The sequence below is a fragment of the Zingiber officinale genome, chromosome 10B (assembly GCF_018446385.1).
Source record: "Zingiber officinale cultivar Zhangliang chromosome 10B, Zo_v1.1, whole genome shotgun sequence".
Lineage (NCBI taxonomy): Eukaryota > Viridiplantae > Streptophyta > Magnoliopsida > Zingiberales > Zingiberaceae > Zingiber > Zingiber officinale.
This window is the reverse complement of record NC_056005.1, coordinates 44,304,046-44,376,134: the sequence shown is the minus strand read 5'-3', so window position 1 is coordinate 44,376,134 and position 72,089 is coordinate 44,304,046. Positions and strand designations below refer to the sequence as shown.

Sequence of the window (72,089 nt, the reverse complement as noted above, 5' to 3'; positions counted from 1 at the left end):
TTCCTGTTCTTACACTGACAATTAGCAAATAAAATCAATAGACTCAGGAACAAATAAAATCAACACATGGATATATAATCATGAAAGCAATCAAACAACAATATTTTTAAAGTTTTCAAAATAATGAACAATCCTAAAATTATCAAACATTGCATATTTTCCCCGGCAACGATGCCAAAATTTGATAAGCGAGTCTGTCACACTCATAAATCAAATTAACAAATGTATGTCCACTGAACCCCTTAATTTTGCAATAACGTTGTAGTAACGAGCCCATGATCGAACCTCGAGGAACTAATGGTAAGATGTAATTTTAGGATTGTTTCTTATTCTCATTTTTGGGGGTTTTAATATGAAATTGGGGAGTTTAACTTGAATTTAAATCTAACAAAAGTAAAGCACAGCAATAAAGAAATTAATCTAAAGCAATAGTGAAACTAACTATGTGCCAATGATCAAACCATAATGCATTGTCACCCTACATTATAATTAAACCATCAACACACTTAAACTAAATATGAAAGAATGAAATGCAATTAAATCTGATCTACAACACCAATTAAAACCCTAACTTAAAACTACCCAACTAAACAATTAATGAAGCACAAATTAAACACAATTAAACTTCAACTATGAAATGAAATGCTAGATTACTTTCTAAACCATAACAAACATAAAGGAATATGTTCAAAGCTGTAAAAAATAATAACAAAATGAAATAAACCCTAACCAATCCAACTCACAACCAATCTCACCAAACTTCACACTCTTGCCGTCACACAAGAGTGCCAAAGTCGAGACCACCCAACTCTGGATCTCAGTGAAGACTCTCAATGGCGACTCAGTTCAAGGAGTGCTCAACAAAGCCGACGGACCACCCTCGACGAGCTAGAACAACCCGGAACCCCATGAATGGCCGAAAATCTGGATTTCTGCTACCTGGAGCTCTCTGGATCTGGGATGATACTGCGGATTGCGGATGGGCATCGGATGAAGCTCAATAACGCCGACGGACCACCTCCAAGCGTCACTGATGAGAATCGGAACCTCAGATTGAAAGACCACCTCCAAATCTGAGGTGAAACAGAGAAACGCCGCAAGTAGAAAACGCGCCGGAAAGAACACTCTCCGATGGCTCCAGAAGATCGGGATGACGCCGCCGAGAAGTCCTCCACTAAGTTTGAAGCTCGGGAAATGGATTGGAGAAGGAAAAGGATCGAAATCCGGAAGAAGACGCGCGCCAGGATGAAGCTGCGCTGTGGAGGATCGACGAAGGCACTGTAGCACTGTAGCTTCTCTTTTGAATCAGATCTGGATCTGATCGGACGGCTGAGATTGATTTGGAGCTAAATCAACGGTGAAAGTTTGCCCAAAATCCGATTTGAAGGTACTGATCTTGCTCTAGGATCTGGATCTACTCTCCCTTAAGTCGGATCGACCAGATCATCACTAGATGGCCCAGATCTGCCCTGTCTTCAATGAACGGTCCAGATTAATTTGGGCTGGATCAATGGCTAGATGAACTCAGATCTGGATCAAAACTTCTGGATCTTCATCAATGGCTCAGATCTGCTCCCCATTAGGTTGGATCGGCCAGATCTTCAATGGATGTTACAGTTCTCTCCTATTCTTGATAAACGGCTCATAATGCTTCAAAGCTTGATCTTCTCGTTTGAACTCTGATTCGAGCCCAATTTTGGTCCAAATAGATCCAAATCCAAGATCCTTTGATGCCTACAAAATAAGAATCAAATATTAGCATCAAATAATACAAAAATATAATAATTTGTAATTAGGTCCAAAATAGATACAATGCACAAAATATGATGTAACCATGATTTAAACTTATGAAATCAATATCAAACCATGTATATATGAATCAAAATAGTACAGTAAAATCATGGTTATCACAACTACACCACTATTATCACTGTACAAAGTAATGGCCTTTGATGCAGAATGAACAACCTCAAGACTCTACAAAAGCTTTTTCAGCCAAATGACTTCTTTCATTGCTTCACAAGCTGCCACATACTCCACTTCAATTGTGGAATCAACAATGCAAGATTGCTTGATACTCCTCCATACAATGGCACCACCACCCAATGTGAACATAGATCCTAATGTAGACTTACGAGAGTCTCTATCAGCTTAAAAATTAGAATCAGTATAACCCACAAGTGCCAACTCTGAGGCTGAATAAACCAACATATATCCCCTAGTTCTGCGAAGATACTTGAGAATATACTTTACAGCAATCCAGTGCTCTAGTCCTGGGTTCGACTGATATCTACTAACGATCCCAATAGCATAACAAATATCTGCTTAACTGCATAGCATAACATACATGAGACTTCTTACAGCCGAATCATAGGGAACTCGTTTATGTTGGTTGCTACTCGGAATATCATACTAATTCCCCTATACAAAAATTTTGTACAAGTCCCGAATATTTCCTAACAACCTATTATGTTCTTTAGAAATTAAATTTGGAATCGCAAACAAAACTTAACATTATTGATTCCAAATTCAACTTATCTGTTCTTAGAGGTTTAGACTTGGATCGCAAACGATGTTTAACATTATTAATCCAAATCCACCCATGTTACAAAGTTGATTAAATATTTATTTCAGAGATCGACTTCCAGGTTAAACATGGCGAGACACTAGGCCTTCTTGGGTATGAGATCATGCACCACTTCCTAGACAAAACCTTTCAACAAAATTCAATATTTAATCTCCTTATAGTAACCCTAGGTTTAACTACTAAGAACAATCGAATCACAAGATCGAAAAACAAAATAAACACAAAATCGAAACATAAATTTGATTACCTAGAATCGTTAGCCTCTTTTGTTTGGTAATTCAAAATCCGTACAAAGAAAACTATTATGATGCGGAACAAGACAACTAGTTATACCTTTCTTTGTTAACAAAAACCTCTTGATCTTCTATTGTATTCCTCTTCTTTTCTTGGACGTCGTGTGGGTGACGATCTACCAAGAAGAAATCCACCAAAGTCTTCCTTGCTTCCAAGTTTCAGCCACCACCACAATGCTCCAAGGGATGCTAGAAAACAATGCCTCATTTCTCTACTTCTTCACCTCCAAGCAATCGGCCACCAAGAGCTCCACAAGAGATGATGCCGCCGGCCACAAAGAAGAAGAGAAAAAGAAGAAGAAGGGCCGACCACCAAGGATGGAAGAGAGGAACAATAGAATAGGTTGTGTGTCTCATGAAGGCACCCCTTCCCTCTCTTTTATAATCCTTGGTGAATCCAAAAAAGAAAAGTTTTATAACAAAAAATAAAATTTCCTTTTATTCCTCTCTATAGCCGGCCACACCATGTTTAAACAAACAACGAAAGATTTTAAACAAAAATTAAAATCTCTCTTTTAAAATTCCTTTTGTGGTTGACTATAAAAGGAATGTTTTATAAATTAAAATCTCTATCTTTTAAATCCTTTTATGGATATCTATAAAAGATAAGATCTTAAAAAAAAAAACTCCTTTTATATCATGGTTACAAAAAAGGAAAGTTTTGTCATAAAATTAAAATCTTTCTTTCACATTATAGATAACTACAAATAAGGAAAGATTTCTAATCTTTCTATTAATCTTTTGTAGAAAGTCTATAAAAGGAAAGATTTTAAAATTTAAAACTCTCTTTTAAAACCATATGGATAAAAACATAAAAGGAAAGATTTTATCAAAATTTTATTTTTAATAAAATCTCTCTTTCCTTTCACACTTGGCCGACCCCTTGCTTGGGCACCAAGCAAGGCTTGGTCGGCCTTAGCCTTAGCTCCAAGCTTGGCTTGGCTGGCCCCTTACTTGGGCTCCAAGCAGGGATAGGGGTTGGCCCCTAGCATGGGCTAAGAGGCTAGGCTTTGGATGGATATAAGACTTTATATAAGAGGCTACAATAGGGACCGAGAGGAGGAATTGGTTATGGTCTCCTGATGAACTTGAGCTTCCCGTGTTCGCCCCGAACACCCAACTCAAGTTCATCAATAATAACTCATACCACTAAAGAGCTATCATTGAACTACCGCACCAATCTCAAATTACATTTTGGGCTCCTTCTTATCATGAGTGTGCTAATTTCCCTATATTTAAGATATCGAATGTCCATTAATTAAATGAGTTACTGACACTCACTTAATTAATATCTAACTCTAAGAGTAGTACCACTCAATCTTATTGTCATGTCGGACTAAGTCCACCTGCAGGGTTTACATGACAATCCTTATGAGCTCCTCAAGGGGGCATCATCAACCTAAATTACTAGGACACAGTTTCATTCTATAATCAACAACACACCATATAAATAATATCATTTCCCAACTTATTGGGCCTATTGATTTATCGAACTAAATCACACCCTTTGATAAATTAAAGAAATAAATATTAAGTATATGTATTTGTTATTATATTATGATTAAGAGCACACACTTCCATAATAACAGAGGTCTTGTTCTTTTATATAGTCAATATAAAAAGATACTATCTCAATTGGTCCTGTTCAATACACTCACAATGTACTAGTGTAATTTATTAGTCAAGATAAACTAATACCTAATTACACTACAACCACTTCAATGGTTTGTCCTATTCCATCTTGGTTGTGAGTAACTGTTTATAATTTATAAGGAACTGATAACATGAACTTCTGTGTGTCTCCTCACACCATGTTGTCTACCATATAAATTAAATGGACAACTACACTTAGCATAAATGTATACATTTGACCAATGTGATTCTTATTTCAAAATAAATGTTTACAAAAACTAGACTTTTAGTATACACTCTAACAATTTCATGTATTCCACTTCACTTAGATTCTTGGGATTGTGCTCTCGTGACAAGTGAATTCCATGCCTAAAAGGTATTTGGCCTTTCTTTGAATTTTGCATTGCATACTGCACCCATATTTTATCAATATATAAAGATTGAGATAAAGCAATTCGCTTGTTCTTTCTATCCCGAAGAATTTGGATACCTATAACCTAATTTGCTACTCCCAAGTTTTTCATGTCAAATTGTTAAGCCAACCATTTCTTAGCAGATGTCATCACCCCTACATTATTCCCAATTAGTAGGATGTCATCCACATATAACACGAGAAAACTCACTTTGTCATCTAAAATTTTCTTATAGGCACAAGGCTCATCAAGATTTTGATCGAAACCATAATCTTTCATAGCTTGATCAAATCTGATGTTCCAAGATCTAGACGCCTGCTTAAGTCCATAAATAGACTTTTTCAGTTTGCATACTTTATGCTCTTGACCGTTTTGGATAAAACCATCTGGTTGCACCATATAAATGCTTTCGTCAAGATTTCCATTAAGAAATGTTGACTTGACATCCATTTACCACACTTCATAATCAAAATGAGATGAAATGGATAAGAGAATCCGAATAGACTTTATCATAGCCATTGGTGAGAAGGTCTCATCATAATTGATTCCTTCACGTTGGCTAAAACCTTTGGCTACTAATCTAGCCTTCAATGTTTCCACTTTTTCATAGATTCCTCTCCTTCTCTTGTAGACCTACTTACACCCAATAAGTTTTATACCTTCAGGCATATCTACAAGGTCCTAGATAGAGTTAGTATACATGGATCTCATTTTTGATTCAATAGCATCCCTCCAATGGTCAGTGTCGACATCCTTCATAGCTTCTTTGCACATGATGAGATCCTCCTCTTGTTCGATGGAGACTGCATCAAATGATTTTTCATAGAGCAAGTATCTAGAAGGTAGTTGAATGACCCTCTCACTATGTCTAATTGTGGAGGTTCTTGGTTGATTGGAGTTGATTGTCGTTGTCTCAAGTTCTCTCCTTGACCATTTTCCTCATTCTCCATTCTGATATGAGGAGGTGATTGGTCATTGGGAACAATATTTTCTACCACTTTATTTGTTTGAAAACTATTGGTTAGTGGTGGTAGAAATGTGAATTCAAACTAAGTAGGTTCAGTGTGAATCTCTGGGGTAGATGATTTGGCAATCTCTTCCAAAAGAACCTTACTCTTTGATTCACGCTCTTCTATGTATCTGTTCTCTAAGAAGGTTACATTTGTACTCATAAATACCTTCTTGTCTTGAGGATTATAGAAGTAATATCCTCTTGTTCCCTAAGGATATCCAACAAATATGCACAATTCTGACCTAGTTTCCATTTTATCCATCTTTCGCTTCAGCACATATGTAGGGCATCCCCATGCTCGAATATGTCTTAGATTAGGCACATGCTCATTCCACAATTCTAGGGGTGTCGTAGAGATAGACTTAGAAGGAACCATGTTCAATAAATATATTGCAGTTTGAATAGCATATCCCTAAAACGATGTACTAAGCTTGGAGAAACCTAGCATGGATCGAGCCATATTCAACAAAGTCCTATTTCTCCTTTCAGAGACACCATTCTACTGAGAAGTAGCTAGTGTGCTCAATTGGGACAATATCTCATTATCTGATTGAAGGTGCTTGAATTCCGTTTTATTTAAATTTCCCTTGTACAAAAATTGTACAAGTATAGAACTTTTCTTAGTAACCCACATGTTTGATCAGACATGTGTTTGATCAATCAAACAAGTTCTTAACGGATCAAAGCACACCTTGATCAAAGCACAAGATCGCTAGGCTCTTGTGTTGGTATTCAGGATCCATACAAAGGAAACTAAACTAATTACGGAGCGGAATTAAAGAACTAGTTGTACATTTCCTTTGTAGCCAAAGACCTCTTGATTTTCTGCTGTATTCCTCTCCTCTTCTTGGACGTCGTGTGTGCGACGATCTATCAAGACAAAAACCACCCTTCTTCTCTTCTTTGTTTCCAAAACCACCGGCCACCAAAAGGAGGCTCTAGGATGGGTGTCTTCTCCTCTTCTTCCTCTCCTCCAAGCCGCCGACCCTAAGGTGGAGTTGGAAGAGAATTGTGCCGCTGACCCTAAGGTGGGCACCTCCTTCTCTTCTCCCTCTTCTTCAAGCCGCCAGCCTTAAGGTGGTTCTAGGCAAGGGTGTCGCCGACCCTAGCAAAGGGAGTTATTGAAAACTTATGTTTAGGGGGCGCCACCTCCCTTTTTATAACCCTTGCCGTCGGTTACAAAGAAAGAAAAAATAATAGAATTCTGTTTAGAAAAAATCTCTCTTTTATTTTTATATCCAAAATCTGTTGGGGTGGATGCAAGACTTTATATAAAGGCTACAACAGGGACCTAGAGGAGGAATTGGTTTAGGCCTCCTGATGAGCTTGGGCTTCCTGTGTTCACCTCGAACATCCAACTCAAGTCCATCAATAATAACCCATACCACTAAAGCGTTATTATTGAACTACCGCACCAATCCCATATTATAATATGAGCTCCCTTTTATCATGAGTGCATTAATCTCTCTGTGTTTAAGATATCGTATGTCTGTTAATTAAATGAGTTATTGACAACCCAATTAATTAACATCTGATTCTAAGAGTAGTACCGCTCAACTTTATTATCTTGCGGGACTAAGTCCACCTGTAGGGTTTACATGATAATCCTTATGAGCTCCTCAAGGGGACATCATCAACCTAAATAATTAGGACACGGATTCCTCTATAATCAACACACCATATAAACAATACTATCTCTCAACTCATCGGGTCTATTGATTTAACAAATAAATCTCACTCATTGATAAGTTAAAGAAATAAATACGAAGTATACGTGCTTGTTATTATATAGGGATTAAGAGGACGCACATCCATAATAACAGAGGTTCTGTTCTTTTATATAGTCAGTACAAATCAAACAACCTCAAATGGTCCCGCTCAATACACACATAGTGTACTAGTGTAATTTTATAGTCAAGACAGACTAATACCAAATTACACTACAATCGTTCAAATGGTTTGTCTCAATCTATCTTGGTTGTGAGTTACTATTTATAATTTATAAGGAACCGATAACAAAATCTTCTGTATGACACCACACACCATGTTATCTGTAATATAAATTAAATGGACAACTGCATTGACATATATATAAATATAAAATGCAAACATTTGACCAAAGTGATTCTCATTTCAAAATATTTCAAAACAGATATTCATATAAAAGCTAGATTTATAATATATATCCCAACACTGATAAGTATGTTATAAAGTCCTTGGATAATTACTCACCACCTCTATTTGATCGAAATATCTTTATGCTTTTACCTAATTATTTTTCCACTTCATTTCTGAATTCTTTGAATTTCTTAAAAGTTTCAGATTTATGAGACATTAGGTAAACATAATCGTATATAGTGTCACGCCCTAGAGCAGTCCCTGCCAGAGGAAAATTTGATAACATCTCCCCTATATCGGTGACAATATGAAGCATGAATACATCACAAACAAAATACATCAGCCCACACGGCTGGAATATACACAACCATGCAGTTATATATATTAAACATCCCACACGACTGTACTAAAAACACAACCACACAATTATATATATTAAACAACCCACACGGTTGTGCTAAAACACAGCGAAAAAACAAACGGGAAGCCCATATAACCAAAACAACACAATGCGTGCCGACACGACTTAAACACAAATACAACACCAAAATAATAAAATAGTCACATGGCTAAACACCAATACAAAGCTAAATCAATAAAAAATATATAAAAGAAATCAAGAGCAAGGTAAACCGTCTTCTGATGTGACGTGGGATCGACAGTCAGGATACTCCAAGCGACACAACATATCTTTGTGTTAACCTGAAAACAACATGAAAAATAAGAGGTAGGGAGTTCAATAACTTAGCGGTATCAAGTGGACATGCATAGTAAAATATAACTACCAGTAATAATCATGCGGTACACAGACTCCGTTTAAATCCAAAAAAATTTCTAAACAGGCTTTAATTGGGATATCTAAATAGACTTTCTCCAGTCCAACCGATTCATCTCCTCAAAATGAGTCACATGGACTCCGTTTAAATCCCGAAAAATTTCTAAAAATTCTCGAAAAATCCAATAAGATTATTCCTCCAATAACACCTATTATTTAATTTTTGTCATATTTTACATTCTCCCCACTAATAAAAATTTGATTCTCAAATTTCATTATTTACCATTAGCAAGTACTAATAATAGACAAACGAATAAATATTAAACGGAAATATAACCCACATACCTCAAGTAAAAAGATGGGGGTATCAAGCTCGGATCGTATCCTCGAACTCTCAAGTAACCTCCTCATTCGAATGATACTGCCATTCAACTTTAACCAGACGGATCCGCAGCTAACTCTCTCTGTGGTCCAGAATCCGTACCGGAACCTCCTCATAGATAATGTCAGGCTGAATGAGAACTGATATATTTAACAGAACATGTGCTATGTCGGATACATACCTCCTCAACATAGACACATGGAATACATCGTGAATGTCTGACAGAGACAGTGGTAGCGGCAGACAATAAGCTATCGCTCCACTCCTCTCCAAGATCTGGAAAGGCTCAATGTATCGTGGAGCTGATTTACCTCGGAGACCAAATCTCTTCACTCCTTTCATGGGTGAGACTCTCAAAAATACATAGTCGCCTGTAGAGAACTTCAAGGGTCTCCGTTTCAGATTAGCATAACTCTTATGACGGTCTTATGCTTCAAACATCCTTCGTTTGATAGTGCGGACCAACTCTGCCTCCTATTGAGCTCTCTGACATCCTAGCAGCTGAGCCTCCCAACCTCCTCCTAGAGGGTGGGTGCCCGACAAGGTCTACCATACAATGCTTCAAACGGTGTCATTTAGATAGTCGAACGATAGCTGTTGTTGTAGGCAAACTCTACTAATAACAGGTGGTCCTCCCAGCTGCCCTCGAAATCCTAAATGCAAGACCTCAGCAAGTCCTCTAAAGTCTGGATGGTCCACTCTGACTGTCCATCTGCCTACGGATGGAATGCTGTACTGAAATGCACCTGTGTGCCCAAGGCCTGCTGCAGACTCTACCAGAACAGGAACGTGAACCATGAGTCTCTATCTAATATAATGCTCAAGGGAACACCATGCAACCTGATGTTCTCCCGACAATACAGCTCTGTCAATCGATCCATCGAATCAGTCTTTCGGATTGCTAAGAAGTGAGCGGATTTGGTTAATCGGTCAACGATACCCAAATCGCGTCATGGCCTCGTCGTGTCCTAGGCAATCCCACCACAAAATCCATGGTGTTGTGCTCCCATTTCCACTTCGGAATGGGAATCCTCTGAAGTAAATCGGCTCGTCTCTGGTGCTCAGCCTTCACCTGCTGATAGACTAGACATCTAGCTACAAACTCCGCAATGTCTTTTTTTATGCCGTACCACCAATATGAATACCTCAAATCTCGATACATGCGAGTTCCCCCTGGATGGATCGTAAACCGAGAGTGATGAACCTCCTGAAGTAGCTCCTTCAGGATCAGGTGAGATTGAGGTACGCATAATCTGCCTCAGAAATAAAGAATACCCTCGTCATCTTGGGTGAACTCTGTCTGCTGCCTGGAAGTTAACTGGCTGCCAATGGACTGTAAGCGCTGATCACCGGCTTGGGCCTCTCGGATCCTTATCCTGATCGGCAATTGACCAACCATGATAACCAGAATACCCTGCTATGTCAGTCCCTGCTCCTCAAGGCCCAACTCAGAGAAACCCTAAATCAAGTCCGTAACCAAAACTCGGTGCATGCTAAAGTCCCTTTGGACTTCCGGCTAAGTGCATTGGCAACCACATTAGCTTTCCATGTGTGGTAGCTAATGGTACAGTCATAATCCTTTAGGAATTCCATCTATCTCCTTTGTCGAAGATTGAGTTCCTTCTGGGTGAAAAGATATCTGAGACTCTTATGATCAGTGAGAATCTCAAATGTAATATCATACAGATGATGCCGCCAAATCTTCAAAGAATATATAATGGCAGCCAACTCCAGTCATATATTGGGTAGTTCTTCTCATGCTCCTTCACTGACAAGAAACATAGGAGACTACCCTGCAGTGCTGCATCAAAACAACGCTCAAACCCTATAGAGAAACGTTAGTGTAGAGTATGAATCTGTCCTCTCTAGAGGGCAAAGCTAGAACTGGTGCTGACACTAATCTCCGTTTCAGCTTCTAGAAGCTGGTCTCGCAGGCTTTTGACCACGTAACTTCACACCTTTTCTGGTGAGGCGTGTCAGCGGCATAGCAATGCGAGAGAAACCCTCAACGAACCGTCTATAATATCCGATCAATCCTAAGAAATTGCGGATCTCCTGAACTGATTTCGGCTGTTCCCTGTTGGTGACAGTCTCGATCTTCTAAGGATCTACCAAAATACCTCGGCTAGAAATCACGTGTCCCAGTTGAACTTCACATATAGACGATGTTATCAAAGAGGCTCCAAGACTATGCGAAGATGCTGTAAATGCTCCTCCTCGGAACGCGAGTAGATCAAAATGTCGTCGATGAAGACGGTTACGAACCGATCTAGATACTTCAGGAAGACGCGGTTCATCAAATTCATAAATACCGCTGGAGCATTGGTAAGCCCAAATGACATTACCAACAACTCATAATGTCCGTATATAAGGCATACTCAACCATAAGATTACTAGCAACGAATCTGTAATCTGATCACCAACTACATATCACCAAATCCATAATTATCACACATGACACTCACAATGTCACCATCAATGACATCTTAAATAATAGATCATTAAAACAAATATCTACTAATAGATCATCAGACCACCACATAACTCAACATCTAATTCAATAAATCATTAGAAAATAACATATCAAAATACCTGATCTAACAATATCCATTAATAATTCATCAAAAAATAACATATCATAATCCCACCTAAGATGTATGGCTACTAAAATCCAAGTGATATCCATTAACTTTCTGATCGATAATCAACAACTCTCCAAGTACTAGAGATACGATCAATCTAAAAGATGAGTATAAAAACTCAACTAATCCTATCCAAAATATCTAATGAGTATGTTAATCTCATTCTTTAGATACTCAGATATCCACAATAAAAGAATCACAATTCAAATTTTAAAAGGTCACTCAACTTCTGACTAAGAGTCTACCCATCAAAGAATATCACCACAAATCTCATAATCATACCTATAAAATGTCCTCCAACAACTATCATCAAAATGTCGAACCCTCAACAAACATCGATAAAAGATCGAATACTCTAATCTGAATTATAAACTTCAAGACTTGGTAAAATAATCATGTGATCAAGCTCTCGAGCTACTCGATGGAGACAAGGTTAGTAACCATTGTTTTGTAATACATCATACTACGATTGCTCCACCTGAGATTCAGTAATCTCTAGTGACGAGCAATGCCCACAAGGGTAGAGAAGTACTACCAACAAATAGCTAACCAACATAACTGTCGATTGACACTCTGTCCCTCGTAAATCATCATAAAATATTTCCACTCGGTGACGGTGGAATTTTCTAGGTGTTAACCAACTAACACCACTTTTGTATCTCTGCGGGTCATAAATCCTTTGATACCATCAAGGATATCCGTGATCGGTCCATGAGTCAGGATCCCTCATGGATCAGCGTTAGGTGAATTGATTGATCATCACCTTATAATCCATAATGCTACCAGAAGAGGTAGTAAAGTACTTGCTCTTAAAACACCTCAACTTAATCCCCAAATGATGCTTTTATCTTAAAAAATCATCATCTGCTTCTTCTTTCACGTGATGCCTTATCATGTAAAGATAAGCAGCTAACTTCAACTTTTCTTACGCCAGTACAAATTATATATCCGAATGTACTCACCAATTCATACGTCCATGAAATTGTTGTATCTCCTAAGTGTTAAACAAATAACTTTACACCTTTCCACATCAATAAGGGTATCCTATCCGAATATACCTTCTAAGTCATCCTATCAGGTACAGATGATCCAGGGTCAAAGTCCACATGGAATAGGATATGTTAATCTTCTACAGACTGACCAAGCCGACAATGGTATATGACTAATTCAGTCTTCTCTACATTGGTACAAGTCATGTACCCAAATGTGTCTCAAAATATCTAACTAAGCACGAGCAATCCAAAAATCAAAATTTCTATAAAAATAGAGTACGTCGGTACCTACTGATCGAACCAACAAAAATAGATCAGTCATCAATTAACTGATCCAATAAGAGTACCTCAATCCTCGACAAAAGTAACTAAGGTAAATCAATCCATAACTACCCAAGTCAATAAGGGTGAATCAGTCCTCTACAGATAGAACCAAAGAGAATATAAATTAATCCTCTACAGACTAAGTCAACATGATTATTACTGGTAGTATGATATGACAAATCCTCCAATAGGGTCGACCGTGATCAGTGGTTGACTCATCACATGCAATATATTCTACAACCAACTAGACAAGTACTAAAAGAGTACTAACACATATCATAATTATAACTAACCTAGATAACCATATGAGTACTAAAAGAAGTGCATGATAACAATAACAAACATATCTCCTATAGTTTGGAGATGCCCTGCTGCTGTCTGGTCCCAAAACTCGAAAAGTCACATCGAGAAAATCAAAACATGAAATCTAAAATACAAAAAAAATATGCATCATAAACATGTAGCTCTGATACCAATAAATTGTCACGCCCCAGAGAAGTTCTTGGTAGAGAAAAATCCAGTAACATCTCCCCTGTACCGGTGACAATCTGAAACATGAATACATCACAAACAAAATACATCAGCCCACATGGCTGGAATATACATAACCACGCAGTTATATATATTAAACAACCCACACGGCTGTGCTAAAACACAATGGACAAACAAACGGAAAGCCCATACAACCAAAACAACACAATGCGTGCCATCACGATTTAAACACAAATACAACACCAAAACAATAAAATAGCCACATGGCTAAGCACCAATACAAAGCTAAATCAATAAAGAATATATAAAAGAAATCAAGAGTGAGGTAAACCGTCTTCTGATGTGACGTGGGACCGACAGTCAGGATACTCCAAGCGACACGACATATCTATGTGCTAACCTGAAAACAACATGAAAAATAAGGGGTAGTGAGTTCAACAACTCAGTGGGTATCAAACGGATATGCATAGTAAAATATATCTACCAGTAATAATCATGCGGTACAGTTTCCCGAACAATAATAGGAAATGTGAACTAAAAAGGCTAAAGTAACTGTACTCGCCAGGACCTCCTATCCGGATATAAGGATCGTCAGACTAGACACAAAATGTCTCCTGTATGCATGTCAATCATATCCAACCACCAAAAATACAACATACAAAATGCAGCAACAACAAATAATAAATGCAATCCATGCATATGATGCAAATATGACATAGTCACCCCTGACGCCAGTCAGCCATCTCACACACGATGGTGAGACCGAGTGGGTAGTGCTATGACAACTGTGCACTCTGCCGTCACTATTCTTGAGTGACTAAGTGGACAGAATCCTGTCGGAGTACATCTATTCTCCTACCCCAAATATAGTGGGGGAGCCTAAGTTCTCATCTCTTAGAGCAAACTGCACACACCCTGCCTGATGTACCACTAACCCATGAGTGATTGTGTGTGCAAATCATATAACTGACGATGTGCTCAACAATAATGGAGTCGACAATCGCTCAACATGCAATCATGCAAGATGGTGCATGACATTACAATATGTAAAACCTTACACCTCCATAATATATACCAAAAAGGTAAAGAAATCTAACAAGGATCTAAGTATCATGAAACTAGGTACACATGTCAGGTATGTCTAGTAACTAGTCTTGTACATAGTAAGCCAATGTATGTCACTACTTATATGATCATAAGTACACATGACAAGAACAAAAGAATATAAGTCTAAATGCATAATAGATAATAACAAACAAAGACATGCTATAGGTATCAAGTGGTGACATACCAATGGTAGCTAAACACAACCATTACTACTAGTTATAAATTACTACGCATATCATAATGACAATATCAAAGAGATAAGTCAAGGTACCCGCCTTAATCAGTAGTTCGTATCGGAACAAATCCCACGTCGAGACGCTTGTCTCGAATTAGTGTCCTGCAAATCACATAATTACAATTTAGCTAATTACATATGAACTAACTAGCTAAATCCTAAACCAAACTAACTAGGAAAACCCTAATGGAATCATCCATGAATCCTTTAATCTTTCCATTCATAATCTATGTTCCATTAATCCATCAAATACAACTTAATCAATTTCTACAGTCCATCATACCATCTACTAAACATCCTGAATTATCCCCACATAATTGATCCACCTTACATAGGATTTATTTCAAGCACAATCAAATCCAACATCCACACTAGAACAAGTAATGAACCCAAATCCTAAACTGATTAGGAAACTCTAATTAGATCAACCTAATCAATGAATTTGTCAACCCATCACCATTAGATAAATCAAACTTTAATTAACCCCATGAATCAATGTCCTTGATCTATTATTACCTTCTTATTTCGATTCATAATCACAGTCAATATCATATAAATCAATCAAACCCAAATCAACCATTTGGATCCTCTAACCTTATGTTCATTCAATTAGCATGATAACTCAATCAATTGGCATTCTAAATCATCAACATGAATCAATCAATCCCTTTTCCTAATCACTATTAGATTCATCTCATGGATTACTATAGATTTCATAACATTTGAATAAATCAAGCTTAGCGGATAAGGGAATTTCCTTACCCACGGCTGGAGCAAAGACCTCCAAGGTTGATGGTAGGGTCAAGACGCCCAAAATAGCAGAGGACGGCACTGTGGTGGTTGCAGCTACGATGGCCGAAGCAGAGGTAAACCGCGATGATGGTCTGCTGAGTTCGACACAACCAGGGGGTGCTGACAATGTCGGCAAGGATGTAAAGCAGAGACCAGCAACGCAGCAGTTGCGATCTTCTTCCATGCGTAGAGAAAGAAAACAGCAAGGTGGCACCGATCGGTCGAGTTGTCGCGACGCTGACTGCGATTGCCTCTAGCACCAGTGACTACGGGACGACACCAGCGACGGCAACATCAAGATCAGCGGTTGACGGTGGCTATGAGGAAAATGGTCGATTGGCGATCTAGGGCACGGGGAAGAGTAAAGGTGGCGACGGTGCTAGGGCACGGCTGGAGAGGGACGCAGTGGAGATCGGAGCTGGGGTTCGGGCGGTGTCGGCTCGAGTAGTGGCTCTCGACGCCGACGGTAATGAATCTAGTGGAGAACGCTGGCAAAGGAGACGAGGAAAGGAAGAGGGGTGGCGATGAGGAGAGGTAGGCGATGGATCGAGAGAGGAGAAGGGGTTGACGGGAGAGGGAGAGGGAGAGGGAGAGGGAGAGGAAGGGGATCGGGAGGAGAGGAAGAGATCGGGGGAAGAAGAAAGGGTTGGGCGGTGAGGAATCGAGAGAAAAAAGAAAATTAGGGAGAGTGAACTTAGGTATTGCTTTAATACCTTAAAATTAATCAACTCCCACTTTAATTGGGATATCTAAACAGACTTTCTCCAGTCCAATCGATTCATCCCTCAAAATGAGTCACACGGACTCTGTTTAAATTCTGAAAAATTTTTAAAAATTTCTAAAAAAAAATCTAATAAGATTATTTTTCCAATAAAACCTATTATTTAATTTTTTTTTTCCATATCTTACATCTAGAGTAATCATTAGTGAAGGTAATGAAATACTCAAATCCACCTCTAGCTTAAACACTAATCGGTCCACATACATCAGTGTACACTAATTCTAGAACTTCATTTGCTCTATGTCCTTTAGATTTAAAGGATCTCTTAGTCATCTTACCTTCCAAACAAGATTCACATATTGTTGTACAAAAAGGGGAGCAACACCTCTCCACCTCTAATGCAGAAGAAGAGGAAGAGAGAAAGAGATCGTGCGGAGCAACGACACAAAGACACACTAAAGGAGCAAACATGAGGAAGGAGAAGAAGAAGAGAAAGAAGAAGAGTTACTGTGGTTTGGCAGTGTGCCTACTTCACAAAACGGTCGAAGCTTTATTATAATTCTCTCTACACAAGAGAATCATATTTAATGATTCTTATGTTTGTACAATAAGTTTACAATGATCCCTATAAATAGTGCATAAACCCCAGACCTGGTAAAATCATAATAGAATTTTGTTATGAAAAATCGCAACAGAATTCTGTTATGAAAAATCATAACAAAATTTTGTTATGAAAAATTGTAATAGAATTTTATTATATAAAATTGTAACAAAATTTTATTACAAAAAATCTTAACAGATTTTTCCTCTATGACATCCATCGTATTAGCTTTCATCCAAATATGAGCTACCCGTTAACAATCTCTATCTTGGCGAATATTCACCGCTTTAAAGAACACGAGTATCTGAGCAAAACTACACCTGGATCTTTGGGTTTGGGCTTCCTTCCTCTAGTATTTAGAGATATGGATCAAGTTCAAGCAATGCTTGAACTTCTTTGTGGTTACTGGCTTTGTCAGCATGTCCGCAACATTGTCTGTAGTGTGAACCTTCTCAAGTTGAATTTTTCTGGAAGCAATCAGCTCTTTGATCATGTGAAACCTCACATCAATATGCTTGGTTCTCACATGATACACCTAATTCTTCGCCAAATAGATAGCACTCTGACTATCACATAATAACTTGACTCCACCTTGCTGAATGTCCAGTTCTTTGACTAACCCTGTAAGTCGTAAATCTTTTTTCACTACTTCAGCTACTGGCATGTACTCTGACTTCATAGTAGACAATGCAAATATAAATTGTATCATAGATTTCTAATAGATAGGTCCTCCTCCTACAGTGAACATGTATCCTGTAATAGACCTTCTGTCATCTAAATCTCCTGTAAAGTCTGCATCTACGTACCCAATAACTGAAGGATCTTTCGGTTGTCTAATGAATATGATGTCATAATCAAGTATCTGAAAATCCACTTCACTGCATCCCAATGTGGTCGATCAGGATTTGAGAGAAACTTGCTCACCATACTAACTGCTTGTGCTAAATATGGTCTTATGCAAACCATGACATATATCAGAGAACCAACTGCACTGGCATAAGGAACCTTTGATATCTCTTGGATCTCGTCATCTATCTTTGGACATTGTGTACTGGATAACTTGAAGTGATGCGCTAGGGATGTGCTCACCAACTTGCATTCTTCATGTTGAACCTATCCAACACCTTCTTCACATAGCTATGTTGAGATAACCATAATCTCACTGGAGCTCTATCCTTGTGAATCTCCATCCCAAAAATCTTCTTGGTCTCTCTCAAATCTTTTAGATCAAATTCCTTACTCAGTAACCTCTTCAATTTATCGACCTTTTTCATCTTCTTTGCAATAATGAGCATGTCATCTATGTATAGTAGTAAGAAAACCAGTTATTCATCTTCAAGGCTCTTCACATATATGCAGCAATCATACTCACATCTCCTATATTCATTTTGAATCATGTATGAATCAAAATGTTTGTACAATTACCTAGGAGATTGTTTTAATCCATAGAGCACTTTCTTCAACTTGCAAACCAACCGCTCTTGTCCGTACTAACTAAATCCCTCAGGTTGTGATGTAAAAATCTACTCCTCCAAATTTCCATGAAGAAATATCATCTTCACATCCATTTGCTCCAGTTATAAATCGTGATGTGACACTAAAGCCAACACCGCTCTAATTGATATATGTCTTACTACTGTAGAAATTTCTTTTTCATAGTCAATCCCCTTTCTTTGTGAATACCCCTTTACTACCAACCAGCCTTGAACTTCACTTATTCTCCCTCTGACATTGCTTCTTTCTTCTTGAATATCCACTTGCACCCTATAGCTTTCTTTCCTTCAAGAAATTCCATTAGATCCCACGTTTGATTCTTATGCAATGACTCCTTCTCCTCTGCCATAACACCCATCCACTTGTCCTTCTCAAAGCTGTGTATCACCTCCTGAAAAAATGTAGGGTCTCCGCTGTTGGAACCCCAAGGTTGTTTTGGTGTGATCAACAAGTTAAGTTAGGTCCTGTGTATTTAACCTTGTGTCTAAGTGTGCAGGAGCTTAGGAACACAGGTACTCGAGTGGAAGACGCAGCTAGCGAGAAGGATCTACGTCCGAGGGACGAGGCGGAAGAGTACACCCACGAGAAGGAAGCGGTGGTTCCGAGGGACGGAGCGGAAGATTGCTCGGGGAGCAAGAGACGCAGCTAGCGAGAAGGTCGACGGAGGGACGAAGATCGCAATGAGTAGAAGGAAACAATTCCGAGGGACGAAGGAGGAAGCACGCCGAGAAGACGGAAGTTGGGTTGAGCCTTTCCGGAAGGCGAGATCACCCAAACGAGCGGATCCGGAGCGGAAGAACCGAACCAAAGCGGGACTGAACCAGAAGCGGTCCCGGATGAAAAGTCAACTGTTGACTTTCGGTCCGGCGCCGGAATCGTGCGGACCCATCCGGCGCCGGAACCTCTCGGCGCCCTAAGTGTTGACCAGATCGAGAATTATCTCGATCTGAACGCTGGGGATAAAATTTATCTTCATGCTAACCTTTCACCAAGGCTATAGCCTTGGTCCAGAGTTTATCATCGATTCAGAAATTGTAACAACACTTGTGTGCTTCCATTGCTTTGATTAGCTTCTTTCTTTGTGCCTACACTGCTGTAAACGAGGCTTCTCCGCTGAAGGAGTTTTTAGTGCAACCTGGATTAACAACCTCCCCGGTTGTAACCAAGTCAAAACCGGTGCCTCGTTTTTATGCTTTACTTTCGAATTAATCCATTTTTTTCAAGTGTTAGCTTAATTGTCCGAGAAAGGGTTGTATTTTACTCAGGGCTATTCAACCCCCCTTCTAGGTCCTACAAGTGGTATCAGAGCCGAGGCGCTTCAGGAGGACTAACCGCCGAACGAAGCAACAAGATGGCCGGATCCAACATCCACGCACCAAAATTCGAAGGGGACTTCGCTAGCTGGAAAAAGCGAATGGAGGTATTTCTTGAAACAGATTATGATTTATTACTAACAATGGAATTTGGCTATGAAGCACCAGAGGGCAAAGCAAGAAATCAATGGTCAAAGAAGGAGCAGGCTGACCACGTGGCAAACAAGAAAGCAGAATTTCATCTGCTAAGTGTACTTCCAACACAAGAAGTCAATCGAGTCGGTACCTACAACTCGGCAAAGGAGCTTTCGGAGAAATTCCTTGAGTTACACGAAGGAACATCTGAAGCCAAACTTGCAAGACGGGATTTACTTCGTAACCAGCTTACAAACCTCCGATTTGAAGAAGGTGAAACAATTGCACATCTACACTCGAGGATTCAGGAACTCATCACCAGACTTACGAATCTCGGAGAAGAGGTAAGTAACCGAGATTCGCTAAGGTATGCCCTAAATTCCTTTCCTAGAAACTCAAAATGGGCATCACTAGTAGATGCCTTTTACATTTCAAAAGATCTAGAAAAAATTTCATTAGACGAATTCTTTTCAACTTTTGAAGTGCATGAGTCAAGATGTGCAGGTCCGAAGGAGCCCAAGAATAATGTCGCCCTTAAAGCTTCGAGAGACGAACCTGAGTCAGAATCTTCTCTCGACGACGAGGAAATGGTAATGATGGTAAGACGATTTAAAAAATTATTTAAATCTAGGAAATCTAACCATCCGCAAGGAAGAAAGAAAAGAACCATCCGATGCTACCATTGCGATGAAGAAGGGCACGTCAAGGACAATTGCCCTAAGTTAAAGAACAAGAACAACGGGAAGGACAAGAAGCCTATCCAAAATCGCAAGGCCCTAAAAGCGACGTGGGACGATACGTCGTCGGAATCAGAAGTCAAGGAGTTCTCCGGGCTCGCGTTAATGGCGAGTCATCAAGACGACGACTGCGAATCAAGCTCTTCCGAAATGAGCATCGAAAGCATCAATGAAGGGGGAGCCACGTCCGAAGAAAGCAGCAGTTCAGGGGGAGAAACCGACAACGGGATCGACAAGGTAAGTGAGGTACGATCTCTTCCTCCTAATAAAATGTTTAAATTCATTAAAATTTTAACAAAAGATTACTGCAAATTAGAAAATGAAAATAAAGATTTAAAAGCAATATTAGCTACATCTTGTCCCTTAGAAATGCTAGATAAATCAAATTTAGAAAATGAAAAATTAAAATTAGAAATTCAAAATTTAATTTTTCAAGTAGAAAATTTGAAAAACTCTGCTTGCTCATCTAAAACCAATTTTAGAAGGTTCAATAATTTGAATTGGTATTATAGATATCACCAGGGACAAATTAAAAATATCTCTAGAAAATATGTCCCTAAAAACTTTTTAGTTAATCCAGTAGGTTGGAACCTATATTGGGTTCCTAAATCATGCTTAAATTAATTTTAAAAGTAAAATTAGCGCTTTAAGTGAGAAAATTAAATAAAGAATTTCTTTATGAGGCTTTGTCTAAGGAAGTGGTTGTTGCTCCAATAACCAAGAAGGCCTAGTGCCTCGCCACGACCTGGAAGCCAAAATATTGAAATAAATGTTTAATTAACTTACTAATGAAGCATTAATACAAGAATTAATTAGTGCTTGAAAAAGGTTATTCAAAACATTTTATTTCAAATTAGAAATTTACCTACTTAGATTTTTTTTTTGACTAAGTCATTTCAAAAATTATTTTTTCCTAAGTTAAGAACTTTTTTCTTGAAACTAGAAATCTCAGCTTTAATTACTTAGAAAATTTTTCTAAATTTCTCAAAAACTTAGATTTTTTTAGAAATACTTTTTCTAAGTCTTTAACCCTTAGATTATTTTTCTTGGAACCCCATTTTTTTTGTGATCAAAGGGGGAGAAGGGAAAGTATAAGTCTAGGGGGAGGTAGATAGATTTAATTTTTTTTCTACCTTTTTGCACTTAAATTGTAATTTAAGTTAATTTACTTAATTCAATTTTATGTCTATTTTAACCCTAGCTTAACTTGGGTTGATCACACCAAAAAGGGGGAGATTGTTGGAACCCCAAGGTTGTTTTGGTGTGATCAACAAGTTAAGTTAGGTCCTGTGTATTTAACCTTGTGTCTAAGTGTGCGGGGAGCTTAGGAACACAGGTACTCGAGTGGAAGACGCAGCTAGCGAGAAGGAGTGCGTCCGAGGGACGAGGCGTCGCGGAAGAGTACACGAGAAGGAAGCGGCGGTGGTTCCGAGGGACGAAAGCCGAGCGAAGATTGCTCGGGAGCAAGAGACTAGCGAGAAGGTCGACACCGGGAGGACTGCAGATGAGTACGCCGGCGGACGAGAAGGAAACACGCGGCAATTCCGAGGGCGAGAAGCCGAGGAGGAAGGCCAAAATGGGGTTGGGTGAGCCCTTTTCCGGCCGAGATCACCCAAACGAGCGGATCCGGAGCGGAAGAACCGGACCGAGGCGGAACTGAAAGCGGTCCGGATGAAAAAGTCAATGTTGATGGTCCGGGCGCGACCGACCGGCGCCCGGACCCATCCGGCGCCGGAACCCTTCCGGCGCCGAATAATGTTGACCAGATCGAGAATTATCTCGATCGAGCGCTGGGGATAAATTTATCCCCAGGAACCTTTCAGGCGCCCACCAAGGCTATAACATGACCTTGGTCCAGAAGCTTATCATCAGTTCAGAAATTGTAACAACACTTGTGTGCTTCCATTGCTTTGATTAGCTTCTTTCTTTTTGTGCCTACACTGCTGTAAACGAGACTTCTCCGCCTGAAGGAGTTTTTAGTGCAACAATCTTCCTTGGATTAACAACCTCCCCGGTTGTAACCAAGTCAAAACCGGTGCCTCGTTTTTATGCTTTACTTTCTGATTAATCCATTTTTTTTCAAGTGTTAGCTTAATTGTCCGAGAAAGGGTTGTAATTTTACTCAGGGCTATTCAACCCCCCCTTCTAGCCGGCCGCATCGGTCTTACATCCGCTACTAGTAATAAGTGCATAAGATACCAAGTCTTCGAATCTGTATCTGGTGGGTGGTTTTATGACTCATCTGCCAAATGCAACATATGCGAATTCATTAAATTGAAGAAATCTTCTGGTTCTTTAATGGGTGTCCATGTGAATTCTTGATAATTTTTTAAAATATTGTAGAACCTAGATGTCTCAACCGGTCATGCCAAAGTATAAAATCATTTGAGTAAGTAAACTTTGGGTTACTGTTGCATTTGTTTCTACCACATTTATTATTATGTAGTACAAACCAGATGAGAAACCGGGTAATCTTTCATATACATGTTTCTTACCCACCACTAATTTTGTAATATAGAGATATTTAATATTCTCATCATGGATCTCAATATGATATCCATTTCTTTAAGACATAGGAGAAAACAGTGCATTGTCAATAACAGATTTTGTTCCTTCAAATAATGATATATTACCTCTTCCAAAACCTTCAATAATATTTACACTACCAGATATTGTACCAACATTACTTTCATCCATTTCTAAATAAGAAAAATATTTTTTCTTTTTGAATATAGAATGTGTCGTTGCACTATCAATAAGGTATAAATCTTCATTATTGAATCTATAAACCATGATATTCTTCATTAAGATAAAATAAATACATAATGAGAAACAAGTAAAAAAGATTACTAAATAAACATAATAGCAAACAAACTAATTTATTTTACAATGTTTGATCATCTTAGATATTTCCATAATATCTTCATTTCAAATCAAATTTCTATTCCTTCATCAGGATTTACAAAGAAATAAAAAACATCCAAATGTATTATCATAGAAGGATCAAGAATTGTGTTATTTTCTTGAAAGACAATATTTGTCTCTATATCTTTTGCTTTGCCCTTTAAAGAGGCTTGGTAGAGACCAATAAGGTATTTTTGTTAGTTAGAGCCCTAGAGCCAATCATTTGATGATTGTATTATGGACTTATTGTATCATATTCTTATATTAATAAAGGCATTTGTTTGGTTATTATACTTACTTGTATTGGTGCCAAATAAACTAAGTATAATAACGTCCTTGAGTAGAAGGTTCTTACCTATATCAATCGATTGGTTGAATCGATAGTGAGATGATATAGGGAACACTACTCTAAATCATTCCTAGTCGAGTATTAACATTCAGGGACAATGTTAATGCAATAAGACTAGCATGTAGGTCAACTCGATGACTTGATCTCACAAGTCATGGATATGGAGATATCAAGTTGACACATGGGTATGCATTGGAGAATGTATACTGAATGACCCGCCATGAGAAAGTATCATGGATCGTTATATGAGTGTCATATACTTTCTCATGTAACTATTAGTATGACTATTAGTCCTTAGACCTGAAGTCACCATGGTTCCCTACATAAGGAGTTATGTACTTTGGTTTCGTCAAATGTCACCCGTAACTGGGTGGACTATAAAGGCGATTACTGGGTATGTAACGAATTATGCAGAGGGATGTGAGTGATGTAGATGGGATCTATCCCTCCTATATGACGGGAGTGACATCGATATTCTTGATAGAGTGAGACCACGAAGTGCATGTCCATGCCCAAATGAGTCAATATGAGATATTGAGCTCATTTGATTTAGTGAGTCTACTTGGAGTTCAGGATTTAGGTTGATCAGAGGATGACACGGTCTATGCCTCACATTGATCAATCTAGATGTCTAGGATAGAAGGACACTTGTCATATTTTGTGAGGAGTCACAATTAGTAGTCACAAGGTGATGTTGGATCTCAACATTCTTGTAACATTGGGTAGTAATGATGTGTTGCTAGATACTGCTCATTATTTATGTTCCTAAATGGGTTTAGGGGCATTGCCAACGTTATAAGAACCTATAGGGTCACACACTAAGGACAATTAGATAGAGATTAGGTTCATATGATGAACCAAGAGGATTAGATTTATTTGATGAATCAAATTGGATTAAGAGTAATCCAAATTGGACTAATTGAGTTGGACTCAAGTTGATTCATGTATTCAATGAGTCTAATTTAGATTATGACTCATTAAATCAACTTAATTTAATGAATTAGATTCATTATATTAAGTTGGCTTGAATCAAATGGTTATATTAGATCAACCATGGAAGAGATTTGGTCAAGTTTGACTTGACTTGAGAGGAAGAGGAAGAGTCAAGTTTGACTTGACTAATTGCCACATCATTAGTGAGATGGCAAGATGTGGACCAATGATGATGCTCCACATCATCAAAGTATGCCATCTCATGGGAGTTACAATGCCATTCTCTTTAATGGCTACATTAATTGTGAATGGGGGTTACACTTCATGAGTGGCCGGCCACTTTAGTATTAGAATGAAAATTGATTTTCATTCAAGTGCTCATTCACTTCTTCTTCCTCCTTGAGTTCTTTCTCCTCTCCCTCTCCTCCTCTCTTGGCCGAACAAGACAAGGTGCTAGCACACCTTTGTTTGGTCTTCTCCATCAAGGATTGTTCGTGTGGATACTTCTAGAGGACCGTACGCTTGACGGTCTAGAGATCCGACACCTTGGACGAGCGGGATTTGCGAGGGCACACTTCAAAGGTATAAAATGTTTTTCCTTTGTAGATCTACTATAGATCATAGTTTGAAACTCGTACTCATATTTTGAAATCTATCCTTCGCACGAGATCCAGTGGCATGGGTGATTCGGGGTTTCCGCGACGCGAAAAGCGGTTTTCGCGGCCCGAAAAACCCAACAATTTTGACGTACGACAAGTACATGACCAATGCCCTTTATGCCACATCTATAACAGGAACTTTTTTATTTCTTTTATCATTATCTTGTCCATTTTGAACCCATTTACCATTATCATTTGTCCACTTTTGGTGGACATTATTACTAACCTACTTTTGATGAGTTGTTATGTTTCTAACCACCATGATTTTCTTGAAATCAATCATTTCCGTGTCTACGGCCACGACCATGATGAAATTTTTGTTTGTGCTGTCGTTCATCATTTTTACAAGTTATCTCATTTACTTCAAGGAATGGACTAGCACCAGTTGGGCGGGTCTCATGATTTTTCATCAAAAACTCATTTGACTCACCCACAAGAAGACATGTAATCAACTCAGAATAGTTCTTGAAACTTTTCTCTTTATATTGCTACTGCAGAAGCATGTTAGATGCATGAAAATTAGAATATGTTTTTTTTCCAACATATGTTCATCAATAATTTTTTTCATCACATAATTTTTAACTTTAAGTTGATTTTAAACATAGTTGATTTATATTCACTTACAAATTTAAAATTGTGTAAATGTAAATGAATCCATTCATAACGAGCATTTGGAAGAATTATAGTTTTATAATGGTTATACCTTTCCTTCAAATTATTCCATAGTTCGAGTAGATCTTTGATCATCAAATATTTGATTTTCAATCATTTGTGAAGATGGTGACGAATGAATATCATTGCTTTTGCACAATTTTTATAAAGATTTCTTATTTTCATCTTTTATAGTGTCTCCAAGACCCACAGTTTCCAAATAAATCTCCGCATCTATTTTTTTTTCTCGAAATGTCAAGAATCGCAAACTCTATCTTTGAAAGATTTGACACAGTGAAAATCTAATCCAAAGAAAACCAAATCATTAATAATAATTATCATACATCATATATATTTATTAATGAATGATAAAACATGATATAATCAAAAGATGATTTTATAACACATAATTGTAAACTATTTTTGAAACTTTACAAATCATGCAAATAACAACTAACTAATGGTTAATCAGACAATAGCTAAAAAGTACGAAGGAATTATAAATTTAACTTTTTGACATGTGAATAATTTTAATGAAGAAAAAAATATAAACATATCTATATATTTTTTGATATTACTTATAGCTGAATTAAAAAAAAAAGTAAATCTTTCGTGTTGATAACGTGTAAAATTATATAAGTAATCACATAGGCAAAGAAAATATTATTGACCTTTTTTTTATCTCATCTATGAAAAGAATAGATATATAGGTATTTATAAGTATGTAACCATCTTGAAACTCTCAGGCTCATACATTTACATAAGTTAGGAGGTTATGAGATGATGAGTTATAGAGCAATGAATAAGTTTATGGAATATTGGGGATTGATAAGTATCCACGTACATATGTTATTTTACAACAAATAATAATTTATAGTACAACAAATAATAATTTATAGAAACTAAAAAACCAATCCCAATTCTGCTTGTGTTTATTATATTAATTTTTCAAATTTCAAATCCTATTTTATAAAAACTTTAAAAATTAAAAAAATTCCAAGCAAACAATGCCTAATATTTCAAGATTAGCTTCCAGACCACGCCCTATTTTATTTTACTAATCCACATAGCAAGTTATCAGCAATTAACATTAATCTCTAATTCCACACAAATAAGCAATCGTATTCAATAATTTCTCAACCATAATTGCTAACGATATTACATATATATATTAAAGCTTTTCTTTCATATTTTCTTTCCAGAATAACAGATAGAAACATATCAATCTAAAAGTAATATACACAAGTACAATTTGTCAAACAGAACAACCAACTGAACATTGCTGAAAATGAAACAATTGCAACATATCATTGAATGCAAAGTGGAATTGTACCACAAGATCATACCGGGAAGAGAAGGACAATGATAATGCATATCAATCCTCTTGATAATCACCTTCATCTTCTTCATATTCGACATCCTCTGTTGTTGCATCCTGGTATTGTTGGTACTCAGAAACAAGATCATTCATGTTGCTTTCAGCCTCAGTGAACTCCATCTCATCCATTCCCTCTCCTGTGTACCAATGCAAGAAAGCCTTTCTTCTGAACATTGCAGTGAATTGTTCGCTGACACGATGGAACATCTCTTGAATTGAAGTAGAGTTGCCGATGAATGTGGAAGCCATCTTTAATCCAATTGGTGGGATATCACAGACTGTAGACTTCACATTGTTTGGAATCCACTCAACAAAGTAAGAAGAATTCTTGTTCTGAACATTGAGCATTTGCTCATCCACCTCTTTGGTGCTCATTTTGCCACGGAACATCGCTGATGCTGTCAGGTAGCGCCCATGGCGAGGATCAGCTGCACACATCATGTTCTTGGCATCCCACATTTGTTGGGTGAGCTCGGGGACAGTAAGAGTACGGTAGTGCTGTGATCCACGGGATGTAAGAGGAGCAAATCCAACCATGAAGAAGTGGAGACGAGGGAAGGGGATGAGGTTGACGGCAAGCTTCCGAAGGTCAGAGTTGAGTTGTCCTGGGAATCGAAGGCAGCAAGTGACGCCACTCATGGTAGCCGAAATCAGGTGGTTCAGATCACCAACTGTTGTTTCACATAAATGTTAGTAATGGATACCTGCAGGGCAATGAGACATGGTTCACACGGAGAAGAAAGACTTACAACTTGGAGTAGTAAGCTTGAGAGTTCGGAAACAAATGTCATAGAGTGCTTCATTATCCAACACCATGCACTCATCGGCATTCTCAACAAGCTGGTGGACAGAAAGAGTAGCATTATAAGGCTCGACCACAGTATCAGACACCTTAGGCGACGGGAAGACGGAGAAAGTTAGTATCATGCGATCGGGATACTCTTCTCTTATCTTAGATATTAGGAGCGTCCCCATGCCGGAGCCAGTCCCACCTCCAAGTGAATGACAAACCTGAAACCCTGTTTCATGTCTGAGTTAATAAATTCTGAGTTGTGCAATCCAACAGGTAACATATTGGTTGAAGCAATGTTCTGGAGAAATAATTATTTGCCATCTGCTGAAACTGTACAGATTTGTAAGACCAGCTAGGCAGCAAGTAGCTGTGCTTTGTAAAAAATTTGGATGATCCAAGTTTTACAAAGAAAAAGAAAAATCAAGTAAACGCAATACTGATGGCAATTAGGACCACAGTCAAGGTTCTGGAATCACGAAAACACATGATTAACAATTATATCTCTGTTTCTCAACGTTATGGGAGAAGATATGGTCACTTCTTGTAGATATGAAACAACTAATAGCATGGGAAAGCATTGCCAGTAAACGATTAAGATTCAACCAATTCAGAATCTAAAGGGGAAAAAAAATCAAGAAAAACGCACAATATAAAGGAAATCTCACCCTGCAAGCAATCGCAGTTCTCGGCCTCTTTCCTGACAACATCAAGGACCGAATCAATAAGCTCGGCGCCCTCAGTGTAATGCCCTTTGGCCCAGTTGTTGCCGGCCCCGGACTGCCCGAAGACGAAGTTATCAGGGCGGAAGATCTGGCCGTAGGGGCCGGACCGGACGCTGTCCATGGTGCCGGGCTCAAGGTCCATGAGCACCGCCCGGGGCACGAAGCGCCCGAAGCTGGCCTCATTGTAGTATACGTTCACTCGCTCAAGCTGGAAGGGATTATCGCCGCCGTAGCGGCCGGTGGCATCAATGCCATGCTCCGAGCAGACGACTTCCCAGAACTTGGCCCCGATCTGGTTGCCGCACTGTCCGCCCTGGATGTGGAGGATCTCGCGCATCTTGAAGATGGTCGGAGGAAGAGGAGAGGCAGTCTAGGGTTCCGGTGGCGAGGAGAGAGTGATAGTGAAAAGAGAACTAACAAGTTCGGGGGAGGCTATAAAGAAAGGGTCGTGCGATGACGGATATTAACGGACTTTTCGAGTGGAGTTGTTTCTTTAACGATAGACGTGACGGGTAGTTGAATTTAGGCGGGACCTTCAATTTTAAAACGATGTTATCAATAGCTATGATGATAGCCAACAGCTTTTCTTGCCTTCTAAGCTAAGAGCATCCATATATCATATTTAAAAATTTTATCTTAAATTTTAAATAGAGTAGTTAAAAATATTTTACATCAGCTACTCTATCATTCTCTAAATTTAGATTTGATAAATAATGATTCTTTAAATTTATGGAATGAAACCGAAATCTTTGGGGATGATTCCGTACTATAGTTTGGAGGAGGAACTTTAAGACACCCTTGGGGAAATGCACCTGGTGCAGTGGCTAATAGAGTGGCTTTAGAAGCATGTGTATAAGCTCGTAATGAGGAGCATGATCTTGCTCGTGAAGGTAATGAAATTATTCGTGAAACTTCCAAATGGAGCCCTGAACTAGTCGTTGTTTGTAAAGTATGGAAAGAGATCAAATTCGAATTCGAACCAGTATATAAGCTAGATAAAGAGAAAAGCTAAGTGTGTCTAATTCAGTAAAGTCAAACTTAGGGTAAACTTCTACCCTAATAAAATAATATTTCTTTTTAATCTTTTTTCTTCCACTCAATCTTTTCAATCTCTCTTCTTTTACTCATTTTATAAATATAATAATAAAAAAATAGAAGAAAGAGAAGAAAATAATAAAAAATTAAGGATGATGGAAATTTTAGGATAGTTAATATAGTATGTAGTGAAAAATGATTGTCTAAATTTAATAAAGTAAATTGTTTATCTTACATTTTATATATAGTAATAAAGAAACTGATATGGATGCTCTAACATTTCGTTTTAATATTTATGATTGCTAAATTATCTTTATTCTTTTTAAAATGAATAAAGATTCACGAAGTTTTCATCACAGTATATTTTGAAAAAGTGTCAGATGATATTGAGTTAATTGCACACCATTTTATCTTTATTTTATAAGAGATTATTTCCTCACATGATAAATATATATATATATATATATATATATATATATATATATATATATATATATATATATATATACAACAACAACAACCAAGCCTTTTCCCACTAGGTGGGGTCGGCTGTATGAATCTTTTTACGCCATTGAGCTCTATCTCCTATTATATCATCATCTATATTTAAATAAATTTTATCTTGTTTTATTATTGCTAACCAAGTCTTTTTTGGTCTTCCTCTTCCTTGTTTGATATGCATGTTTATCATAGTTTCACATCGCCTAACTGGAGCATTTATTGGTCGTCTAAGTACATGTCCGTACCATCTTAAACGTGTCTCTCGGAGTTTGTCATCAATAGATGCAACTCCGACTTTCTCTCTAATGCTCTCATTCCTTATTTTGTCCATCTTCGTATGTCCACACATCCACCTTAACATCCTCATCTCTGCAACTCTCATCTTATGCTCATGTGCTCGAGTCATAACCCAACATTCAGCTCCATATAACATAGCAGGTCTAACTGCGGTTTTATAGAACTTACCTTTAAGTTTAAGAGGTACTTTACGGTCACATAAAACACCCGACGCTCCCCTCCATTTCACCCATCCTGCTTGTATTCTATGTAAGACGTCTCTCTCAATCCCTCCATCATTTTGTAAAAATGATCCTAAATATTTAAATTTATCGGTTCCGGGCAACTCGTCCTCTCCTATCTTAACAATTGTTTCATTATTTCTAATATTGCTAAATTTAAATTCCATATATTCTATCTTTAATCTACTAAGCTTAAAACTTTTTTCCTTCTAGTGTTTCCCTCCAAGATTCTAGCTTAGCATTTACTCCTTCACGTGTCTCATCTACCAAAATAATATCATTTACAAACAACATGCACCACGACACTGTGTCTTGAATGTGCGCAGTGAGTTCGTCCATAATTAGTGTAAAAAGATAGGGACTTAGGGCTGATCCCTGATGTAACTCTATCTTTATTGGAAATGCATCAGTTACTCAGCCTAAAGTCTTTACTCTGGTCGTTACATCCTCATACATATCCTTAATTAGTTTAATATATGTTACGCTAACACCTCTCTTTTCTAAAATTCTCCATATAATTTCTCTTGGGACTCTATCATAAGCTTTTTCTAAGTCAATGAATACCATGTGTAGATCTTGTTTTTGCTCCCGATATTTTTCAATTAATTGTCTAAGGAGATGTATAGCTTCTATTGTTGACCTTCCAGGCATGAACCCAAATTGATTTTCTGTCACTGTGGTCTCCTTCCTTAATCTTTTTTCTATTACTTTTTCCCAAAGTTTCATAGTATGATTCATTAGTTTAATACCCCTATAGTTTGCACAATTTTGTATGTCTCCCTTGTTCTTATATAAGAGAACTAGAGTACTTATCCTCCATTGATCAGACATTCTTTTCGTTTTCAATATCATGTTAAATAATTTTGTAAGTCATTCAATACCTTGTTTCCCTAAGCACTTCCATACCTCTATCGGAATATCATCTGGTCCAACGGCTTTTCCATTGTGCATCTCATTTAAAGTTTGTTTTACTTCTGAAGTTTGAATTCTACGATAAAAATTAAAATTTCTATGCTCATTTGACCTAATTAAATTAACTAAGTTAAGTTGGTCACCTAAACCTTCATTAAAAAGTTGATGAAAATACCTCTTCCACCGCTCTTTTATTTCTCCATCATTTACTAATACACTATTACATTCATCTTTAATACATTTTATTTGGCTAAGATCTCTTGTTTTCCTTTCTCTCACTTTAGCTATTCTATAAATATCTTTTTCCTCTTCTTTTGTATCCAATTTTTGATATAACCGTTCAAAAGTTTCATTTTTTGCTTCACTCACTACTTTCTTAGCTTCTTTCTTGGCTATTGTATATTTTTTTAAGTTTTCCTCGTTCTTACAAATATATAATTCCTTATAAGCTATTCATTTTTTCTTCACTTTCTCTTGTACTTTCTCATTCCACCACCAAGATTCTTTACTTAGTGGTGTATGTCCCTTTGACTCACCAAGTACACTCTTAGTTACTATTTTCAACTTTGATACCATCTTATCCCATGTTGTATTAGAGTCATCGTATATTTCACCTAATGCTTGTACTTCTACCTTCTCCTTAAATATATTTTGTTTCTCATCCTTTAACTTCCACCACTTAATTCTAGGAATTGTATATATTTTCTTTCTATTGATACTATGTTTGAGGCGTATATCCAACACTACTACCCTATGTTGGGTAGTTAAGCTTTCTCCTGGGATGACTTTGCAATTTTTACAAATCTTTCTATCCTTCTTCCTAACCATAAGAAAGTCAATTTGCGATTTATTATTCCCACTTTTGAATGTGACTAAGTGTTCTTCTCTTTTTTTAAAAAAACGTATTAGCTAATATAAGGTCATATGCTATTGCAAAATCTAATATAGTTTTCCCTTCCTCGTTCCAAACCCATAACTCCTATGTACTTTCTCATATTCCTCATTTTTCACTCCGACATGCCCATTTAAATCACCTCCTATTAAAATCATTTCATTTGGTGGAATATTTTGTAATATTTCATCTAAGTCCTCCCAAAACCTTGATTTGGTAGCTTCATCTAATCCTACTTGTGGTGCATATACGCTAATTATGTTCATAGTTTCTTTCGCCACTATTATCTTAAGGGCTATAATTCTATCTCCTTTTCTAACTACTCCTACAACTTCATCCTTTAACAAATTATCTACAATGATACCCACTCCATTTCTTGCTTTACTCTTTCTAGTGTACCATAACTTAAAACCCGAGTTCTCTATCATCTTTGCCTTCTCGCCTATCCATTTTGTATCTTGTACACACAAAATATTAATTTTTCTCCTAATCATCATATCTACTACCTCCATTGATTTACCAGTGAGAGTTCCTATATTTCATGTTCCAAATCTTAGATTATTAGTTTTCCTATCATATTTGTTCTTATCTAACCTATGGTGTGAGAACTTTGTCTATTTAACACTACACCCAAGTTCTCATGGAGATGTAGCGGTCCTTGCTGAGACGTTACAGTCGGACCCTGTAACGCGAACTCTTGCATATTTATCACTACACGGACCCTACAACGTGTTCCTTCCGGGGAACAACCTAGCATTAGCACAATAGTTTAATGGATTCATTCATTGAATATTTGCCATAGTTTGACACTGGTTGGCAACCTAACGCAACCCTCCTCCTTTATCCGGCCTTGGGACCGGCCATGACCGATCATCATGGGCGGAGTTTATATATATATATATATATATATATATATATATATATATATATATATATATAAAGTTTCAGATAGTAGAAATAGTAAAAGCAGTAACAATAGGCAATAGTAAATGACAATAAAATAATAATAACAATAGTAAAATAGTAAAGTTTTAGACAATAGACATAGGAAAAGCAGTAGTATCAGCAGTAAACAAAACAAAAAAAGTAGTAGTGCAATTTTAGTAAAAGAAATAGTAATTTTTTTTAAAAAAAAATGCGAGTTCAAAGAGTGGTTTGATCAACTTTTAAGAGAGAGACTTGGTTAATAAGAGAATATTATGTTATTCTTGTCTTATTTTTCTTGTTTATTTTCTATGGAGTTTCACTTGTTCCGTATCTCACCGTTGAATCTTTGCCCTGACTTATAAATAAGTATTAGGATAGGTAACCCTTCTTGCTTAGCCTGTATAGGTCTTATAGGTTCTACTTTTGTTATTCCTGATACAATTATTATTCACCAACTAATTACTGAGAAAAAGACTGAGGAAGAGAAACAAAGAATATAGACGAAATATCAGAGTCTAACCTTTCCTTACCAAGTCAAGGAGTTTTTATTTCGTCATAGGAACAAATGATTCTTTATTTAATAGGGAAATTTTTACATGAAGATAGAATGTGGGCATAAACTTAAATATTACACAAAAGAGTTACATATTTTTACAAAAAGGACTAGTATATAAAAACTTACAATTGTAACTTAGCACACTGAGAACGGAAACTTGCTAAAGAGGAGCACTTGCGTTGGAGATGGGGAATGCCCTTGAGTATAGAGGTTGATGGCTTTTTATAGACTTAGGAGAAGGAGATTGCTTGGGAAGGAAGGAAAGAGAGCTTGCATGTTGGAAAAGGGGGGTTGCCCATATAACATCTAAGAGAGACAGGTGAAAGAAAAAGAGAAGAGGAGTTTGACTAGAAAACACTTCAACGGGACAAGTGTCGTTGCTGATAAATATGCAAGTCGGTGGAGTAGCTATGGTACTGTATATGTCGATCGTGGAGGTACTATAGTGTAAGTGGAGATACTATAGTGTACCATAGTGGAAGTGGAGGTACTGTAAAGTACTGTAGTTGCCTATTGAATCTAAAGAAGGTGCTTGCAAATTAGAAGCTTGAGCTGTAGTTCTAGTTCTGTAGAGAGCTGCTCTATAAACTCTGGCGGAAAGAGCAGAATTGGCTAACCTTTTGTTACTCAATCTTTCAATTTTCCTTTGGTAATGTTGGAAAAGAGTTGTATGTTGTGAAGTAAAAACAAAAGGGAAGAATCTGGTACCTATATCTTTAGGCTAATATATTTTCTTTGTATAAGATTTGCCAGCAAGGATGTAATTTTCTAGATCTTCTATTATATCCCAAGTCCAATTTGTGCCTTGGATAGAAGCCCGCTAATGTTTGAGTTGGCCTGCAAAAGATGGTGGAGCATCCTAGTGTATGTCTAGATCTGTAGGATAGTCTTCTAGTTCAGCTTGGTAGCCACCATCTTCATTTATGTCAATTTTGACCAAATATCTGGCAGGTTCTATTTTTAGATCCAGCCATTCAAGTGAAGTACTATCAAATGTGTAGACAACAAAAGTTTCTTCTTCCTCTAAGACAAGAGAAATGATAGTTTCTAATTTCTTAGGAAATTCTTTGACAAAATTAGGACCATGAATCTAAAGTTTATACAAAAGGCCATAATATAGTAATGTGAACAAAGTAACAAGCTTGCCTTTGTATGTTGTAGTAGTATAAGTCTCATAATCCATATTGGCCTTACAAAAAGAATAAAGAAGCTGGCATTGGTATCCATATTTGCCAAAGTTTGCACAGGTTAGGCCTATCTTTTGACATTTTAGTTTTGGGCTAAACTCTGTTTCATAGACAATGGTCATGCCTTCAAGAGGAATTTTGTGAAAAGCTTTGAGTGCTGCTTCACATATTTTGATGAATGTTTTTAAAGTTGACTTTTCAGCTAAACTCCGCACATAAGTAGTGATGTCATCTAGTATAGTGTTGGGGAAACCCAATAATCGGGCTTCTGAATCTCTTTGAGGTGTTATTGTTGTAGCCCTTTCTTTTAATTGGGTCAATGTTAAATAGTTTGACCTATGAGGGAGTTGGCTAGAAAACTCTAAAGAAGGCCTAGGAGGCTCTTCAGAGCTAAGTATTCAAGTATAAGTTTTTGTATTGTTAAAACTTGGGCTACGAGGCCTTGTTTCTAGAAGTGGTCATGCCTTAAGTAAAGTGTTGATAAAGAAGTGAGGCCCAAGTTGTGTACGGGTAGCATCAAAAGCTTCTTTAAGAGAATAAAAACCCTTGAAATATGGATGTTCTAAGCCTTGGATGACTAAGTTTCTTCCCAATTGGAGTGTACTCCTGCTTGAGTTCCTGAGAAAATCATGTAGCAGGAAAATTTCTTGCCTACTAGTTTTTGTATTATAGCGAGAAAATAGTTAGATAGAGCATTAATCATAGCAATTCTATATTGAGAACTGTCGAGTATTGTGGGAATGTTCCAAATGTTGTTAATAATACAATTTTGAATATGATCTAGTTTATCTCTAGAAGAGAAATGAAACTGGTCTTCATACTATGTCAATTGTTATAAGTCTTGGTTACCAAAACACATGGTTTTGATAACAAAAGTACGTACTTTTCTAGGTCAATCCATGTTCCTATCAAAAGAAAGAAGTTAGCAGTAGGATAAGAGTTAATGTAGTAACCGAGAAAGTGGATAAGGGTTAATGTAGTAACCGAGAAAGTGTATCTGCTCAGGAATTATTGATTTCTTTTATATGCTCCTATTGAATAAGTAATCCTTTATTGATAATAGTATCTATGAATTTTAACCAACGCTTGGTCCTCAATCCTTTTCTTAAGCGTTTAGTTTGTTGGTCATATTTTACTATAACTTCACAATCTGTTTTAATAGTAATTTCTTGTTTATTGTAGATAAATAATCTAAATTCTTCTAAGCAATAAATGACAACTAATATTTCATAGTCTAGAAAAGTTAAATGCCCTTTTTCTTGATATTTTCTAGAGGTATATCTACATAAATTTTTAGGAGTTTTTCATATTTGGATGTTTTTCTAAATAAAATACCTCCCCATCTTGTTTCACACCTATTGATTTCAATGACTAAGTAGTCAAAATCAAGTGGTAGTATTAACATTGGAATCATTTTAACTAACTGTTTAATTTGTTGGACAAGTGCTATGTTTTTTTTATTGAAATATTTTTGTCATGTTAAGGATGTTTTATTGTATAAGGGACCACCAATTTTACCTATATCTTTTAAGTAAGGTTGTGCATAATTAAGAAGACCTAGAAAGGCTCTTAGAGTTTTAGTGTCCTACATTTTATCAAAGAAAGCTAAGATTTTAGCTGAAGTATGAGGCTGAAATGCTATTTGTCCTTGGCCTATTTCGGCACCTAGTTGCTAACTATATTTTTATACGGGAAATAATAAAACCATGTTTTTCAAATAGATTAAAAATAATGTGAAAATGGGCATAATGTTCCTGCTTAGCTTTAGAGAAAACTAAAGCATCATCAATGTAAACACAAATGAACATGGAAACATTTCTAAAAATATCATCTATTTTTCTTTGAAAGATTTAAGGGGTAACCTTAAGACTGAAAGGCATAATAAGTCATTTAAAATGTCCTTCGGGATAGGAAAAAGTTGTCCATTCAATAGACTCAGGGTGTATTTTAACTTGCCAAAATTCTAATTTTATGTCAAACTTAGAGTACCATTTATAGTTCTAGATTTTATTTAAGAGTTTGTCTTTGTCAACCATCTTCTTGACAATTATCATTAAGTCGTTTGTAATTAAACACCACCCTAGATTGACCACGTTTCTATTATGCTCCTTTATTAACTATAAATGCTAGACTTCTGTGCCTAGATGTTGATCTTTGGATGACTCCTAAAGTTAGTAGTTGATTTATATGCATTTTATATTTTTTTTTAGTTTCCCAATTTGTATATCTTAAATCTTGAGCTTTAATTGTGAGATCTGGGTTAATTATTGCTAATTTGCAGTAAACTTTGTCTCTGCCCCAATATTTGGTAGGCTTTCCCCAATAATTTCTAGTTTTTCTAATCTAGAAATGAGAGAGTCTATGTCAAGTTAATGAGTGTTTATTATTTGAAGCAATTATTTTAGAAGTATTAAATTAGATGGGAGAGTCCAAGTGTCATGGAAAAAATAGGATAAAGGGCTTGACTAACCAAGTGAGTCTAATTTTACTCATCTTGATCCTGATAGTCAGAAAGAGCAATAGCACAAGTTTGATTATTACTAGTAAGAGACTGTGTTGGATTACTTGATTATTTACAGATATGTTTAGTAGAACATTGATAAGAAGTACTATCTATATTAATCGGAGACATGGTCTTTATGAGTAGTTTGGTAATTAAAGGATGGATTATTATGGATAGTCTGATCCTATAGGTGATACTATGAGTGAAGAAAAGAAAAGAACATAATCCTTGGTTAAAAGGAAAGCTCTATCATGTGCTAAAAGAAAATTTAGTCCTAAGATTAAGTGAATATTAAGATGTAATAATGGTTTAATCCAAAGTTTAGAGAATGGAAGGGGTGCTATATTTGCCACAATTATCATAAAACCTTAAATGTATATTAGTAACGAATTGTGTGCAAGCTAACTTTTGACCATCAAACTGCGTACTTATTAATGGTTGTGATGCAGTTTTGATAAGAGTTTTCAGGATTACTGGAAAAAGTATGGATTCATTAATTGGGAGTTAGTGGTCCCACTGTCTAAGAAGACATGTAATGTAAATTCTTGGCCATGGATATTAACAAGGAATTTGTGATATCTAAGTTTCTTCTTGTGTTGCATATACTAGAAGCTTTGATAAAGACTAGATCAGTATCTATGGGTGTAAAAGAATGTTGCAGGCTTTTTCCTTTATTAGGAGCTTGTGAAGAGGGTGGAGTAACGAGTTCGTTGACTTTTTGATCCATGGTATCAAGTTCTATTTCTAGTTAATTAATATGGGTTTCTAAGGCAAAGACCTTTGTTTCTAGTAAGAAATTTAAAGTATTGCCATTAGATGGTTGGCTTATGGGTATTATAATGGCAAATAATTGTTGGAGGCACATATTACAGACTTATTTTCTACAGATCTTACAGGTGCCTCATTTATTTAGAGATGGATAATAACTATAAAAAAAATATGAAATGTTATTACTTCCTGTCTTTAGTATCAATCATGTGGACAGTTAAGTTCTTTTGTAATTTTAGTATTAAGTTGTTTGAACATTAAATTAGTATATGGTAAATCTTCTCATAATTCTTCTAGATTATGTAATGGCATGTAATCCTATAATTCAGAAGTTTCGGGGTAAGGATGGTATAAAGGATGTAAGAAGGAATTTACTAAACTATAGGCAAAAGAGGGTGATATTTCTTCCACACCATCTATAGAAATAATCGAGTAAATAGAAGATGTATCAAAGACATCTAATTATATTTCTAGTAAGTCAAGATTAGTGTGGGTGACTAGTTTTGCTTCTCTGTATATAGATTTTTTTTTTTATTTGGACAAACAGAGGATAAATGTCTAGGTTCATTACAAGCAAAACAAGTAATAGTATTAGCATAAGTTTTCTTTGACTTGAATTTTCTCACATGTTTATGTTAGTAATTAGCCCTAAGAGCCAATCATGAGATGATTAAGCCTTTCGGTTACTAATTAAGTTAGACTCGAATGAACCCACTCATTGGATTGAGTTCAATCCGAATTAGACAAATTGGATTGATGGGTTACACTCAATGGGTTAGACTTATTGGGTTATTGGATTAATGGTTAATCCAATATAATAATCCAACCCATTAAGAGGAATACAAAGAGACAAAAAAACCCTTCATATTCATTGGATGAATATAAATAGGTTTTTGGTGAGATTTTTCAGGAGATGAGATGGGTGTCTCTTGATCTTCCTCCTCCTTCTTCCTCCTTCTTCCATGGCCGAACCATACTTCTTACTATCACAAGAAGATAGTTCTTCTCCGAAAGCTTCGTTGGTGGGATGAACGAAGGATATGTTCGTGTCGATACCATAGAGGCACGGACACTTGAACGCGTTGAGATCTGGGTCCAAAGAAAAGGTTGATGTCGGGATTGTGAAGGGTATGCAACAAAGGTATAATCCTATCATGTAGTTAGCATAGATTAGTTTAATAGAAATTGTTTCTTCCCTTTCGCATGGATCCGCTGGATAAGTGGATCTAGTATTTTTTCGCTGCATTTCCATGTCTTCTGGCACGCTAGATCCCAACAGTGGTATCAGAGCCACTTGCGAAAGAGCTATGCTGAGTTAGAATTTTTATATATGATATAGAAATTACTTGATAGGGTTTACTGTGATTTGCAAAAGGATTTATGAGTCTCGGCCAAACAAGATTTCGGTCAAGAGAGTGAATCTCGGCCAGACTATGCGTCTTGGCTAGATTTTGTGTCTCGGCCAAATCCTAACTCTTGACCGAAAGTTGGTGTGTGACCAACAAGGTCTCGGCTAGAGTTGTTTTGTTTGGAACAAAATGAAGTTGGTGTGTGACCAACAAGGTCTCGGCTAGAGGTGTTTTGTTTAGAACAAAACATAGTTGGTATTATGGGTAGTAGGGTCTCGGGTAAAGCAGCAACTCATAAAATGAGTATGCAAAATAAGTTTTGCTTCGGGGGCGCTGCCCCCTGGATCGCCATGGCGTTGCGGCTCATAATTTGTTTGCTAAAATCATAGTAAATTTTATGTCATAAAATATTATGAATAGATATGACATGGTGCATGGTTATGACCCTTTTAACCCCAATGTGATTGGATGTGTGTAATGTTGTAATTCATAATACGGTCTGCGTGTCATGCCTTCATCCCTTTTATTCTTGTTGTAATTAGATTACACTCGAATGTAACTCGAGTTTCTTTAGATTTTTTAATGTACAAAATTAGAAAGAGTTAGTCTTCTAGAAGGCGGGTGAAAAGGAAGGAAGGACAACAACACACGACAACCAAGGAAGCGCTTGGAGAAGCGACTTAGACCTAGGTTGACTTATCGCTCTTCTCATTGGCTTGAGAAGATTGCAGTTTATGGGAGTCATAACCTTGTCACATTTAAACTTGTGTATATGTTGATATATGCCATGATATGCCATGATGTATGTGATGCATGTGTAGTTATCGTAATTAGGTCATTTACATATGCCTACCAGAGTTTGGTACTCATTACTACCTCAATCATCTATAGTCAGGTTTGCCAAAGCAAAGTGACTCGTTTTATCTTGGTAGAGTGCGACAGGACAATTGTGATGTCCGATTACTGACGTTTGGGTATGACTTAATTAAGTTACCTTAATTGGATTGAGAACTTAAAGGCATATCCCATAAGATGTAAATCATATTATACTAGTCTTGGGCGATTAGACAAAGCTAACTCAAGATGAATTATAATATGGATTTTATAAGATGGAAAAATGAACAAACAGTGTTGTCCACCTAAGGATACAAGAGTTACATAAGATTTAATTGGTAAACGTTGTCTACTTAAGTTATACTAAGTCTTGGGCGATTAGCCAAAGCTAACTCAAGATAAGGTATAATATGGATCTTGTCCAATTGGTACACGTTGCCTACCTAATTTATACAAGTCTTGGGTGATTAGCCAAAGCTAACTCAAGATGAATTATAATATGGATCTTGTCCCACTAGAATGTCTTTGCTTTTGAGCTTAGAGCTAGTAATGACTTGCTTCTATCAAGCTTTAGAATTCAGTGGGAGAATCATTTAATTAAAGGTCTAATTAAATGATCTGAGTATGATACTTCTCTACATTTTATTGTTGTAGACCATCATGTCATCTAGTAAGTAGAAGACACTATCTCTGCGATCTGTCCTTGATAAGAATAAGCTCAATGGAGCTAATTTCTAGACTGGTATAGAAACATAAGAATAGTTCTCAAGAGAGAAAGAAAACTGTACGTTCTAGAGCAGCCTATTCCTGAAGTGCCCCCTACTACTGCCACTAGAGCTGATAGGGATACTTACAAGCATCAAGATATGCATTAGATGTATCATGCCTTATGCTTGCCACCGTGAACTCTGAGCTTCAGAAGCAACATGAGAACATGGATGCTTATGATATGGTTGAACACTTTAGAAAACTATATCAAGGACAAGCAAGGCATGAGAGATTTGAGATCTCTAAAGCACTGTTTCAATGCAAAATGCAAGACAGAAGTCCCGCAAGGGCATATGTGCTCAAAATGATCGGAAATGTGGAGAATCTACAAAGATTGGGATTCCCACTAGACCAAGAATTGGCCACTGATCTTATCTTGCAATCATTGCCCAATAGCTATAGTTAATTTGTCATGAACTGCAACATGAATGAAATTGATAAACCGCTACCTAAGATGTTGAGCATGTTGAGAACTGCTGAACTCAACCTTAAAAAGGCAAATCCTAGTACCATTTTGATGGTGTCTAAGGGCAAAGGCAAGTGGAAGCCTAAAGGTAAGGGTAAGACCCAAGCCAAAGGAAAGGGCAAGACTCATGCACTGAAACCCAAAGGTGGGTTTGCTAAGGAAGGAACCTGCTTCCACCGGACACTGGAAGAGGAACTGAAAAAGGAAGAGAAGTGAGACTTCTACCTCAGGTATATATGTTATAGAAATCAATCTATCTATTTCTTCTTCATGGGTATTAGATATCGGATGTGCGTCTCACATTTGTACGAATGTGTAGGGGCTGAGAAATAGTAGAGTGTTGACAAAGGGCGAAGTGGACCTACGAGTAGGCAATGGTGCAAGAGTTGTTGTTGTCGTTGTAGGAACTTATTCCTTATCTTTGCCTATTGGCCTTGTTTTAGAACTTAAAGAGTGTTGCTATGTGTCTACCTTGACCAAGAATATTATCTCTGTTTCTTGTTTGGACAATAAAGGTTTTTCATTTGTAATAAAGGACAAATGTTGTTCCATTTATTTCAATGAAATGTTCTATTGTAGTGCACATCCTGTTAATGTACTTTATGTTCTAGACTTTGGCAACCCAATCTATAACATAAATACCAAATGGTTCAAGTTTAATGATTTGAATCAAACATATCTCTGGTATTCTCACTTAGTTCACAAAATGAGAGTTGTATATCCTAACTCCATAAAGATAGATTTTGGACTCATTTGATTTTGAATCATATGAGACATGCAAATCTTGTCTTCGAGGCAAGATGACAAAGACTCCATTCGGTGGACACTGCGAAAGGGCTAATGATCTTTTAGGACTCTTACATACTGATGTATGTGGCCCTTTTAGAGTAACAGCTAGAGGAGGCTAACATTACTTCATTACTTTTACTGATAATTTCAGTGAATATGGCTATGTGTTTCTGATTAGACACAAGTCAGAATCCTTTGAAAAGTTCAAAGAATTCAAGAATGAAGTATAAAATCAACTTGGTAAGAGTATTAAGATGCTTCGATTAGATCGAGGTGGGGAATACCTTAGTCAAGAGTTTCATGACCATCTCGTTGAGTGTGGGATCATATCTCAACTCACTCCACCTGGAACACCACTATGGAATGGTGTATCAGAAAGGAGGAATCGTACTCTATTAGATGTGGTACGATCGATGATGAGTCATACAGATCTTCCTATTTCCTTCTGGGGACATGCTTTAGAGACAGCTACTTTCACACTTAACCGAGTTCCATCTAAGGTTGTCATAAAGATGCCATATGTGACATGGATAGGGAAGAGTCCCAAGATGTCTTTTATGAAGATTTGGGATTGTAAGGCTTACGTTCGACGACGAGTCTCAGATAAACTAAGACCCAAATTGGACAAGTGCTATTTTATAGGATATCCTAAGGAAATAAAAGGATATTACTTCTATAATTCCACACAAGGCAAAGTGTTTGTTGCCAAAAATGATGTCTTTCTAGAAAGGGAGTTTATTTCTAGAAAAACTAGTGGGAGTGAAGTCGATCTTGAAGGAGTTCAAGATACACAAACTAGCACCAAAGCCTTGATGGAAATTGAACAGGCACCACAAGATGTTGTGGATCAGGATTTTGTTGCACAATATGAGGTTATGGAACAACAACCTGTTCAAGTAGCACATACTCTATGTAGATCTGATAGGACTCGTCGTTAACTTGAGAGATATTCATTTCTCTTGTCTGACCACGGTGATGTAGTGCTTATTGGTCTTGATAAGCCTAGATCTTATCAGGAAGTTATACAGGGTCCAGATTTTGAGAAATGTCTAAAGGCCATGAGATCCGAAATGGAATCCATGTACACTAACCAAGTATGAACTTTGGTTGATCCACCTGAAGGGATCAAACCCATTAGGTGTAAGTGGGTCTTCAAGATGAAAACTGACATGGATGGTCATATGCATACCTATAAAGGTAGATTGGTGGCTAAAGGATTCAAGCAGATTCATGGTATAGACTATGATGAAACATTTTCACCAGTTGCGATGCTCAAGTCCATTCGGATCATGCTTGCTATTGCTGCTTACTATGATTATGAAATCTGGTAGATGGATGTCAAAATCACATTTTTTAACGGAAATCGACTCAAGAATGTGTACATGACACAACCTGAGGATTTGTCGATCCAGAGCTTGCTAGAAAGGTGTGTAAGTTGCAACAATCCATTTATGGATTAAAGCAAGCTCCTAGAAGCTGGAATCTTCGATTCGATAATGTGATCAAAACATTTGGTTTCATTAAGAATGAATATGAACCTTGTGTCTACAAGAAGGTTAGTGGGAGCACAGTTATTTTTCTTATATTGTATGTAGATGACATACTTCTCATTGGAAATGATATCCCTACTCTTCAATCAGTGAAGACTTGGCTTGAGAATTATTTCTCAATGAATGACTTAGGTGAAGCAACCTATATTTTGGGCATCAAGATCTATAGAGATAGATCCGGGAGATGGCTTGGTCTAAGCCAGAGTACATATATTGACAAGGTACTTAAACGTTTTGCTATGGAGAATTCCAAGAAGGGTTTCCTACTTATGTCACATGGTGTGAGTCTTTCGAAGACTCAATGTCCTTCTTCTAAGGTAGAAATGGTCCGCATGGATCAGATTCCTTATACATCTGCTATAGGGTCTATCGTGTACATCATGCTTTGTACTCACCCAGATATCTCGTATGCGTTAAGCATGATGAGCAGATGCCAATCAAATCCAGGTGAAGGTCACTGGACAACAGTCAAGAACATTCTTAAGTACTTGAGAATGACTCAAGATTATTTCTTGATCTTTGGAGGCGATGAAGAGCTTGTTATAAAGGGTTAAAGCTGTTGTTGTAAAGCGTTACAGCTGTTGCTGTAAAGGGTTATAATGGTGCAAGCTTCCAAATTGACAAGGACAATTCTAGATCGCAGTTAGGGCATGTATTTTATATAAATGGTGGTCTTGGGTATTAGATACTACAACAATTTCATCTCGTTTGAGGGATCCTCGATATATGAGATATGAGGATATGCAGATAACCAAACAATGCTAATATTACAGATCCTTTGACCAAGGCTTTGGCACCAAGAAAGCATGATGGTCACACTAGGTCAATGGATATGACATATTTTAGTGATTGGCGCTAGTGATATAAGGAGATTGTTAGTGTAAGCCCTAAGAGGCAATCAAGAGTTGATTGACTTAGGACATTTTGTATCATATTTCATTATTTTATTAGAAGCCAAAGGTTATGGTTATTATATTTACTTCAGTTCGGTGCCGAATGAATAAATATAATAATGTCCTTGGGTGGTAGGTTCTTATCTATAGTATATTAATTAGTTGAATTGATAGTGAGATATTGTAGAGAACACTACTCTTAATTATTCCTAGTCGAGCATTAATATACAAGGACAATATTAATGCGTTGAGACTAGCATGTAGGTCAACGGATGACTTGATCTCACAAGTCATGGATATGAGATATCAGGTTGACACATGGGTATATATTAGAGAATATATACTGAATTGACCCGCCATGAGATGTTTCATGGATCGTTATATGAGTGTCATAAACATTCTCATATGACTATTGGTATGAATAGTCCTTAGACCTGAAGTCACTATGGTTCCCTACATAAGAAGTTGTGTACTTTGGTATCGTCAAATGTCACCCGTAACAGGGTGGACTATAAAGTCGATCACTGGGTATACAATAAATTATGCGGAGGGATGTGAGTGATGTAGATGGGATCTATCCCTTCCATATAACGGAAGTGATATCTGTGGGCCCTTTGATTAGTAAAACACAAAAATGTATGACCATACTCAGATAAGTCAATATGAGATATTGAGCTTATTTGTATAGTGTGTCTACTTAGAGATCAAGAAACACAAAGATTGATAAGAGGATGACACGGTCTATGCCTCATTAATCAATCTAGATATCAAGGATACATGGATTGAGTCATACAAGATAATAACCACGGACAGGTTAGGTCAGATCTCGACTTTCTCGTCACTTGGGTAGCAATGATGCATTGTTAGATGTCACTCTTTGTTTATGTATCGCAAATGTTGATTTGGATACATTGCCAACGTTACGAGAGCCTATAGGGTCACACACAAAGAACATATTGGTTCGAAGATGGGTACTTTAGTTTGACTAAAATACTAAGGATATTAAGAATAATGGGTAAATCCAAAGTGTTGGTGTCATCTTAGTGGTGATTGGCACTAGTGCTAATGGGAGATTATTAGTAATTAGCCCTAAGAGCCAATCATGATATGATTAGGCCTTTTGGTTACTAATTGAGTTAGACTCGAATGAACCCACTCATTGGATTGAGTTCAATCCGAATTAGACAAATTAGATTGATGGATTACACTCAATAGGTTAGACTTATTGGGTTATTGGATTAATAGTTAATCCAATATAATAATCCAACCCATTAAGAGGAATACAAAGAGACAAAATAATCCTTCATATTCATTGGATGAATATAAATAGGTTTTTGATGAGATTTTTCAGGAGGTGAGATGGGTGTCTCTTGATCTTCCTCCTCCTTCTTCCTCCTTCTTCCATGGTCGAACCATACTTCTTGCTAGCACAAGAAGATGATTCTTCTTGGAAGGATTCGTTCGTGGGACGAACGAAGGATATGTTCGTGTGGATACCATAGAGGCATGGACATTTGAACGGGCTGAGATCTGGGTCCAAAGAAAAGGTTGATGTCGGGATTGCGAAGGGCATGCAACAAAGGTATAATCCTATCATGTAGTTAGCATAGATTAGTTTAATAGAAATTGTTTCTTCCCTTTCGCATGGATCCGCTGGATAAGTGGATCTAGTATTTTTCCGCTGCGTTTCCGCGTCTTTTGGCGCGCTAGATCCCAACAGTTTATCCTTGTTTAGGTATGGTTTCTTTTCTCTACTTTTTCTAACATAATATGTTTTTCTAGGTCTTACTGATTTAGATTTTGTTACAGATTGTCTGGTACTCTTGAGGGAATGTTTCTATAGTTAGTTCGTGTTTTAGGTTGAGAAAACCTATATCATTGAGGGGTTTATATCTGGCTACAGAATCCATATTATTAATTCTTGAATTGTTTTTGTATATGAATGTAAGTACATTTTTCTTTTAGTTTTGAAATATTGTCATGTTATGGTGCTACTTTTATATCTGTCCAAACTTTATGTATTTCTTTTTTTAAAATCTCCTGGAAGTTTGCTAAATAATGTTTCTCCTAATTCTGAATTACAATAGTTTCCTAACACTACTGTTAATGCTAAGAAGTTATTAGAGAAAAGTTTAATCCAGTTTCAACTAAAGAATTATAATTATTCTAAATATCTCATGGCTTCTCGTTGTAGTATGTCTAATTCTGTGTTAGCATCTCATGTAGTAAATAACCTATGAATTGTATAATAGAAATTAGATATGTTGTTTCCTTACAAAGCAATCCTTGCTACTTCTTCAGGATAAGTAGTTTTGTAAGCTTTTCATACTGCTCTGGCAACGTCACCTAAGTAATTTTCTCCAACTCTTATCATGACTTCTCTAGATTCTATGTTTAGTTCATGTCTGGCTTGATAATCTCATTTTATAGAGAATATATATTGTTTTAAATACGTATCATATAGTTGTGGATCATCACATTCCCCAATATTTAATAAAACTGAATTTTTACCAAAGTAGGTAATTTTTTGTGGTCTTCTTTTTTGTATTATTCTCAACAAAGGATTGTTATTAGTATAAAGAGTAATCCTTGTTCTTGGAGGATGACCTTCTCCATAATCTATAGTTCTCATAGAACTTTCAGGATATCTTACTTGTAAAGGTTATGGTTAGAAATTGCTAGTACTGCTAGATTCATTAGGTTAACGTTTGAGAAGTAAATTTTTTAGCAATAATATTGTTGTCTTCATTGAAATATAACATCTAGTCAGGTTCTAATTTATAGTGTAGGAGGTCAAAAGTTTCTAATTCAGTTAAATCTTTAATAATGAAATAGATAGTAATTTCAGCGGGGATGTAAACATATTCGCTTAAGTCATCATAAAATAAATATTTTGCCTCATTGTTCTCATTAGTTTGGCGTATATGGTTTGGTTGTGTGATGTATTCTATATTCATTAAATTCATATTAGTCTGGTTTTCTTCATGCTCTTCTTCTTGTAATGTGGAAGGTTCATAATTATGAAATCTTACTATAGAACTATCATGTCTGTCTTTATAAATAATAGATTCCATGGGTTGTAAAGTTTTAGGTTTCATACTTAGTTCTAGCTTAAGGGTCCAGTTTAACCCGACAAGTAAATTAGATGAAAAGTCTTTAGGTTTAAAAAATAAATTCCTTTTGTAGTAAGTGTTTCAATAATATTATTTATTTGAACTTTAAAGCTATCATTAATATTAGTCATTGTTTTTCCTTGAAAAATTATATCTATTTGAATATTATATTTTTGAAAATCTCCATAATCTCTTGCTTAGACTGAGATTTTAATATGTTTAATAAAGTATAGAATAATCATATATATATATATATATATATATATATATATATATATATATATATATATATATATATATATATAACATTGCGCACACATGAGAGCTTAGCGATCCAAGCAGGCACTTGGATTCCAATTTTTTTTTCAAATCAACATATCTTTTTAAAAAATAATATTATACCCCATGAGATCTAATTTTTTTTTTTATCTTGAATATTATAACCCAAGAGGGAAACTTGAACTATAGAGGAAAAATCTTATTAGCTTAAATTCACTATAACTCAACCCCTAAATCCTAAAATCTTAAATGCTAAATACATATAATATATCCCGTGAACATCTAAAATTTTTTATCTTGAGTTAGCACTATAACCCAAGAGGAAAATTTGAATCCTAGAGGAAAATCTTCCATTTTCTTTACATAATGCAAGTGATCAAATTAAGTAGGAGGATCAATTGGATAATTAATGTCCTTTGTCCCAGGCTTCTTTCTCCCATTTCTCCACTTCCTTTATAGCGGCATTCTTCTTCGACCTCAACTCTTCCAACTCTTCTGCGCCGTAGGGCGGAGGCAACGTGCACGGCTCTGTATTGCTAGCCCAGCTCACCATCGACTCCATCAGGAACTCCCTCACCTTCCCTCCCTGGTCACAGGCCATCGATTCCATACACAATTCAGTGGCCTTCTCCGGCAAACTCGGCTTGTAACGCAACAACTTGGCGTATTCAGTGAGTAGATGTAACATGTATTGGTATACATAATCCATGCTCACTTCCTCCAAAATGAAGCCACTTCCTTTCTTTCCTATCTTTTGTGCCTGCGATAAATATATATCGATCCAACACAAGAATTAGAGGCTACTAGTTAGTATTTATTAATCACCAGTTAACAAGTACTATATATATATGAGTAGCTAGCTAATTACCTTGTCCTGGTTTTTGTTGCCCCAATCGACTGCAAATTTAATGGACCTGCATATGGTATTTTCATTGATAGGCCAAAAGTGTTGTCCGGGCATCAAGCTCCTCGTCATGAAGTCATAGAAGTGGGTCGTCACGAATAAGTTGGGCGAGTCGCAGGCCAAAGTGTATTTCTCACTCACTGACCATGATCTCCCCTCCACAAAAATCTTGTACCTATAGGTGCATTGTTCAGCGAGGTTTGACTCCTTAAACCCGTTCTTGATCTCTGACTCCCAATCCTATATATGATATATTGGTTGGTTATATATCCGATCCACAAAGAATATTGTATAGATTAACGTAATTAATAAATTATTTTCTCGTAAAAAATAAGTTGCAATATGAAAAATTAATTACCTGATTATGAACTCGCGCATTCCAGTCATGACCATGGCTAGGGTTACACCTCATGAGGTCTTGTCGATGGCGAGACACCCCTTCATTGCCCTTCCAATATGCATATGGACGTCTCTTTTTCCACTTCACTCTCTTGTTCGCGTCCTTCATTTCCTCACTCAATTCCTTCCACGGCTTTATATTGATCTCAGCCCTAAAATGATTTTTTTTTAAAAAATATATATTATTTAACAGCTATATATATTATATATAATATATAATTAAGGAAGGAATTGTGAAGTTTAATATATATATATATATATATAGGATGCAATTAATTAATTAATTATATTACCAGCCCCAGAAGGACCAGTCGGGGAAGAGGATGTCGACGGTGGTGTCATCCTTGCAATAGCGGAAGAGAGGCGGGGGTGAGGGGGAGTTCTTGACGGTGGGCGGGTCCTCACAATTGAACATGAGGTCGAGGTCCGGGAGACGACCGGGGAAGCGGTTGGCGAGCTGGACGAAGCCCCATAAGGTGAAGAGGTCGCGTGTCTGGAAAACGCGATGGTACTGCTCCACGTACAGCCGGCCGCCGATGACTAGCAGTCGAAATGCGGCCATCGGTTGGGCACGTTCCACCATGTCACGCGTGATCCCAGTCGATGCCCAGGGCTTTAGGTCTTCATGAATCCATCGAAAGTAAGATGGGCAAGAAGGAGAGGAGGACGTGATCAAGGGATCATTATAAGGAGAGGGAGCTGGAGATGGCGGTGATGCTATCGTCGTCGTCCGGCAAAGGTTGGATGATAGTGATGGGCTGGTTTGATTAGGGCAGGCTAATTTGAAGGGTTTGGATTGGTAGGGCGGATGATGGGGGTGTGGGATTGAGTTCACCATGGAGGAGGGCATCTGCGTGCATGAAGAATTTGACAACCACATATATATCGATTAGTATACCACAAGGAATTAAGTTACTCTAACAACAGATGCTTACCTTTAAGAAACTTTTATTCAGACAGAAATGTCTTTTTCTTAGAACTCGAATTGGGGCTGGTTTAAAATGTTAACGAAAATTTATCGATGAGATTGATCTTCGAAGGATGCAATAAAAAAAAAACCTTTTATTTATATAAAAAAATAATAAAATCAATGCTATAAAAATAAATTTATTAACAAAACACATAAACTAAATTTATGTTTAAGGATTTTATGGTTTAGAGAGTTAGAAATAGGAAAAGATCCATGAAGGAGTAAGAAAAATTAAAGGTTTGCTTGTATTTTTTTTTTTTTTTTTTTTTTTTTTGACACTTTACAAAAAAGAAATTCATAATATTTTAAATTTATAATTAGATATTTTTTTTACATGAACATTATTTTGTTAGTATTTACTTTAAAAAATATATAATTTTTTTTTTAAAAAAAAAAGTGGATCCCACCCTTTTAACTTATTTTTGTTCAATGAACATATTTGGTTAGCATTTACTTTAAAAAATATATATTTTTTAAAAAAAAGTGGGCCCGCCAGAGGTGGGGCCTTATGTGTCGGCCCCACCTTGACGACCTAGGGTCGGCTCTACTCCAAAAATACAATGACCTTTAATTAAAATTAACGACACTTCAAATTTTGAATTCTACGTGCTCTCTTATGTTGTAGGTTGTGATTATAAAGAACAAAGACAATAGTGGTGACAATGATCGGGTGATGATGATGCATTATGATTATGTAGTCAATGATGTGAGAGAATGATAAGAGAGTATGAGAATTCTATTTAAACCCAAGAATAGATCAAACGGGAATTAATGATGGTGGTGGAATAAAACTGTGAAAGGTAGAGATGGCAATAGCTATGGGCGAAGAATGCAATGGAGGAAATGAACCAACATTGCTTGATGATAAAATTGTGTTGGGTAGACTAGTAGTGAAAAAAAAAGAATAAAGAATTGTGCGAAGAGGAAATCGGGCATGATGAATAATAAGAGTAAATGAAAGTATGATAATGATGGAGATGATGGTGAGGGAACAGAGCAATGAATGATGTGTGGATGATGCAATGAAAAAAAAATTGTGTGATAACACTGAGAGAAGAAAATTTTAATAAAAATGGCGATAATGAAGTTGTGGCAGACAAATTAGTAGCGAAGAAACAAGAGAATAACGATTGTGCGGAGAGGAGATAGGGAATGAATGAAAATATGACAAATATGATGACGGCGGTGGAAGAAAGAAAAAATGATTGTTGGAAAATATGACAAATAGAGAATTAATGATGGTGGTAGAATAAAATAGTGAAAGATGGAGATGCTAGTAGACTAATAGTGTTGAATATTTTAAATAAATAAAAAGACTTGAAGGGAAAGTCATAACTTTGAAAAAGTTCCAACTTTTAGGAAAAGGCGTAACTTTAGAAAAGTCTGAACTTTTGAGAAACATCATACCTTTTGAAAAAAGTCATAATTTTCAGCCATTTCAAGATTATAATATGCTGGATTATTTATAAAAGGACTAATATGGATGGAAAAGAAAGTATATTCTTGCTCTCCTTTTTTTAATTTTATGAATTGTCTTACTCAATGCAAAATATCGATAATTAGTTTTATCTAATTCTATAGGATATTTGATCTTTGTGGTACATAATTTATAGACCAAATAAAACCATAAGAATAATATTTGAAACACGATTTGGAGTTCAAGATTGGTCTTGTTTTTTAGCACTAGCCTTGTAATACGTCAACAATCTTAAGGCTTTATTATACCACCCAAAATGGCTTGTGTTGTGAAAGATCTAACATCTAGTATAGTTAAGCTTGGTAGGTTTGATGGCGGTAACTTCATCCATTGGAAGAAGAGGGTTCATTTCCTCTTGGTGGCCCTAAAGGTGGTTTATGTGCTCAAGGCTCCAAAGTCAACGCATGAAAGAGAGAGGGAGGAGACATTGGACGAGCACAGTGCAAAATAGAAGTGGGAGACAGACGATGAAATATGTAGAGGTCACATCCTCAACGCCATGAGGACAACCTGTTTGACATCTACCATATGGTAGGAACCACCAAAGAGCTATGGGAAAAACTTGAGGCAAGGTATATGAGAGAAGACTCTACAAGTAAGAAATTTCTTGTCTCAATACTTCAATTATAAAATGATGGACAATATAGACTCATTATGCAACAATTCACTGAATTGGAAAGAATGTTAAGTCATTTTTTTCAACACAATTTAGTTATGGATGAGACAATAATTGTTAGTGCTTTGATTGGTAAACCCCCCCCCCCCCTCTCTCTCTCTTAGAAAGACTTCAAGAGAGATCTCAAGCATAAAAAAGAAGAGTGCTCACTAGAAAGTCTAGATAACTCTCTTCGTGTTGAAGAAGAATTGAGAAAGTAGGAAACCCCTCAATCAAAGGAGGATGACAAAGACAATGAGCATGTTGATGCAATTCTCCTCTGGTCAAATTTTGATCAGCTTGATGTGAAGAAAAGTCAAGTAGGTCAAAGTTGACCGGATACTTGACTGGGAAAGTCCTAACTGGAGGTTGGCAAGTAGAAATCCTGGTGAGTGAAGTCAAACAGTTGGAAATCCTGGTGAACGAAGCCAGGTGAAAGATATAACGAGTGGAGCTAGGCAGTTAGGAAATCCTGATGAGTGAAGACAGATGAAAGATCTAGTGAGTGAAGATAGGCAGATGGAAAGACCTAGTGAGTGAAACTAGGCAGATGGAAAGTCCTAGTGAGTGAAGCCAAGCAAATGGAAAATCCTATTGAGTGTAGCTAGGTGAAAGTCTTGGTGAGTAAAGTCAGGTAGATGGAAAGTCCTAATGAGTAAAGCTAGACAGATGGAAAGTCCTGATGAGTGAAACTAGGCACGTGGAAATCCGGGTGGGTTAAGGTTGACCGGACACCTGATGTTAGGAAGTCCAAGTAGGTCAAAGGAGTGACCGGATATTTAACACAAGAAAATCTAGATGGGTCAAGAGTGACCGGACATCTGGTGGAAGGAAGTCCAAGTGGGTCATGGAGAATCAGACACTTGGCACGAGACGGTAAGTTCAAGTGGATCAAGGTTGACAGGACACTTGGCATGAGAAGAAAAGTCCAAGTAAGTCAAAAGATTGACTGGACACTTGGTGAAGAAGTCCCAGCAGGTCAAGATTGACCAGATGCTAGGCATGAGGAGTCCCAACAGGTCTTGGTTGACCAGATGTTGGGTTTGGGAGCCCTAGACTTGACTCGGGCAAGCTAGGGTTGGTCAATTTGATCAAGTGATCAAATTGGACCAAGCCCCATCGATCAGTTGATTGATTGGGCATAGTGTTGCGACAAACAACAGCCCAATCGATCAGCCGATCGATTGGGAAGCGATGTCATTAGCACAGAAGGGTCTCCAATCGATCAGCCAATCAATTGGGCACCGTCAATCGATCAGGCGATCGATTGGGAGCTGAATTTCTTGCGAGAATACGAGAAAGCTTAATCGATCAGTCGATTGATTTAGGCTTTTCCAGCGAGAGCATAGAGGCACTCTGAATCGATCATCCGATCGATTCAAGCCTTCCCAATCGATTGGTGAATCGATTGGGATATGACCGTTGTGTAAGAAGTGAGCGATGGACGGCTGCGAATTCATGGATGTGACGTGGCAATCGATTGGGAGTAAGCCCAATCGATTAGGAGCCCTAAAAGCTTAGAGTATAAAGCCGTGGTATGCTTCTTCTTCGATAACTCTCGATACAGCTTCTCCCGATTCTTCTCCACCAAGCTCACGACTTTTCTGCCAATTCTTGAAAGCTCTTGGGGGCAAGTGATGCTGCACTTCCAAGGTTCAAGAGGGATTCTTCAACAATAAGGTCAAGCAAAAAGAGGGTTTTCATTTGTATTCTTGTATTTTCTTCTTGCATGTGTTGTATCTCATTGTGTGAGTTTGTACAAGGCTTCTCTGCCTTCGGTAGTTACCTAGAAGGAGTATTTTGCATAGTAGAGAGTGTGTTGCGTGTGAATCCTTGGATTAGTCATTTCTTCTTGAGGTGGATACCAAGTAAATCCTTTGTGTTAGCGTTGTAAGTATGTTTTGTGTTTCATTCCGCTGCATATCATCATCACGAAGTAAGACAACGAGCGCAATGAGCTATTCACTCCCCCTCCCCCCTCATCTAATTACAAATCGACCCTAACAAGTGGTATTAGAGTGAGGTCACTTTTCATCGGAATCATCGCCGGAAAGGGAAATAAGCTAGAGGGAGAAGAAGTTGAAGCAAATTTCAACAAGTCAAAGGCTTCATCAAAGGCTCAACTTCAAGATGAAATTCTGAGATGGACTTGTATTTGACACAAGGGTACCTCCACCATTCACATCAATGAGTTTCGATTTATGGAAATCAAGGATCGAAAATTTTCTTATGATGGACATAGAGCAATAGTTTGCTCTAATGGAAGGTTTCCAAGCTCCAACAAATAGCAAAGGCAAAATTCTAAAGAAAAATAAGTGGAGCCAAGAGCAAATCCAAAGATGTGAGGCCAATGATAAAGTGACCAAGCTATTAGTCAATCTATTACCTAGCAACATCTTGAAGCAAGTGGAAGAATTTGAAGATGTCAAGGAGCTATGGAGTAAATTGGCTAAAATCCATGAGGTTCTCTTCACTGCACTAAACCAAGAGAAATCCAAAGAAGGTGACTCATTGGAGCAAGACCAAGAGGAAAAGAACTCTGAAGTTGAGAGATGCTCAACTCAAGAAGAGGAAGTCCAAAAAGCTTCATCCTTAACGAAGTACAACGAAAAGGACAAAAAGGGAGCATACTCTTTGTTCAATGAGCAAGAGGATGAAGATGAAGAGGTCTCCACCTCTAGGATTGAGGGGGAGCATCATTCACTAACACCATAGCAAGAAGAGGCTTCCACCTCCGAGTCAAATGAAGAAGAAGAAGATGGTGCTAGCTTTACAAATCAAGAAAAGTCAAATAGAGGATCATGTGTCACCCCTACAAACAAAGGTATAACTATTTCAATTTTAAATCATAAAAATCACATTATATGCTTTGAGTGTAGGGAAAAAGGGCACTACAAGAGTAAGTGTCCTAAATTGGCCAAGAAGAAGAGCCAAGTGGCACCTAAGGGCAAGAGAAGCTCAAGGAGGCCGCCCCTGTGACAAAGAAGAGCAAGAAACACATAGTGTGCTTATCTTGCAATCAAAAACGACATTACTGGAGTTAATGTCCTAAGGGGAAGAAATTGACTAAGCTCAAAGGAGGAAGCTCAAGTTAAGGGGGAGGTCTCAAGAGCAAATCCAAGGTATCATTTATTGAGTTTATTCCTTTAAGTAATGATAAAAAATATGCTAGGAATAGTTTATATTATTTTAATGCTATTTATCATGAAAATAGGAAGCATGATGAAATTAAGGAAAGTTATGTAGCTTATTATGCTAAAATCACTCAATCTAAGGCTAGAAAAATAGATAACAAATTAGGCAATAACTCTAAAGATTTTAGATATAGGTCTAAAAATAGAAATGCTCATAGGAATCAAGAAAAATTAAAATCTAAGGATTTAAGGTTGGAAAACCAAGCCTTGAAGTAAAGGCTTGATAAATTAGAAAAGACCCTAAAGAACATGGAAAATATTCTTAAAGGTCAAAATGAGCAAAACCTAGGTTTAGATGAATAAGAGTCATCCTATGGCCATAGAGATTTGGGATACAAATCCAAAGCCAAAAAGGATATCCCGTCTTATCATAGGGTTCATATAATTATGGAACTAACCCTAGGTCTAGTGGTCAAGTCAAAAATACAAGGAAAGTTATCCCTAGGAGTATTTTTGGAAAGACTAATGTGACTAAGACTTTTAAAAAGTCAAAGAAAGTCACCAAGAAGGTCACAAGGGAAGCTATCTCTAGAGTTTACCTAGAGAAAATGACCAAGACTTCTAAGAAGTCTAGAAAGGTCATTAGGAAGGTATCTAGGGAAGTTATCCCTAGTGAGTACATAGAGCATCCAAGGAGTACCAATAAGTTTTGAGTTTTATTCTCTACACCCTAGATGGGTTTAGAGAGTGTTAACTCTAAATAGGTAGGACGGTTAACTCAATCTTGATAAAGTTGACACTTGGAGGCATTTTCAAGGTTTTTGTTAACCTTTGAAAATGAAAAGGATTAATTGATTACTCTTTGGAAGAGTAAAATGTGCCAAACTTTTAGGAAGTGGATTTAATTTTAATTGGTACAAGTATGACAGAGCAAAAGAAATGTCAAGTTAGGTTTCGACATTTTCTTGAGAAAATGAGGGCAATCTAGGATCAATTTTAGTTTAGCTAAGGATTTAAGATACTTAGATAGATTATCTAGGTATATCTTACTTATGCTAATTGCCATGATTGTTTGCCCATCATATGACATGACATCATATTTTGCATTCATGCTTATTTTGAAAAACAAATAAAAATATTATGTCATGTCATACATACATCATGTAGCAATAGTATATTATTTTGAAAATTATTCCTTTTTGATGTATGACATAACTCATCATGCATTATTTTAATTTCCTTGTAATTAAGGACAATAACATTTGCTAACAAGTGACATCCTAGGTGGATGTTCATAATTCCTAAAATACCTAGATAGATATGCATGATCCCTAGTTTAGGGCAAAACCAAAATCTACATCTCACAAAGACTATAAGATGACTTGTTTGTGTTTTAGTGCACATCAGATACAAGTGAGATATTAGGATGATGAATAAAACTCAAGGTGTTGATTTAGTGCATCTATTTGAGTTTTAATTTCATCAAAACATAAATTTATATATACTCCAACCATTGGAAAAGCTAATGTACAAGTCATGTGCATTGAGCCCAAAGAATATGGTTGGAAATTGGTTTTGAAAATCATTTTAAATATACTTTGGAAAACCTTGGTGAAAACTATCTTTTGATAGTAATCATCATTGAAAAGTTAGATACAAAGTAGAAGAAAATATTGAAGTTTTCAAGAGTTTTTAAATTTGTGCCAATTTTTGTAAATAGAAAGTATTTTCTTAGAAAACTATTTTTTTCATGATAGTATATACCCTAAATAATGTCTACAAGAATTTTCATGTTTTTTAGAATTTTATAAAATTTTTAGGACATTTCTAAATTTTAGCTGAAATTCATTTTCAGGAAACCAGAAATCCAATCGATCAGCCAATCGATTGGGCAGTTTCAATCGATCAGCCGATCGATTGAAATTGAGTTTCTCGTGAGTAGAGGCTCACGAAATTGATCAGCCGATCGATTCAACTTTACTGAATTGATTAGATTCAACTTTGTTGAATCGATCAGTCGATCGATTCAAACTATTCAAGCGATTTCTTCGCGAATAGAAGCTCACGGAATCGATCGCTGGATCGATTGAAATGGTGCCTGTTAATTGAGTCCCAACCCCAATCGATTGAGAAGACTGATTTTGGTTGGGAAAAGTCTGATTTCAACACTTTAAGTCATTTTTAGTCTCTTTAACCACTCTTAACCCCTTGGAATATATTTATATACATTTAAGGGTAGTTTTAATGATGAAAACAAGGAGAAATGGTTAAGAAACACTAGGTTGAAGTTTAGGATGAGGTTGATTTCAATATTGAATCTTTTAAATCTCAAAACTTCAAATTTTGGGTTTCTTAAAGATTTAGGAATTTCAAGTCATTGTTGATGCAATGATAGAAGTTTCAAGCATGTCTTTTAGGGGAGTTACTCTTTAAGAACGTGAAAATTAATTTTTTAAACACTATGGAAGGTGGTTAACCTTCGTTAGAGTTAATGCTCAAGGGTGAGCATTAGATACAATGAAGGGTATGAGACCTTCATTGTTGGAATGATGAATACTCTAGGATGAGCATTGTGAAGTGGTTAATGTTCAAGGTTGAGCATTCGACACAATGAAGGGTATGAGACCTTCATTGTGGTGTTGTGAACAACGAGTGAAGTTGTGAATAATGTATGAGTAACTCTTCAGGAAGAGAGTTTTTAATGTGTGCCAAAGGGGGAGAATGTAGGATTTAAGTTAGACCTTTATTACCTAAAGAAGAGGTTTACCCTCTAGGAAAGGGGGAGAATGAAGGAAACCCTCATTCATGCTTTGACATGAAGAGAAGTTGAGGCTATGAGATTAGCCTAACTTAAAGGTATTGCCAAATATCAAAAAAGGGAAGATTGTTGGTATAATATCTCCCGGGTCAGGTTGACCACATTGACTAAGCTTGAGTTGGCTCAAGCTTGAGTCTTGATGTTTGAGTTTCGATATTTGACAATATGTGGAGATTGCAGGTGCAATCGTCTGATTGGAGAGATTGTTGATGCAATTCACCTCTGGTCAAGGTTTGATCAATTTGATGTGAAGAAGAGTTAAGTAGGTCAAAGTTAACTAGATACTTGACTGGGAAAGTCCTAACTAGAGGTTAACAAGTGGAAGTCCTGGTGAGTGAAGCTAGCCAGTTGGAAATCCTGATGAGTAAAGTCAGGTGAAAGACCTAGTGAGTGAAGCTAGGAAGTTGGAAAATTCTGGTGAGTGAAGCCATATGAAAAACCTAGTGAGTGAAGCTAGGCAGATGGAAAGACCTAGTGAGTGAAGCTAGACAAATAGAAAGTCCTGATGAGTGAAGCCAGGCAGATGGAAAATCCTAGTGAGTGAAGCTAGGTGAAAGTCTTGGTGAGTGAAGATAGGCAGTTGAAAAGTCCTAGTGAGTGAAGCTAGGTAGGTGGAAAGTCCTAGTGAGTGAAGTCAGGCACGTGGAAATCCAAATAGGTCAAGGTTGATCGGACACCTGGTGTTGGGAAGTCCAAGTAGGTTAAAGGAGTGATGGGATACTTGACACAAGAAAATCCAGATGGATCAAGAGTGACCGGACATCTGGTGGAAAGAAGTCCAAGTGGATAATGGAGGATCGGACACTTGGCACGAGATGTTAAGTCCAAGTGGGTAAAGGTTGACCAGACACTTAGCACAAGGAGAAAAGTCTAAGTAGGTCAAAGGATTAACCGAACACTTGGTGAAGAAGTCCCAGCAAGTCAAGGTTGATCGGATGCTAGGCAGGAGGAGTCCCAACAGGTCTTGGTTGACCGGATGTTGGGTTTGGGAGCCCTAGACTTGACTTGTGTAACGACCCGGCCCCTAGGCCCCTTGGGCGACCCATTTGGCGACCCCTTGGCGGTCCCTTGGCGGTCCCTTGGCCGGCCCAACTGACAGCCCATTTGGCAACCCCTTATGTCATCGACCGACGACCCTCGGCCGTGCCATTACTCACTATGTCTTCCCACCCCTGGCCAGTGGATTTTTGCAGGATTCATAAACTCTAGTACTTAACCTGGAGGTCTAGAATTCGAATCCTGGGAAGGAAAAAAATCCACTGGCCAGGGGTGGCAAGACCTAGTGAGTAACGGCACGGCCGAGGGTCGTCAGTCGACAACATAAGGGGTCACCAATTGGGCCGCCCAAGGGACCGCCAAGGGGCTGCCAAATAGGCCGCCAGTTGGGCCGCCCAAAGGGCCGAGGGGCCGGGTCGTTACAACTTGAGCAAGCTAGGGTTGGTCAATTTGATTAGGTGATCAAATTGAACCAAACTCAATCGATCAGCTAATCGATTGGGCACAGTACTGTGACAAACAGTGGCCCAATCGATCAGCCAATCGATTGGGAAGTGATGCCGCGAGTACAAAAGGGTCTCCAATAGATTAGCCAATCAATTGGGCACCGCCAATCGATCGGGCAATTGATTGGGGGCTGGATTTCTTGCGCGAACATGAGAAAATTGAATCGATCGGTCGATCGATTCAGACTTTTCCAATGATAGCACAGAGGTACTCTGAATCGATCATCCGATCGATTCAAGTCTCCCCAATCGATTGAAATATGACCATTGCACATGAAGCGAGCGATGGACAACTACGATTGCGTGGATGTGACGTGACAATCGATTGGGAGTAAGCTCAATTGATTGGGAGCCCTAGAAGCGCAGAGTATAAAGCCGTGGCGAGCTTCTTCTTCGGTAACTCTCTAAACAGCTTCTCCCGATTCTTCTCCACCAAGCTCACGACTTTTCCACCAGTTCTTGAAGCTCTTGGGGACAAGTGTTGTTGCACTTCCAAGTTTCAAGAGGCGTTCTTCAACGACAAGGTCAAGCAAAAAGAGATTTTTCATTTGTATTCTTATATATTTTTCTTATTACGTGTGTTGTATCTTATTGTGTGAGTTTGTACAAGGTTTCTCCGCCTTCAGTAGTTACCGAGAAGGAGTATTTTGCATAGTGGAGAGTATGTCGTGTGTGGATCTTTGGATTAGTCACCTCTTCTTGAGGTTGATGTCAAGTAAATCCTTCGTGTTAGCATTGTAATTGTGTTTCGTGTTTCATTCCGCTGCATATCATCATCATGAAGCATGACAACGGGTGTGATGAGCTATTCATCCCCCTCTCTAGCTACAAATTGACCCTAACAGAGTCAACCACCAAGGTGAATGTCATAGAAGAAAGCCAAAATAACAAATTTAAGAAGAAGACTTTCTATGGTAAAGACAATGGCAAAATCAAGAAAAAGAAAGACCAGTGCTATCATTGCAAGAAGGAGAGACACTACAAGTATGAGTGTCATCTTCTCAAGAAGAATGGAAATGCTCCAAACTTCCACAACAAAGGCAATGATAAGAAGGCACTTGTAGCCATGATCACTGAAATCAACATAGTTGATGAAGAATTCACTTAGTGGGTTGACTCTAGGAGCCACCCAACACATATGCAAGAATAAGGGTTTCTTCAAGTCCTTGAAGGAAATTGAAGACCTAAACTCCATTCTCTACATGGGGAACTCCTCAACAATACCCATCAAGGGCATAGGGGAGATGAATCTAAAATTTACTTTGGGAAAAGTTGTAACTTTAACCAATATGTTATTTGTTCCTAAAGTTAAGAAGCATCTTATATCGGGTAGTCTTTTGAATAAGTTTGGGTTTAAAACAGTTTTGAGGCTGATAAAGTTTATTCTTTCCAAGGGTAAGATGTTTGTTGAGAAGGGTTATCTTTATAATAACATGTTTAAGCTACATGTTATACCTATCAATAAGAATGCATCTTTTGTTTACTTGGCTGAGTCTTCAACTGTTTTATGGAATTCTAGATTATGTCATGTTCATTACAAAATAATCTATGATATGATTAAATTAGATCTTTTGACTAAATGTGCACAAAATGATAATGAAAAACGTAACACTTGTATGCTTAATAAAATAACAAGTTGGAATTAGTGCATAGTGATTTATGTGATTGGTATGCAACTCCAACTTTAGGAGGAAACAAATATTTTGTAACATTTATACATGATTCCACAAGATTATATTATATTTATTTGTTACACTTTAAAGATCAAGCCTTGCAAATGTTCAAGTCTTATAAGCAAGAAATTGAACTTACAAGCAACATCTCTATAAAAAGTCTAAGGAGGTGGGGAATATTATGATAAAGATTTTTTTTGAGTCAACTGGTATTAAACATGAGTTGACTGCACCTTATACACCACAAATAAATGGTGTAGCTGAAAGAAAAAATAGGGTGTTAGGATCGATGCATGCTAGGGGGTGAATAACACTCGTGACTTTTTCACTTTTTAAAAAACAATAGGAGATAAACGCAGCGGAAATAAGTAAACACATAAAGCAAGCGCTAACACTTTTAGTTACTTGGTTCAGAGCCTGTGACGACTCCTACTCCAAAGCCTGCGATCATTGATCGCTTTTGTTGGGCAATTACTATAGATTCAGAAAGTTACAACTTGAAGTACAATTGCTATATGAAATTAAGTTACCAACAATAAATGATTAAGAAACTGTTCATCGATTGTCAGAGTAACGGTTCGACATTGTTGAGTCATTTTGGAGTAGCGCGCACATTAGAAGATCGTTCTGTTTCAGTTATCTGAATAATTAACGAAGCACCTATTCGAGTCCTCCTTTTATAGCCAAGTTAGACCTGATCTAAATCCACTGATCTTGGGATCAGTCTTTGACTCGACGCTGATCGGTCGACCGAACTTTCTGAACCTGCCCAGCTTCCCGTCCAGATTCTGCCGCTTCCAAGAGAGCCTTCGTTCGATCGACCGATCCCGCTTTCCTGGTTGGCTTATCAGGTCAGGTCCGATCAACCCTGCCTAAACACGTCAACGCCTATCCACTGTTCAGTCAACCAATCTCTTGGTTGAACCTAATTTGTTTGCTAGAAATTTGATCTATTTGCTTGGAGGTTTGGTCGACCGATCCGGACATTCGATCTACCGAACCAGGCAAAATTTGACCCTGTAAAAATGTTAGTTGTCCTACAAAATAAAGTTAGAATAATAGCAGATAATATGCTATTTAACTTTTGGCAATCTCCGGACTATCCAGTTCCAACGTTCGGATTTCCCAAAAATCTCAGGTCAAACCGACGTCTATTGTTCCTTATTCGGGGAACGTGTCCTCACCTAATACTCTAAGGAGAAATTACCTTTTGCCAAACTGGTCCTCCGACCGTCTGTACTTTTGCTCAGCATCTAAGACTTCAGGACTTCATACTGAACGTCCACTCCACGACCCGTCCAGACTTCTATCTGGTCCGCGACCACCAGGATTTTCACCTAGAGTCCCCGACTCTAGGATTTCACCCAAAGTGCTCGACTCACCAAGACTTCACTCGGTCCCCCAAACCAGAATTTCATTGCCTAACCACAGTTAGGACTTTCCATAACGTAGGGTTACCACCCCCTAAGACATAGGGTTACCTCTTTCTAGGGTTTTCCACCTGCTTAGAATCTACTAGGACTTTTGTCTAAGAACATTTATAACTTTTCTGCAATCTCATTCACACTTGTTAGAAAATAAGTAACCTTAACTTTGAACTCTTTGTCATTATCAAAACACAGGTTCGATCATCTAGTGCTCCCCTGCACCAATATATAGGTTCATGGTAATTGAACACAATGATTCTATAGGAATCAACACAATCATAGAATCAATAGATGCAATCTTTGATGAATAAAGATTCAATTCCATTTCCAAGAACATAAACAATGACTTGAGAAATGATGATGTTGCTAACTAAAATGACCAAAATGAGATCATTGAGCTAAGAAGAAGCAAAAGGGCAAAGAAGGCCAAATCATTTGGTTCAAATTTTATTACTTATCTTGTTGAAGTTATAAGAAATGAACTAAGTAACAAAATAACTTTCTGTTTTAATACCGAAGATGATCCTAAAACATATGATGAAGCTGTGAAATCACAAGATGCATCATTTTGGAAAGAGACAATCAATGATGAAATAAACTCAATATTGTTAAACAATACTTGGGTTCTAGTGAATTTGCCTCCCGGTTTCAATCCAGTGGCTTGTAAATGGATTTTCAAAAAGAAATTAAAAGTCGATGGAACAATAGATAAATACAAGGTCAGATTAGTAACCAAAGGCTATACCCAAAAATAGGGCCTTAATCATTTTGATACATACTCACCAGTTGCAAGGATAGCTACCATAAGGGTACTACTTGCAATTGGATCAATCCAAAAATGAATAATCCACCAAATAAATATTAAAACTGTATTTTTGAATTATGAGTTAGATGAAGAGGTGTACATGAAACAACTCAAAGGATTTGTAGTACCTGGACAAGAGCACAAAGTGTGTAAACTTATGAATTCATTGTATGGACTTAAACAAATTCCAAAGCAATGACATCAAAAATTTGATCAAGTAATACTTGCTGATGGATTCAAAATCAATGAATTGGATAAATGTATATACAAGTATTCAAATGAAAAAGGTGTTGTAATAATATGTTTGTATGTGGATGACATATTATTGATCTTTGGTTTAGACTTAGAACAAGTATTAGAAACCAAAAAGTTGCTAACAAACAAGTTTGATATGACAGATATGGGAGAAGCCAATGTCATCCTTGGCATAAAGATCAAAAGAGAACAAGGATCAATCCTACTCTCGTAGTCTCATTATATTAAGAAGGTTCACAAAATGTTCAATTAAGCAGGCTTTAACTCCCTTGGACTCTAAAATTGACCATGTCAAAAATGAGGGTTCGACAGTATCACAGTTGGAATATTCACAAGTGATAGAAAGGTTGATGTATGTCATGACTTGTACACGTTCGGATATTACTTATGCAGTAAGGGTGTTAAATAGGTATACAAATAACCCCAGCAAATAACATTGATTAGGTGTTACCAGAATTCTTAGATATTTCAAGAATAGAATAAATCATAATATAAGCTATAAGAGAGATCCTTCAGTACTTGAAGGGCACTCATATGGTAGTTGGATAACGAATAAAGATGATCACTCTTCAACAAATGATTGGATCTTTACTCTAGGTAGTGGAGTTATTTCCTGGGCATCCAAGAAACAAATATGTATAACCGACTCCGCCATGACAGTTGAGTTTGTAGCTTTAGCTGCAACTAGCAAGGAAGTTGAATAGCTAAGAAATTTGTTGTATGAGATACCAATGTGGTCAAAGTCTATCTCTTCTATAACCATAGTGATAACACAAGTATGATTGCCAAGGCTTATAGTGAGGTCTATAATGACAAGTCAAGACATATTGGAGTGAGACATAGTATGGTTAAAGGTTTGATAAAAAGTGGAGTCATAACCATAGATTACGTTAAATCCAAAGAAAACTTAGTTGATCCTTTAACAAAAGGATTAACTAGAGATATAGTTGAAAGAACTTCCATTGAAATGGGGTAGTCCATGATATAAACCTTCAACAATGGAAACCTCAATCCAATGCTACCACATTGCATAGTTTTGGATTCAATGTAGTGAAAAGTATATTGGACAAAGGTTGAAACACTATATCAAAGATAAGTGTTTAAATTCCCACTATTAAAGTGAGGATGAATTTAGTGATTCTTAACAAGTCTCAAAAAATACCACAAATGGCGGGGCCATTTGAGAACTTGCCTATATATAAATGTAGGATTTAATTATCTATTAAAGTTTTGGACTTAAACTTTGACACATTCATTAAAGGATTGTAGCATTATACAAAATATATGTTGTTTATAACAATTAGAAAGAAATGAATCTGTGTGTGATGATTCATGTGGTTTGTTACATAAACCTTTGGTTCAAAACATCGTTACTAAAATAGTTTACAAACTATAAGAAACCATCATTATGATAGTGGTTCAATCGAAAGAAACCATTATTGATGCACAATTTATCAAGATGTGTTTTGTAATTTATGAATAAAGTATTTTCAATTATTGAAAATGACGGAGGATTATTGGATATTTTAAACAAATGAAAAGGCTGGAAGGAAAAGTTATAACTTTTGGTCATTTCAATTTCATGATGTGCTTGATTATCTATAAAAGGATTAAGTTGGATGAAAAAAAACATAGTCTTGCTCTCCTTTCCTTTATTTTTTGAATTATTTTACTCAGTGCAAAATATAGACAATTAACTTCATCTAATCTTATATGATATTTGGTCTTTATGATGCACAATTTATAAACCAAATAAAACTTTAAGAATAGTATTTAAAACACTATTTAAAGTTTAAAATTGGTCTTAGTTTTAAGCACTAGCCTCGTAATACACCAACAAGTAGATAGATGGGCAACGGATGCAGTGGTGGAAGAAACGTGTGCTGATAATGAAAAGAAAATTTCAATAAAAGTGGTGAGAGAGAAAATGGAACAACATTACTCAATATGACAGAAAAGTGATGGTTAGAAGAAACAATAACAGTTAAAGATGGATTAAAATATATTGAACACCAAATTAGAAATTCAACTTTGATACCATTTGATGCTAGGAGGAATAAAGACAGGATCCTCTCACCTGAAGGAAAGTTTTTGATTCTCACCATAGAAAAAGAAATTGGAAATTGTATTAACTCAAATCTGGCTATACAGGGGATCTTAATTTTTTTTATAATTTTAGAACACCACCTATTCTTTATAAAATATTATACTTTTATAATAAAATCCTAATTTTTCTAATAAAAATCTAACATACTTTTCTAAAAAAAAATAAACAATTTAAAAAAATCAACTAATTATAAAAATTAGTGACTATGACAATTTGTAATAAATTAAACTCCTAATTGCATTATTCGCATTATATATGACATGGAAGCACATTTTTTACTGAATCATATGATTGCAGGTTTAGTCGAATCTAGACAGTTATTGTTTTTTTTAATCATTGCCTTTTTATGCCAGTATGTTCCTTGTTTGTATTAATTAGTCCCTAATCACTTTCTTTTCGACCGGTTTGATCAGCTCGGACGATTTGCCTAGATTGACCAGGTCGACCAATCTAATAGGCTGATCATATAGTCATTAAGCATGTTACAGGAAGTATGAAATCCTAGGAAATTGATAGATAAGAAAGAGTTATTTATTAATAAATTTGAAACAGAGACTCATCGATTAAATTCTTCGTGACAACAGTTTTCAATGTGACGTCGGATGAAAGTCAACTTTGCCATGTGTCAACACTTTGAAGTGGACGGATGGATTAAAGATGACCGTCAACTGATATGAACAAAAGAAAAACAAAAACAAAAAAACAAAAAAAAAAAATAGTCTAACGCTTGATGTTGAAACATAACCAGACTTAATGGCACACAAACGTTTCAACGGGGCACTTGGAATTGAGTTGCCTGTGCATCGTCATGCATCACGCAAATGTGGTCATTGCATTTTCCTCAAGGCCAGTAGAAGAAAGGTCGAAAACCACTAAAGATGCCAAATTCAATTAACTTTTTTAGCTCGACTTTACCCAGCCCAGCTTGATTAATCATTATTCTTTCTCTTTTGGACAATAGCCATAAAAATAAATAATAGCCATAAAAATTCGTGATCAGATAAGATCACGTAGAAAAGAAAACTATGACGATATTATTTTTTTCTAAGATTTGTTTGGCTAATTTGTGTTCTTCTCCGTTTTACCAGTGGGTGTTATGATCTCAATTCTAACCAAAATTAAACTGAACTCTAACAAAAAGGGATGATATGTATATATTTCTTAAAAGACCAAGTGCACAAGTAATTAAGCGCATAAGAATTAAGAGATCAAGAAGGCATACTGTTCCATCGATCCACCGAGTCGAGATGAAACCGACGAGGCAAACTAGCACGACAAACCCAGCGATGACTCCTCGCACGCCTACGATGCTCCTCTTATTCGTTCTCCCCTCCAAATCCGACACCGCCTCATAAGATGCTTCATTTTTTATCAACCATGGCAATCTTTTCACCCACCAGAAGCTGCTGATGCCACTGCTGCTGCTGCTCATGTTGCTGCGGTCCTTGAAATATCAGAAACATATAACTAACAAATTAATAAGTTACTTGGTGGGGGAGAAGGGGGGAGCTATAGCCTTGGCTTACTGTCGTCGATTGAACTTTCTGCACCGAGGAGTTGAAGCTGAAGTTGGACCGTCGTATTATCTCACAGCCATAGATTAAGTTGCATTAGCTCTTCGGCATCGAGACTTAATTTATATATATTGGTGTTTTTTTTTTACAATTGTTCTATTTGTGGCATCTGAAAGTCAGCAGATGCGACCCTCCAAGGGGAAGGTTAGTTGGATTAATTAATGTATTTTCTCTTTATTTCGTAGAAGCCGCGTCATCTATGGACGTGACGTGAATTTGTTTATTTTTTTATTTTTTATCGACTCCTTAGATAATCCGACGAACAGCCCAGCATCGTAAATAGTTCAAAACCTTATACGATGTATGTATAAGAGTCGGTCTCACATTTTACCATCGCACGAGGCCCAGTTGATCAGCTATTCTGACTAGTTGTTAGCAAGTACTTGTATTCATTCATCATTTGTTTTTATTGTTATTTTTCTAACTGGATGAAGTACAAACCCATCTAACAGGTTGGTTGGTCGAATTCCTGAAATTGTATTCATATATGATAATGAATTAGAGCTAAATATAATTAGACTTGGAAAAGTAAAAACTTTTTTTTGCTTAATTAGACGGATCAAGTGGCCAAGAGGAGAGTCAAAACTTCTGTGAGTTGTTGTGGACACATAATAGAAAAAGAAGACCCACAAAAATAATAACCCATTATGAAGAACTATAGGAAAAAAAAAACCCACAGAAATAATAACATATTTTGAAAAAAAAAAACTCTATCCTACTAAATATTAAGGAATACGATGATCCTCAAATATATGATACCTACTTAGAATAATGGATAGTTATAATACCTACTTAGAATAATGGATAGTCTCTGTAAAAATATATTATCACGCTAAACACGAACTAGATATAGAATCTGGGAAAATCATGATAAGAGTAGACGAAAATTATTTGGACGATGTTGCCAGAGCAGCATGTTAAACCTACAAAACTAATCATCCTGAAGTAGCTAGAATTGCTTGCAAGGCAATAACATCCTTAATTTTTACTATACGATTCATAGATTATTTACGGCTTGAGACGTTAATACTAGATTAAACATTAGACAAAAAGAAGTCATATGAGCGATTTAGAACAATTACAACTTTTTAATTGGAACAGAATAAAATCATTTTGTAATATTTTTTTAACTACCAAGCGACCTAGACAAAGAAATACATAAATCTTGGACCAATATAAATCTTGGACCAATATGAAAGTAGCACTACAGTATGATAACATTGGAATATGAATACATCATATTATTTTCATTTTAAAAGACAAATGTACTTACATTTATATACAGAAACAACTTGAAAACCAATAATACGGATTTTATAGTCAAATCTACACTTCTCAACGGTATGATTTTCCTCCACCAAAAATACAAAATAACTATAGAACCAGTAGAGCTTCCAAACAACCTATTCCTAAACCAAAAATAAGATCAAGAAAAATATATTATGTTATAAAAAGTAGAGAAAAAAAATCATACTTAAACAAGGACAAACATGTAAGAAAATTCAAACCAAAGAAAAGCTATGCCAACACTATTACCTTTTTTTTGCTTGTAATGAATCGGTACATTTATCTTCCGTCTACCCAAATAAGAAAAATTTATATACACGTGAGGCAAAATTAGTAACATATACTAATATAGATTTAGTAGAAATCCAATCTGATATTTCAGACACATCTTCTATTTACTCAATTATATCAGTAGAAGATCTAGAAGAAATACCTCCCTCCTCTTCCGACTATAGCTGAGTAAATTCATTTCCACATCCTTCTTCTTTTTCTCAAGGTTATCCTGAGATACCATACTTAAAAAAAAAACATGCCCTTAAACCATGATCCAAACTTATGGGAAGACTTTCCCAAAACTAATTTAATATTTTCCCAACTTAATACAGAAACCAAGGAACCTTGCTGTCCACATGATTGACTATTAAAAACAAGAACTGATAGTATTCCTTGTTATCTCTGTAGTTATTATTCATCTATCGATATGAGAGGTACATGTAAGATATGCAAAAAATAGGTCTGTAATCTTGAACTTCGAAAATATTTCACTATTACAATACTCATGAGTCAGCTCGCTTAAAGCAATACCTGAAACATTCTCCTAGAAACAAGTGTCTCTGTGTTGAAAACCAGAATAAATCAGTTAGAAATAGATTTAGAAACCATGGATACCATAATCCATAACCTATTTCCTTCACCTTTGCCACAACTTCCGAATAAAGGAAAAGGCTTACAATTTTTCATGACTTCACCAAATACTGACCTGGTTTTTATTAAAACCTCCAGTATTTGTAACACGGGAAAAATCTTGATATTAGGGTCAAATGTCTCGTTAATATATATGGTCATGAGTTTACCTTACATGCCTTTTTAGACAACAGGGCAACTAACTCTACTATAGATGAAACTACACTCTTATCAATATTACCTAAAACTCTCATTAAAACAACCTCCCAACCCTTAATTAATACCCAATTTGACAGACAATAATTAGTATGTACCCAATTTGTGACATATACATTTAAGATTTTACAATAATTGTGGTAAATATAGTGTTCCTCTGCCGCTCTCCAAATTATGGATTAAATCATTATTATATCCTAACATTAATCTTATTTAGGACTTAATTTTCTTTTAGCACCCAACAGAACTTTTCTTCTCACCAAAGATTATGCTCTCTTCTTTTCCACACCAATAGTCTCACCTATTGTCTCGGACTATCCATCAGTTATCCATCCACTTAGAAACATAACTAACAAACATAATAACAATCCAACAAATACTACCTGCCACTGTTCTACACCAGACGCTTGTAAACAGACAAATAAGCCAAACCTAAATACTAATCTCCAAACCTATGATTTAGCTTTTTCTAATTATTAGGAAAACTAGAAATACTTGGTTGGTCAAGCCCCTTATACAATTGTTTTTTTACATGGACTATCCCATCAAACCTCATCATCCCAAAACAATTACTTCAAATGATTAATACCCATTAACCAGACTTAAACTCCCTTATTTCTATATTAGAAAAAATAAAGATTATAGGCGAAAATCCAACCAAATATTGAGATAAAGACAAAATTTATTGCAAACTTGCAATAATTAACCCCAATCTAACAATTAAAGCCCAAGATTTAAGATATACAAATGAGGAAATTGAGAAATGTAAAATGCATATCCAACAGTTATTATATTTAGGAGCTATTCAAAAATTTAATTCTAGACTCAGAAGCTCGACTTTTATAATTAATAAAGGAGCTGAACAAAAATATGAGCAATCAAGAATGGTGTTTAATTACAAAAAATTAATGATAACTGCAAGAAAGATAGCTACAAGATCCTAGATAAAAATCAACT

General features: G+C 36.7%; 2 protein-coding genes across 3 annotated transcripts; both read right to left on the bottom strand.

The window, feature by feature from the left end:
* Positions 1 to 27,425: 27,425 nt before the first annotated feature.
* LOC122030443 (tubulin beta chain-like) lies at positions 27,426 to 29,598 on the bottom strand. The gene is made up of 3 exons (XM_042589643.1): positions 29,130 to 29,598; positions 28,421 to 28,690; positions 27,426 to 28,342 (listed from the first exon to the last, which is right to left on the bottom strand). Exons 1-3 carry the CDS (start codon positions 29,521 to 29,523, stop codon positions 27,669 to 27,671), a joined length of 1,338 nt encoding a protein of 445 aa, XP_042445577.1. The 5' UTR covers positions 29,524 to 29,598; the 3' UTR covers positions 27,426 to 27,668.
* A 19,580-nt stretch (positions 29,599 to 49,178) lies between these two features.
* LOC122028516 (protein O-glucosyltransferase 1-like) lies at positions 49,179 to 68,820 on the bottom strand. Of its 2 annotated transcripts, none has more exons than XM_042587356.1 (6): positions 68,679 to 68,787; positions 68,375 to 68,588; positions 50,623 to 51,179; positions 50,289 to 50,481; positions 49,895 to 50,170; positions 49,179 to 49,786 (listed from the first exon to the last, which is right to left on the bottom strand). In XM_042587356.1, exons 2-6 carry the CDS (start codon positions 68,582 to 68,584, stop codon positions 49,433 to 49,435), a joined length of 1,590 nt encoding a protein of 529 aa, XP_042443290.1. In that variant the 5' UTR covers positions 68,585 to 68,588; positions 68,679 to 68,787; the 3' UTR covers positions 49,179 to 49,432. The 2 variants fall into 2 exon arrangements, with proteins under 2 accessions (XP_042443290.1, XP_042443289.1); XM_042587355.1 differs by having other exon boundaries at positions 49,239 to 49,786; positions 68,375 to 68,596; positions 68,679 to 68,820.
* Between the last annotated feature and the right edge of the window lie 3,269 nt (positions 68,821 to 72,089).

Bases quoted from the DNA above. Each gene is read 5' to 3' on its own strand.
- LOC122030443 (XM_042589643.1), bottom strand. From the start codon at position 29,523: ATGCGCGAGATCCTCCACATCCAGGGCGGACAGTGCGGCAACCAGATC. The intron at 28,691-29,129 runs GTGAGATTTCCT...GACATGAAACAG, and splicing joins GAACTGCGATTGCTTGCAGG to GGTTTCAGGTTTGTCATTCA. The intron at 28,343-28,420 runs GTAAGTCTTTCT...GTGAAACAACAG, and splicing joins CAAGCTTACTACTCCAAGTT to TTGGTGATCTGAACCACCTG.
- LOC122028516 (XM_042587355.1), bottom strand. From the start codon at position 68,584: ATGAGCAGCAGCAGCAGTGGCATCAGCAGCTTCTGGTGGGTGAAAAGA. The intron at 50,482-50,622 runs GTAATATAATTA...AAATCATTTTAG, and splicing joins GACTGGTCCTTCTGGGGCTG to GGCTGAGATCAATATAAAGC. The intron at 49,787-49,894 runs GTAATTAGCTAG...TATTTATCGCAG, and splicing joins GCAACAAAAACCAGGACAAG to GCACAAAAGATAGGAAAGAA.